The sequence below is a fragment of the Notolepis coatsorum genome, assembly GCF_963971535.1.
Source record: "Notolepis coatsorum genome assembly, chromosome: 8".
Lineage (NCBI taxonomy): Eukaryota > Metazoa > Chordata > Actinopteri > Aulopiformes > Paralepididae > Notolepis > Notolepis coatsorum.
In genome coordinates, this window is record NC_140172.1 from 54,999,842 (window position 1) to 55,067,572 (window position 67,731).

At 43.2% G+C, this 67,731-nt stretch overlaps 1 protein-coding gene across 4 annotated transcripts; it reads left to right on the top strand.

Moving 5' to 3' along the window:
• Positions 1-26,193: 26,193 nt before the first annotated feature.
• On the top strand, positions 26,194-60,682 carry bbx (BBX high mobility group box domain containing). Of its 4 annotated transcripts, none has more exons than XM_084320946.1 (16): positions 26,194-26,298; positions 28,235-28,315; positions 45,176-45,347; positions 45,568-45,840; positions 46,159-46,363; positions 46,937-47,004; positions 47,346-47,423; positions 49,320-49,400; positions 49,650-49,703; positions 50,791-51,577; positions 53,490-53,622; positions 54,197-54,348; positions 54,588-54,677; positions 55,368-55,568; positions 56,277-56,469; positions 58,985-60,682. In XM_084320946.1, exons 3-16 carry the CDS (start codon positions 45,189-45,191, stop codon positions 59,061-59,063), a joined length of 2,553 nt encoding a protein of 850 aa, XP_084177072.1. In that variant the 5' UTR covers positions 26,194-26,298; positions 28,235-28,315; positions 45,176-45,188; the 3' UTR covers positions 59,064-60,682. The 4 variants fall into 4 exon arrangements, with proteins under 4 accessions (XP_084177072.1, XP_084177074.1, XP_084177075.1 ...); XM_084320948.1 differs by having other exon boundaries at positions 49,653-49,703; XM_084320949.1 differs by having other exon boundaries at positions 45,571-45,840.
• The last annotated feature ends 7,049 nt before the right edge of the window (positions 60,683-67,731 follow it).

Here is a 67,731-nt window from a genome sequence, read left to right on the forward strand (position 1 = left end):
GCGGCCAGTGTTGTGGCTCAGCTGACTGTTTTTCTGTCCACATTAGCGTCGGGTAGTGGGGCTACAGGACCAGCCGACGCTGAAAACATTTTGCATGTTTTTGGTGTTATAGAGATCTTGACTCAGTCGCAAGCTATAACTGCGGGGAGGATTAGGATGCTATCAACGCTTGTTAATAGGCATTTCTGGTTGGAGCAATCTCCTCTTGGGGAAGAAGAAAGGTTTTCTCTCCTCACGGCTCCTTTTTCCACAGAGGGACTCTTTGGTCGTTCTGCGGAGACGCAGGCGGTTGTTGATCTAGGTCCCACACCGCCTCGCGCTATGCAGCCAGAGGTTGGAACACGGCCTCGTCAGCAACTGTGGCGAGGCCCTCGACAGGCGGCCATGTTTCCCCCGCCAGTGGTACCCTGGGCGGAGAGTCAACAGGGGTCCACAAGGCCGACAGCCTTGGCGGCCGAGGGATCGGCCATGTTGGATGTACTCGGCTTGGAAGATACAAGCCGTCATCATTCTGCCGCGAACAGCCCGCTCCCCGATCACTCCTCTCCCCGTCACCAGCGGAAGAGGGGCTCTGATCGTTTTCCTTTGGCTGCGGGCCGCAAACCTTCTTTGAAGCGCATGCGGCCCCACGTTTCGCTTCTCATGGGGACAGGGCCTGACACCCAGTTGATGGCTGAGCCTGGGTCTGTCCGTGAGAATGTTGTGCTGTCACGTGGCTCCCGCGCCACACGTTGTGTGATTGGTGAGCCTGGTGTTACAGCTGCCACTATTTACAGTGGTCAGCAGGGGGACTCGAGGCCTCTTCGTATGAATGCTCAGCACGGGTTACCCCAACCTCGCCTTCGCCAGGCGGGGTATCACGTTGATGCCTCCCACTCCCGCGAGATCGGCAGTGGTCTGCAAAGAAGAGGCGCACGTGATTTGGGTGGTAGCAATATCACTGCAGGGCTACGGTGTGTAGGAACCCATGGGGTCCTCATGCCTTGCATGTCTAGCTGCGGAACAACTCCTCAGCATGCGCTAGAGGGGTGTTCAGGGGGGGAGCGTGTGTCAACCAGTTTGATGGCAGCTTCTCCCGTATCAAACCGGCCCTTGGGTGCGACCGCTCTGTCCGCTTTGGCGGGTTCAGAGGCTACGCACAGCGGGAGGGACCGGGCCACCTATCTGCTGTTCCTTGCGGCCCAGCGTCAGTTGACGGCGGGTGCGCTCTGGGATTATTATCACATATGGCGACAAGAATGCCGTTTGGTGGGGTGGATGGAGAGAATGTTGAGGCTGGGGCTTGTTTTGCAGTTCGCACGACCCCACCCTCCATTCTCAGGTTTGGTGCAGACCCTATTGTCAGGGTCAGCAGCAGTGACAGCTCTGGCCGACGAGATCCAATCTCTGTTGGCGAAGCAGGCCGTAGTCGTGGTCCCGAGAGAGGACGCGATGTCAGGCATCTACTCCCGTTATTTTCTGGTGCCCAAAAAAACGGGAGGGGTCAGACCTATACTGGATCTGTCCGCGTTCAATCGTCTGATTGTGGTGAGACCATTCAGAATGTTGACCGTCAAACACCTGCTACTTGCTGTCAGAGTGGGAGACTGGTTCACCTCCATAGACCTGAAGGATGCGTATTTTCACATCCCGATTTTCACTCCTCACAGGAAGTTCCTACGGTTCCTGTTTCAGGGCGTAGCGTACGAATACCAGAGGTTGCCGTTTGGCTATTCTCTGGCTCCCCGCACATTCACCAAGTGCGTAGAGACTGCGCTGGAGCCTCTACATCGTCAGGGAATACGAATTCTATTCTATCTCGACGACATTCTGCTCCTCAGCCGGTCGGAGGAGGTCGCCAGGTCTCATACCAGGCTGGTGGTGGAATTCCTCACCAAGCTGGGTTTTGCTGTGAACTGGAAGAAGAGTACGCCTCTTCCCAGTCAACAGGTGGAGTACTTGGGCTTGACATTGAGGTCAAGGCCCATGATTGTAACCCTCTCGGAGCAACGGAGGGTGTCTATCCTCCACGCGCTCGGGGGTTTCCGTCCTGGAAAGACGGTCACGGCGCTGCAAGTGATGCGCCTGCTCGGTATGATGGCATCTGCTCATGCGGTGGTCCCTCTTGGCCTCCTCTTCATGAGGAGGATACAGAGGTGGTTCTCCAGTATGAGAATAGACTCGGTGAGGGACAAATGGAAACGGTTGACGGTTCCTTTGTCAATATGGGGGGATCTCACCCATTGGAGGAGGCCTGGTATCCTCACCAATGGGGTCCCCATGGGCAGCAGGCGTTCACACGTCACGGTCTTCACCGACGCTTCCCTCACGGGTTGGGGAGGGACGTGTCGGACCAACGCAGTGGGGGGCAGCTGGACGATCCATGCTGCCCGGTCTACCCTGCACATCAATGTGTTGGAATTGAGGGTGGTCCTCCTGGTCCTCAGACGGTTCGCCCACCTGGTGGTAGGCGAGCACGTTCTGGTCAGAACGGACAGTATGACTGCAGCAGCGTATATCAACAGGCAGGGTGGAACACGATCCACCCGTCTGCACCGGGCGGCGGTCGAACTCTGGCTATGGGCAGCTCTCAGGCTGTGCAGTCTGACGGCGCTCCACATCCCTGGCAAGGACAATGTGGGCACGGATATGATGTCTCGGGCGGTCCTCATCCCTGCGAGTGGGAACTGCGCCAAGACGTAGTCAGGCAGATCTGGGATCGCTTCGGGGAAGCTTCAGTGGATCTGTTTGCGAGCAGACAATCTCACAAGTGCCCCTTGTGGTTCTCGGTCAGTCGGGAAGACCATCCCCCCTTGGGGGTGGATGCCTTCTCAATGTTTCCATGGCCGCCCGGCCTTCTGTACACCGTTCCCCCTATCTGTTGAGTCAGTTGTTGGAGCGGATATGGAGGGAGCACAGGACCATGATCCTGGTTGCGCTGGACCGGGGCACAGCGGTGTGGTTCCCGGTCCTGATCCAGCTACTGGTAGCCCCGCCGTGGCCTGTTCCTTGGTCGGCGCGGGCCCTCTCTAAAGCACACGGGTCGCTGTTTCAGCCCCCGGTGATACGCCAACCTCTGATGGTTTGGCTGGTGAGAGGGTAAGTCTGGAGAGGATGGACCCTTCTGTGGTTGACACCATCCGGAATGCGCATGCTCCCTCCACTGTCGCTCTTTACGCGGGTAGGTGGCGTATGTTCCAAGAGTGGTGTAAGGCGGGGGGTAGGGACCCGGTGTCCTGCCCCCTGGATGCTGTCCTTATTTACCTTCAGTCTCTCCTTGATAGACTGTCGGCCTCGACGGTGAGGGTATATGCAGCAGCTATATCCTCTTATCATGTGGGATTTGAGGGTGTTGTTTTGGTCAGCCACCCTCTTGTGAGGCGTTTCCTGCTTGGCGCTCGACGCATTAAGCCGGTAAAACGCTTTTTGGCTCCGAGCTGGGATCTTCAATTGGTCCTCGGTCGGTTGTCCTTGGCCCCGTTTGAGCCTCTTGAGCAAGCGCCGTTGGAACAGCTGTAGTTCAAGACCGCGTTCTTGCTGGCCGTCACCTCCGCTAAACGCGTGGGTGAGCTTTGTGCTCTCTCGGGACGGCCAGAGTGCCTGTCTTTTCGTTCCGATAGTGGTGCCACTCTGCGGCCTAATCCTGCCTTCGTGCCAAAAAATATCCGGAGTTTTTTCCGCTCCAGGGATATTATGGTTCAGGCGTTTCATCCGCCTCCTCACGCTAGTGAGTTGGAGGCGGGCCTTCACCTGTCATGTCCGGTCCGGGCTTTGGGGATTTACCTCAGCCGTACTCAGGGCCTCAGGGCTACCGATCAGCTCTTTGTCTGTTACGGTGGCTCTCATGCTGGTAAGGCACTGTCGAAACAGCGCCTGTCCCATTGGTTGTGCGAGGGCATTGCCCTTTGCTACACGTTGGCCGGGCTGGCTCCCCCTGGGGGCGTCAGGGCGCACTCCACTCGTGGGGTGGCGGCCTCTGCCGCTCTACTGGGTGGGACCTCGGTGGAGGACATCTGTGCTGCGGCTTCATGGTCCTCACCGGGTCCCTTCGTAAGGTTTTACCTCATGGACATGACCGGGGGTTCTGTTTCCCAGGCGGTTCTGAGGTCTGTGACCTCTCCTGCTTCCCGTCCTTTGGTGGGGTAGCAGGAGTGTGTGGGTGTGGGCCACAATGTGTTGTGTCACATGTGGTTCCACCTGTGCTGTGCGTTCGAGAGGTTCTAGTTCCCTCTTGTTCGCACTCGGGTGGAGTTGACTGCCGCCCCCTCTTCATTAGGAAGGATGGGGTGACGGGACTCCCCTCCCCCCTGATGTGGGCTTTAGGGCCCTCAGGGGGTGCATTTGTCGGTCCTCGCGTCTGCTCTGTCCCCATATCTCGATGGCGAAGAGCAGGACGCGATTCGCCAGTACGACTAATATAACGATAGGTTATGTATATAACCTAGTTATATGAGTACTGGCTGAGCGTCCTGCTCTTAGCTTGCCCTGAGGTCCCTTGGGGAAACTTTTCTTGGGAAACGTTTTTTTCCGAGGAAGAGCGAGTGGTGACCACGCCTAGTGCTATATAGTACATAGCACTAGGGCGGGGCCTGGCAGGTGCTGGGTGTATTGTTTTTTATTCGTTGATGGAGTACACTAGGTACTGGAGATGAGGTATATCTCGATGGCGAAGAGCAGGACGCTCAGACAGTACTCATATAACTAGGTTATATACATAACCTATCGTTTTCTTACCTTGTAGTAGTAACGTGAATATTTAGGAAAATTGCTTTAGGACCACTTCTGTAAAGAAAGACTTCGCTGTGGAAGAGAAATAAACCATTTGGATATATTTTTTTTTACACTGGAGCGGCTGTGGACATTATTTTTCTTTATCAACGAACGTACTACTCACGTCACGAGTAAGCAACTTTAACCAGTAGAGTGGAACGTCGGCCCTCATATTAGTAAGAAAACTCTGTTCCAAGAGGAAAAAGGAATCAACACAAACTACTGGAGTGCTGAAAGAAGGATAACAACAAAATGTCGGAACCTAAGAAGGTTGAGATGACACAAAAGGTCTATGAGGAAGATGTCCGTCATGCCATCAATAAGAGGAGAGCTAAGTTAGGTCAGCTAACTGGTCACATGAATAAGATGAATCAATTAATGGATGAGGACGACGACGGTAACTTGGAAGGTGTACAGACAAGATTGGTAGAACTCAACAATCTATTTGGAGAGTTCTGTGAGCTTAATACTTCAGTCCAGGTGGTACTAAGCAAAAACATAAGCAAGACATCAGAAGAGGAGAAGAAGAAAGATCAGGATGGATGGTTCACGCCGAAGGCTGACACATTTTACAACTTCACAGTAAAGGCTGACACATGGATGAAAGAGGTGGATCAGCGTATAGCGGAGTCTAGGAAGCACCAAGATGAGGTCGGCCTGAAGACAGTGCATCAGTCGTCGTAAAAAAGAAAGGGTCTAGAGCACCATCCACTACATTTTCCAGAGCATCATCTGCAAGCGTGCGTCTGAAAGCTGAATTAGAGAGGGCTGAGTTGCTAGCCCAGGCTTCCGATCTAAAACAAAACCGACAACTCGATGAACAGGAGGCTCTGCTCTTAGCTACCTCATCTAAGCTAAGAGCAGAGAGGGAGGAACAGGAGGCTCTGCTCTTAGCTACCTCATCTAAGCTAAGAGCAGAGGAGGCTAAGCTAAGAGCAGAGGAGGCTAAGCTAAGAGCAGAGAGAGGATTTACGGGTCCAGATTGCGTTAGCTGCCTCAGAGGCTAAGTGCAGAGTACTGGAAGAGTACGAGGGCCAGCGAACCTCATCCAGAGTGTCCCGTAGGGATGGAATGAACTCTTACTGTGCTGAAGGGTCTGCAGTTATGTAGAAATCGACCTAAGATTTCCCCTCTAAGTTCATTAGACCTGTTTTATATGTGGGAGTGCAGTTATTATTTTCCACATACTGTTTACTTACACCGTCTGCCTGCTGATGGCATCTCATGTTGTGTGACAGTGCTGCCATCTACTGGGCCGAGGTGGAAGTGTTTAGTTATCGTGCGTCACTCCCTGGGTCGTTGAACTTGTCCAGACTTGTAGAGAAAGAGAAATGCATCCAACGTGAAGGTCACAGACATTTTGACCACAGATGTAAAGTTGCCTATTTCGCGGACATTATTCCACCAGAGAGTGTGAGTTTGAGTAGTTAGCTAATTAGATGTTTAGGAAACGTCAGTGATTCGCGGACTATAGCTAATTATCATATTTCCAGTTATCGTTAGCAGTTAGCAGAAGCTAGCTAGCTCGGAGCTAATAGCTAACGTAGCCCGTTGCACATGCGTTGCTAGCTGCTCTGCACTGGACATATCGGACGATATAGCACAGACCGGAGGACATTTAGCTAGGGTCTGTGCCGAAGGGACTCTGTACAGAGGCACACAACCAGTCATTTGCTAGCTCAGCAGCCGCTAGCACTAGCCTGTTGTACAGAGGCGGACCGCAAGTCTTCAGGCTGGCTGTCTGTGTGCTCACTACTGAGCGGAGGAGACACTCGGATACCCCACAGCGGTGCATCTGGTCTGCCGGAGCAGACTGGTAGCGCCAATCGGACCGGGCAGCGTCTTCCCGCCTTCATCGCCATGCAGCGGTCGACTACTCTTCACCACAGAACCCCTCCGGGTTCTCACCACCAGGATTACTAACTCTCTCTCCACCTCTCTCGTCCTGCAGAGGGAATTGTTCCTCTGCTGCTACAGTAACCGCGGCAACGTTGGCCAGAACACTTAAGTAAAACAATTTGGGTGCCCATCTAAATTTAGCTATAGTATTTTAATTAGGAATTGTATAAAGTACTAAGAATATTTGTATGTATGTTTTCCCCCGTGTTTATATAAAATGGCATTATGATTCATCAGTTTCCTCGCTCTTTCTAGTCTAGGTGTCTCCATTTAATTTAGTTTACTCAGTTGTGTAATTTGGTATCATTAGTTCGGCAGTTCCAACCAACCCCCTAAGGTGAAATTTATATACAGTCCTTTAAGCTCCAGCACACTTACATAGAGAAAAAGAAGCCCTTTGAATCGCAAGCTCACGAGCAGGCTACGCCTACTCCCCAGGCCGTAGCGATAAAAAGAGAACCTGCTTACAGTAGCAGCTCCAGAGCACCTGGCGGTGCTACACAGAAAGAACAAGAGTCTCCGCAACAAGAGTCCACACGAGCCATGGTGGATTTCCTAGTGAAGCAACAAAACCATGCTACTCTGCCCCCTCAAGAGATTCCTATATTCAAGGGAGACCCTATGGAGTACAGGCTATTCATCAGGGCCTTTGAACACGGAGTGGAGGACAAGACAGATAGTAACAGAGACCGGCTGTACTTCATGGAGCAGTACACGGATGGACAGCCAAGAGAGCTGATAAGAAGTTGTCTTCACATGGAACCAGAGCGAGGCTATCACGAGACAAGGAGGCTCTTGAAAAAACATTTTGGAAATGGATACAAGATCTCAATGGCGCTGAACTGGCCTACTATCAAGTCCGATGACGGAGAGGCGCTCCACTCCTTTGGCCTCTATCTCACTGGATGCCTCAACGCTATGGCTGATGTGGAGTACATGCAGGAGCTTGACAGCATATCAAATATGCGTGCCATCACAGCCAAGCTTCCGTACAAGCAGAGAGAGTGGTGGAGAAGCAAAGCCTATGCTCTTCTAGAGAAAGATCAGTACAGCGCCAAGTTCACCGACCTTGCCGATTTTGTCAACCTACAAGCCCAAGAAGCCCTACATCCTCTCTTCGGCAACATCACAGATGGAAACAAGAGCCAAGCTAAGGCTCACAAAGATGAGAAGACATCCAGAAATAGCGGCGCTCGGGGAAGCTTCACAACAGCTGCTACAGCAGTCCAGAACCCAGCAGAGACTAAAGCAAGGACCAAGGGGGATACACTCTGTGCCTTCTCCAACCCTTGCCTCTTCTGCCAAGGAGAACAGCATGCCATGGAGCAATGCAAAAAGATGAAGAAGTCTCTTCACAAGGAGAAGATAGATTTTCTCAAGAGTAAAGGCCTATGTTTCAGCTGTCTGAAACGGGGTCACATGAGCAAGGCCTGCCAAGAAAAGATGAGCTGCCAAGTCTGCCAGCTTACCCACCCTACAGTTCTACATATTAATAACAAAGCTGCCTATGATGAAGCAAGGCACAAGAAGGAGACATGATGATGCGCCCAAAGAAAATAAGCACAGGGGCGGGGAAGAAGAGGGCGAAGCCAGTTCTATGATCAGTGGATGCATCAATGCAGAAACGAGGACCTGCAGAGCTACTGGGGCCGGCAACGTCAAAAGCATCTTGGCTATCGTTCCGGTCCACATCAAAGCCAAGAAAGGCAACAAGATGGTGGCTACCTACGTGTTCCTCGACCCAGGCAGCAACGTCACTTTCTGCACAGAGAAGTTAATGGCAGCGCTTAACGTCACCGGCAAGAAGACAAGTATCCTGCTAAGGACCATGGGAGGCGAGCAGGTCGTGAGCAGCCAGATGGTGTCTGGGTTAGAAGTCTGTAGCTTGGATGGTGACAACTTCCTAGAGCTACCGAACACCTTCTCTCAGAAGTCAATACCTGCTCGTAAACAGAACATCCCACTGCAAGAGGAAGTCGATAAGTGGCCCTATCTCAGAGAAGTGCAAATACCGAAGATCCAGGCGGAGATAGGCCTTCTTATCGGGACTGACGTACCCAAGGCCAGGGGTTCCCAAAGTCGGGGTCGCGACCCACAGGAGGGTCGTGAGCCGCCGCGGGGGGGGGGGGGGTCGCCAGATGATTAAAAAAATAATTATTAAAAAATCCCATTTTTTTTTTTTTTTGCAGTCAGGCCACTGAACTTAGAAGCAGACCAGGACAGTGTTTCTAGTTGCAGCAGCGCAATAGTTAGATAACCTAGGTGGGGAACAACCAGGAGATCACTGCAACTCACACAAGTTGGATAACTATCTCTCTCTCTCTCTCTTTCTCTTGCTCTCACACACACACACAAAAGGAGCCGCATGTGATTGGTGGAGGCGGGACCCTTACAAAAAACGGTTGTTGCTAATCATTGACACATGCTAGCCTGTAATAATCCCCCCCAGAAAAATCTACTTTGCATTTGATATATTGCAAATATATGCCATCACACACACTGGCATTTAAAGGGTTAGAATTATAAAATTAATATGTGGTGTTATGATCAGGGCTGAAGTTGAATAAAAGATTGTATTATTTTCAATCTGACATTACAAAAAAACAGAAAATCCATCAAAATCAGTGTTGTTGCTAATGATACATATGCTAGCCTGTTTTTTAACAATAATTTGTGATGCCATCACAAACACTGGCATTTAAAGGGTACAAATAAAAAAATGCCTGCACCAGAATGCAGGAAATGAAGTCTTTGTAACAAGACATGTCCTGGTGGGGGACCTCCAGACTGAGGCTATATTTTGCACTATATTTCCTGGCCTGAATGATTTCCCCAGTCCGGCCCTGGTTAAAAGCCTCCAATGCTTATTAGTGTGTGTGCGTTTGAACGTGTGCATGTTTCAACCGTACATTTCCATTTATAAAATAATTAAATTAAATTAAAAAATTTAAAATTAAAACGATTTACCTCCTATAATAGTGGGGGTCGCGGCTCTCTGACACCGTTATTTTTGGGTCGCGGCCTGAAAAGTTTGGGAACCCCTGCCCAAGGCAATGGAACCATGGCAGGTGGTATCCAGTGTGAAAGAAGAGCCGTACGCGGTGAAAACGCGATTGGGCTAGTTCGTCAATGGCCCCCTCAGAGAAGAAGATGGCCATGAAACTACCAGTGGACTCATACAAGTCACGTCCAACCGCACATCCGTGGCCACGCTAGATGAACTTTGGAGTCAGCGATGGAAAAGTTTGGTACTTGCCACACCATGGCGTGTACCATGCCCAGAAGAAGAAGATCTGCATGGTGTTCGACTGTGGGGCATCATTCCAAGGCACCACCTTGAACAACCAGCTGCTACAGGGGCCGGATCTAACGAGTACTCTCCTGGGAGTCGTCACTAGATTCAGGCGAGAGGAGGTGGCTGTCATGGCAGATGTGGAGGCCATGTTCCACCAAGTCAGGGTGCCGGTCGAGGATGCTGACCTTCTCCGGTTTCTCTGGTGGCCTTCCGGTAACATTAGCCAAGACCTAATAGAGTACAGAATGAGAGTACATATATTCTGTGCCACCTCATCTCCTAGTTGTGCCAGCTTTGCCCTACAAAAGTGTGCACGAGACAACAGAGGACAGTACAGCCCTGCAGGGGTCGACACAGTGCTGCACAACTTCTACGTTGATGACTGCCTCAAGTCAGTTCGTTCAGAAGAGGAGGCTGTGTCCCTGTGCAACGAATTAAGGGCTATCCTTGCCTCAGGAGGATTCCGCCTTACTAAGTGGGTGAGCAACAGCCGAGCCATGCTGTCCGCTATCCCTGCTGAGGAAAGGGCCAAACCTCTGAGGGAGTTAGATCTGGATCTGGACATGCTCCCGGTCGAGCGAGCTTTGGGAGTCCGGTGGTGTACTGAGAGCGACAACTTCAAGTTCAAGATTGTCCTACAAGAAAGACCACCCACAAGAAGAGGCATCCTCTCTATAGTTGGCTCAATCTACGATCCGCTGGGCCTCCTAGCTCCAGTGGTCTTGACAGCAAAGAGGATCCTCCAAGAGCTCTGCAGATTAAAACTAGGATGGGATGACGACATCCCTGAGCACCTCGCTCTACAATGGTCCAGCTGGATGGAGGACCTTCGTCTGTTGGAGGATTTCGGAGTGCCTCGGAGTTTCAAGCCCAAGGGCTTCGGCGAGGCAACATTCAACCAGCTGCATCACTTCGCAGATGCTAGCCAAGAAGGCTACGGAACGGTGAGCTATCTGCTACAGAAGAGTGATGACAACAAGCTTCATGTTGCCTTCGCCATGGCGAAAACGAGAGTGGCCCCGCTCAAGCCCCTCACTATCCCACGCATGGAGCTAGCAGCCGCTACCATGGCAGCGCGCATGGACAGGACCTTGAGATCCGAGCTGGAGCTCCACCTAAACAAATCTGTGTTCTGGTCCGACAGCACCACTGTGCTCAAATACATTGCAAACAGAACCAGTAGGTTTCGCACCTTCGTAGCAAATCGAGTGGAGACCATCTTGAAGCTGTCAGAAGTAGGACAGTGGCGGTATGTAAATACTGCAACAAATCCTGCTGACCACGCGTCGAGAGGACTCAATGTGGAATCATTCCTGCACAATGAGACTTGGATACAGGGGCAAGAATTCCTCACCAAGCCCGAAGAGGAATGGCCTCAGAACCCAGAACACCATGGGGACCTAACCACGGAGGACCCAGAGGTAAAGAACGCTGTGGTCAGCGCTACTGCAGCTGAAGAGCAGTTCGACACAGTTCAGCAGTTCCTGGAATATTACTCCAATTGGAACCGTCTCAAGAAGGCAGTCGGTTGGATGCTGAAGTTTAGAAGCACTCTGCTGATGCTGTGTCGCAAGAGGAAGAAGATGAATGCTTCGCTCACACAGTCTGAGGTACAGACACAGATGGAGATCTTCAAGGCAAGCCTGGAGAAGACCAACCTCACTGTGGAGAATATAAAGGAAGCAGAGCTCGAGATCATTCGTTACAGTCAGCGACAGAAATACTCAGAAGAAATCGACGCGCTTCGGAAAGGTGACTACGTCAAGATGAGCAGTCATATCGCTAAGCTCAGGCCAGTACTGCAAGATGGAATCCTCAGAGTAGGTGGAAGACTTGACAAATCGGCGATGCCTGAAGAGGCTAAACACCCAGCCATCCTACCTAAGGATCTCCATGTAACGGAGCTTACACTCCGAGGTATCCACCAGAATGTGGGTCACAGCGGTCATAACCACGTATTGTCCAAGCTGCGACTCAAGTTTTGGATCCCTGGAGCTCACGCAGCCATACGAAGAGTCCTCTCCAAGTGTGTAACCTGTCGACGCTCACACGGTGCTGCTGGACAACAACAGATGGTGGATTTACCCCAGGACAGGGTTTTTCCAGATGACCCCCCTTTCACCAACACTGGGGTAGACTACTTCGGTCCGTTCGAAGTCAAACGCGGCAGAAGCGTTGTGAAGAGGTGGGGTTGCATCTTCACCTGTCTGGCTATCCGTGCTGTCCACATTGAGGTGGCATCGTTGTTGGACACGACTCATTCATTGACGCTCTCCGTCGCTTCCTCGCGAGAAGAGGCCAGGTGAAAATCCTCCGTTCAGACAACGGGACTAACTTCGTTGGAGTGGAGCGCGAGCTAAGAAGAGCTAAGAAGAGCTATGAAACAATGGAATAGCTCCAAGATCGAGAACACTCTACGACAGAGGGGAATCCAATGGATTTTCCACCCCCCTACCGGTTCTCACCATGGCGGAGTCTGGGAGCGGATGATCAGGTCGGTCAGGAAGATTCTCAGCACCACCTTAAAGCTCCAGACTCTGGATGAAGAAGGCCTACACACCGTCTTGTGAGGCAGAAGCCATCATTAACAGTCGACCGATAACCAAGGCTTCTAGTGATCCGGACGACCTGGAAGCGCTTACCCCCAACCACTTCTTGCTCCTCCAGTCAAAGCCTTCCCTGCCTCCAGGCCTCTTTGTGAAAGAAGAGCTCTACTCCCGCAGGAGATGGAAACAAGTCCAGTATATGGCAGACATATTCTGGAAACGATGGACACAGGAATATCTACCTCAGCTCCAAGAGAGACAGAAGTGGACACGTGTGTCACGCAACTTCGCTGAGGGAGACGTCGTCCTGATCATCGACGACTCTGCACCCCGCAACTCCTGGGTCCTGGCCAGGGTCATTGAGGCGGTTCCTGACCAGCACGGGCTTGTGCGCCGGGTCCGTGTCAAGACGAAGACGACCATTTTAGATAGACCTATCACTAAGGTCTGTCTTCTCCAAGAAGCTGCATGAGGCGGTGGTAAAGACCGTCCTCCTACGGTGTGCCATGTACTAGTGACCTCTGGTACCAGGTATTGGTTATCCAGCAGCAGAGACACTTATCAGTTAAAATAGTGTTTGGTTTAGCTCCTTGTTTTTTAGTTGTTAGTAATTGTCTCTAGATTAGAAGTACAATTAGGGGCCGGTGTAGAGGAACCAAAGCTATATATTTAGGTTATTGTATTATATGAATGTTTATATGTTTATTTTTATAACCTTACATTGAAACGGCATTAGGAATATTGATTGGATTTAGATAAAGTAATTGAACCGGCTTATTTGTCATAATAGAACATTCTAGAACATTTGTGATGTCACAGTATGATGTCATAACCAAACATTCTAGAACATTTGTGTATCTCTGAATTTGGACAGGAGGAGGGACAGAGAGAAGAGGGTTCCCCCCCTTGGGGGGGCACTTCGAGAGATGAGATGATGTTTGGATTGTGATTGTATGCCAAGAGGAGCAGAGAAGAAGGAAACAGACAAGAGGAGCAGAGAAGAAGCGGCTGTGGACATTATTTTTCTTTATCAACGAACATACTACTCATGAGTAAGCAACTTTAACCAGTAGAGTGGAACGTCGGCCCTCATAGGTTGTTACATAGTGTCATTGTCATTGGAGGGAGACATTGTTCATGATAGAGAGGAGTTCAGACCTCGTCTTTTTCTCCACCTCAACTTTCATAGTATTACTCTTCCGGTAATCTCACCTTCCTAGCACACAACAGAAAAGAAGAGCAGGCTAGCCATTGTGAACTGATAGAACATGCAGAGTAAATGGTAAATGGTGAATTTTTTTTTTATCTACTTTTTCTCTCTATTTTTCTCCCGTCCCCAATTTCGCATTGTCCAATTCTACCCTCTCCTGTCTCGAACGTTGTTAGGCCATGCCTCCCACAAGCCGGCTGCAATGTGGACGAAGCCTTGCATCACGTGTCCCCTCCGGTACTCGAGGAGGCAGCGTCACATCTTTTCACCTGCACAGCGCGATCTCTCAGCGGCGAGGGTCTGCGTGGGAGGGACACGCCACCCTCGTCGCTTCCTGATTCTACTGCGCAGGCGCACCAACCGACCTGTAGGAGTCGCTGTCCACAACGTCCGATCCCCACCCACCAGCTTCCCACCCCCTAATACTGCCAATTGTATTAGTATGAACGACCAGCCAAGCTGGTAGCAACGCAGAGAGCTGGGCTCGAACCCAGCATCTCCTGCGTTGGTGGCGAGCGCCTTGCCCACTGCGCCACCTAGCCGCTTAAATGGTGCATTTATATAGTGCTTTTATCCCAAGCGCTTTACAATTTTGTTCCTCACATTCACCTATTCACACACCGACGGCAGAGGCAACCATACAAGGTGCTGACCTGCACATCAGGATCAATTAGGCGTTAACACTAGCACAGCCGACAAGGGGTCAAATGACCCCTAGGCATTTTCAATAAATGTATCCTCGTCACTCAGTCGAGCTCCAGCTCTGTCACTCAATGACTTTTCCTAAAAGTACCCGTTTTATCTGGCACGGTTTCTGAAATTTCAAATGACTTCAGGAAAATGTAATTAGAATGTTATTATATGGAATATATGTGGAAAGTCACAGCACTTTGCGAGCGTCTAGCGCAGGGGTGGCCAACCCAAATAATATTTGTATTTATTATTATTTTTTTCTTCCCGTCACTCAAACCTGTGGTAAACCTCATATTCTTATATTAAGAGGTAATTATATAGTTTACACTGTTTCTTTTTCTCATATTTCTCATATAAGCTGTCGGGTCATCTGACCCGTTCCGGCGGGAATCAGTGACATTTTCTCCATGGCTGTGCTAGTGTTAAGTGTCTTGCTAAAGGACACATTGACACACTGCCCGGGAGGAGCAGGAATCGAACCGGGAACCTTCCGACTACCAGGCGACCACTCCCTATAAGAGTAGTCTATTACGGGGCGGTTAGGTGGCGTAGCGGAGATTGCGTTCGTCACCAACCCCGGAGCTGTGAGCTGGATTCGCCTGTTCGAGTCCAGCTCACAGCTCCGGGGTTGTCACCAGCTTGGCTGGCCGTTCACACTAATACAATTGGCTGTATTAGAGGGTGGGAGAAGCTGGCGGGGTGGGTCCGGGTCATTGTAAACAGCGACTCCTACAGTTCGGTCGGGGCGCCTGCTAAGCGCGGATAGGACCTGAGTGGGATAGTGTGATCCTTCCACACGCTACGCCCTCTCAGGGAGGATCCGCGCTGCCAGGTGAAAAGAAGCGGTTGATTGGCTGGACGTGTGTCGGAGGAAGCACGTGATAGCCTCCACTCTCCCAGATGATCTGACTGTGGGGGGTAAGTGCGCAGCGACCAGGAAGGGGATTGGGAATTGGCATACGACTAACATTGGGATGGGAGAAAAATCGGAGGAAAATGGAGGGGGGGAAATATCAAAAAAAAAAAAAAAAAAAAAGAGTAGTCTATTACATACGTTTAATGACCTTAGCCTTCAGATCTGTTCTTTCTTATAGCATGTTCCACATCACCAGACCATTCCTATTTGTTATTGATGTGAACCCCAAAGTTCACCTTGTTCCATCAGAGGTTCACCACCATCTTTTGTCTGGCTAACATTGAGCTGCAGTTGGTTGTAAATGGTTAATGGACTGCATTTATGGACTCCTCTACAACCATGCCTGACTGCTTGTAGGCAGTTACCCCCCCCCCCCCCCCCACACACACACTTCAAGAGTTGTCCTTGGCTGCTCTAAGCTCATTCTTGATCCAGGAAACCATGGTGTCATACCTGTAGCACCCTGAGATATCCCCCAGCAGGTGGGCATTAAATGCATTTTATTATTATTCTCATCATGTGTCCAGGTTTGTCCAGGTGGGAGCATGTGATGACATCATCCACAGCAGTGAAAGCCTCACAGGTTCACTCACAATAGGCTTGTCAAGGTCTGGGTCTGCTTGGGAGGGTAGTGGCCTAAAGTAATTAATTAAACAGGGTCGCCACTTCTTTGGCATTTTCCATAGTGGAGGCACCTTTTGAAGGCTCAGGGTTGTAGGTTGGTATGGTGGCAGGGGTGTAAAGTACTTGAGTAATTGTACTTCGTTACAATACTTAAGTACTGTTTTGGGGGATTTGTACTTTACTCAAGTATTATTAGGTTTGTATACTTTACTTTACTTTTACTCAATTACATTTCAGAGAAAAAAAACATACTTTTTACTCCTTACATTTAAAATGCAGACCTACAAAGTACAAATCTCGCAGTTCCAACTATTTTAATTAGTATATTTGTTTCTCTGGCCAAACTAACGTTAATGTTATTAATCCTGCGGCCGCGCTTTATTTAAAAACAGCCAATCAAATCCCCATCAATGGAAAATTAACCCACCCATACCCATGCTGATTGGTCCTTGTGCAAGACTAGAAAGCAGAGATCTTTGATTAAACACCTGCTATCAGAAGAATACAGTCAGAGTGACAAGCTGTGACGAAACGGTCGGCGTGGACGGACAAGACGAGCACCCATGGCCCTATCTCCATGAAATGTTCTCTGTCTATCGCAGAACACATTCCATTGTGGGCCGAGTGTATGCTTGGTTTCATTCCAGCCTTGCCTAAACACCAGCTGATGATTTCACTAATTGGCTCACCTCTTCAACTAACTCACCTGGTGCAATGTGTAGTTAAAATGAAAACTTGGCCCACGATGGAATGAGTTTGAGACCCCTGGGCCCTATTCCCCGTACCTGGTTCAACTAAGTCGATCAAGAGTCCCATTATCCAGATTCAATTAACCCGATGTTTGAAGCCGGGATTTTCCTGTTCCTCGAAGGTGGATTCAGTCTCGTTAACTCGAACCAGACTTGAGACCCAGGATAAGTGCGCGCGGCCGCTTCAGTTGAAAAGCCAGCACGTATCGATAGCAGAAATCCTGATTTTCTAACGGCATTGATTGATTAATTGATTTAAAACTTTATTAACAGATTGCAGTACGGCTCAATAGCCTCGCCGACAAGTTAAATGCATAATCTATAGGCTACTTTTAAGTCCCTCATTACCCCAATCAATCAGATTATATTTCTTTAAACTTGCCTGCTGGCAGTAGGTTTATGGAATGGATAATCAAATGAGATCTTGCTAGCGAAAATAATTAGTTCAACTGTTATACAGAATAAGGATACGGCTCTCTTACCCATTGATTGATGTATGGTGGATGTTTTACTTATCTGCACTGTGGTGTGACGGTTTGTCATTTTGACTTTCACGCAGACGACCGGGGTTCGAATCCCACTTCTTCTAGTCTTTTTCTTCTTTTTGCAATGTAGGAATAATTCAATTTGGTGCACGTTGAGAGCTATATAAAGAATGACATCCTCAATGCATGTAGATTTATAATATTTTAACTTAAAACTAGGCTACTTTTGCGTATAATCATTAATATTATATTCCAAAAAAATTATATTGGAAACGCGGGGCTTCGAACTCGGGCCGTCGGGTTGACAGGTTTGAGCACTAGCCGTTGGACCACTGTGCTAGACGGGATATATCCATTGTGTATCCATCAATGGACAAAGACCCGTTTTTTAGATTTTTTTTCTTCTTTTGAATGAAGTTTTATCTCTTTATTCTCAAATGCATTAATGTGACGTCAACGGCTCATTCAATTTCTCAAATCCGTCAAACAGCGCATCTCATCAGACATTTTAATCCCAGTTACAATATCACAATAACGTGTGAGTGATGATACAATTCAACAATCCTCAGAGTCCTCGTAATTCATAATCCACAAAAACCACAATCCACGCATAGACACTTCAATTTTATGCTTGAATGAAACACAATCCGGGCGCTCCGTTAAGCAAATATACAGCGGAGAATATATGAAACTAATCAGAGCCAAATGGCCGATAGGTTTCATTCATTAAAAATATCCCCGCGGGATTCACATTTGCAATGCGCCTGCAGCGTGTATCGCACTCCGAGCGCCGTATATGACGTGCATTATTTTATTTAGGACAAAGTAAATCTATAGGCTGAATATGATTTATTATCAGCATTTAGTTCTATTATTATACATTTCAAAAGCCCCCTCTAGGAAAACGAAGCACGGAAACATAATTCAGAATGGTATAAATGGGATCTCTAGACTGTGAGAATCATTTCAGGAAGTGAGCTGTCATTTATTTGCGGGGGCGTGGCCATGGTTCATCCGGCTAACTGAAGTTAACCCTGCTCTCGACCAGGCTCAAACTTTTTGATCTGTTGTCATGGTGATTTAGACAATCGAGCGTCGGGGAACAGAAAGGTCCGGCTTAAGTCAGGCTATACTGGAAATTATCCGGCTAACTCAGTTAGCCAGGTACGGGGAACGGGGCCCTGGTCTATCCCTTCCAATAAAAAAAAGTTTTTACTTTTACTTTTCAGTACTTAAGTACATTTCAAAGTAGAAACTTTTTTACTTTTACTTAAGTGCGTTTTTAGCCAGATACGCTGACTTTTACTTGAGCACGATTTTGAGACGGTACCCATACTTTCACTTAAATAAGTATAATTTCTGGGTACTTTTTACACCCCTGTGTGGTGGTATGGGTGACACGTGGCTTGAGCACTGCCATTCCCTGGCAAAACAGCTGATGATCATTATTTCACATAAAATAAATAAATATATAAATGTTGTGGTAGTTGTTTGTTTACACTGTTTGTTTACACTGCTTGTGTTGTTTACTACCTGTACCCCCCCCCCCCTTCCCCCATGCTGCTATGATGCCTGAATTTCCCCAAGGGGATCAATAAAGGAATATCTTATCTTATCTTATCTTTTTTTTTGTATTTTTTTTTTTATTATTTTTTAAACAAACACATAAACAAACATGACAACACACGATAAGATATACAAGCATTAGTTGTCAGTGCACATCCAATGAAATCACATTTTAGTTAATTGTCTTATATAGGATATACCCTTAATACCTGTTATCTAAAAACCTACACACATTATGCTCCAGCTCGTACCCCCCCCTTCCGGACCCCCCATTGGATAATCCATCCACTTTCCCTCGCTCCTAACCAGACATTACCATTATATGCTAGCTTTTATTTTCTCCACCACTTCTAACCACAATGTCATTTTGGATTCATTGAGACCCAAAATTCTTGCTGTAGATATTTCTTGATAGATCACATCGAGATATGTAATAATCCAGACCTTTCGGCACATTTTTTCCGGTTGGAACCATCGTGATGCTATCAGCTTTTTAGCCACTGTGATACCCGATTAAACCAATCTCTTTAGCTGTGGATGTACTGCACACTCAAAAACATCATTCAGCAGTAGTACAGAGGGGTGTACAGGTATATTCCAAGTTAAGAGATTTGATAGTTGCTGGGTCACCTCTTTCCAGAATATCTTAACTGGTGGGCAGTCCCAGTACATGTGCATAAATGTCCCCTCGTCCCCATTTGTACATAAGGAGCATTTGGAGTCTTGTATAAGACCCATTTTTTTCAATCTTATAGGAGTCAAGTATGTCCTGTGAATATAGTTAAGATTGATTTGTTGATGGTCCGGGTTCCTTGATGTGAATCGAATATTTGCCCAGGCTTCTTGCCAATCAAAATCACTTTCCAGGTCTGGTATATCCCTCCTCCAGACGGAGTCTAGGTGGAGGGTTTCATATGAGGACGTTAGTAATTGATGATAAAAATCTGAAACAAAACCTCTTGATGTCTCTCTTTCATAGAAGAATTTGTGGTATCTGTGGTGTACAATCTTATCTTATCTTATGTATAACACATGGAGTGATTGTTTGCTGGAGGGGTTAGTCTACTCTAGATGAATGAGCCGCCACTGACGTGCCAGAAGCCGACAAAGTTGTGGGAAACTTCCTGCATTGTCCCTCAACAGACTTGTGGCACGAACATCCCACATAATGAAGACCGTTGCATTAACATCCCACATGAAGACTGTTGCATTAAAATCCCACATGAAGACTGTTGCATTAAAATCCCACATAATGAAGACCGTTGAGGGGTCGGTTTAGGATTATCTCAGACCTCTCATGAAAGTCTCTTAGGAACTGGACATGGATGGTGCCATCATCTACCCACTCCAGATGAGCTGTTTACTCCCATCCGGGAAAGCTTGGAAACAGTACTGTAGTTGGAATCATGTCCTTTGATTTCTCCATGTCCTTTGTTTTTAAATCCAGGATTGCCCTCAACTAAAGAAATTCTTAGTCGAATAACAGTCACAGGATTAAATAAAAAATGTTGTCAACGAATCGAAGACCATTTACTCAACAAGTTCAAGCAATTGTGTTTATTATTACTCTGCAAATGATGAAATGCAATTATGTATTAAGGCCTTAAATCTGGTGTTTATTAATATTATTGTGATGTCAGAGATGTGGTTAGACGTTTTTCCCAGAAATAACTCATTCAGCACAAAAGAAAAATACTAAATGACTAATCAACTAATAAAGTCTTGGTTGACTAAAGTTATAACAACAGTGTTAGTGAATTAATTAGCTAACTGGGGGTAGCCCTACTATCCAGCCCCCCTGGTGTGGGATGCATGAATTGCATGAATCTCAGCATGTGGACTGGTCAACCAATAGCCAATACCAATACCGATATTTAGAGAGCAGGGCGGCCCATGGCCGATATAATGCCAATATGATTAAATTTTTTGCATCTGATAAATTACAACAATTTCATAATAACAAACACACAAAAACATGTATCTTCTTTGCACTCTACTTATTATTTTAAATCAACAAATATATAATAAAAAAATATAACTGAAAATAAAAATCTAATTATTTTTTTTATCAGTTGATCAGCCATGTATGTGGGTGCGGTTTTCAGCCGATGACGATTATTTCAAAGTGCCAGTTATTGGCCAAATTAATATTGTCTGGACCGATTGTTTGGTCACTAATGTGGACTATGTTTTTGAGGTCGTTTAGCCCAAGAATATTGGTGTGCGGGTATCACTACTTCTAACCTCTCAAGGATCCTCACTATTACTGCTCTTAATTAATGTGAGGGCCATTTAGACCAGGGCTGCCCAAATTCGTCCCTCTACATTAGGGGTTCCCAACCTTTTTTCCCTCAGGGACCCCCAAACATCTCTGATGAAATTCCTGGACCCCCCTCCTAATAAAATACCATAAAATACTTTTTTTTGTAATTTTAATACTTTTTTTGTCATTTTAATAATAAACTGCTTATACACAGGCATATGCATCATAATTAGACCCACTATGCTTCTTTGACTTGTGCCTTCAATCAACAAATCTCATCTTGCACCATATGTATTTCAAAATGTTTGGCGAAATATTATGCAGTGGGGGGCCTTCTGTTTCAAGCGACTGTTAAATCCCTTTTTTTCCCATCATTGAGGCAGCTCCATCGGAACAGCATGCAACTAAATTCTCATAAGAGAGGTTTTGGGACATGAAGTAAGAATCCACTGCAGTAAAAATATCCTCACCTCGAGTGGTGGTAGTAAGGTTGACTGACATGAGAATGTCCTGCTTCAGATCCTCTTTTTTTTCGATATACTGCACATAAACGATGAGCACAGCCTCGTCTGCGACAGTTGTAGTTTCATCAAGTTGTATGGCAAATGGACCCTTTCTAAGCTTTTCTGACAGCTGCTGCTCGCAATCACTTGACATCTTATCAATTCTGTCTTTCTTTTTTTAAACTTAAATTTTTATTTTCATTTTTTCAACAACATACATAGACAACATTCATAGACAATACACAGTACATAAATTAAAACAAATAGACAAAAAATGGGTAAAGAAAAAGTGTGACATGGGTCCTTCGGTCCCTTCTACATTTGCATTATTTATTTACATTTTTATTCATTTCCTTGTATCCTTTTCAAACCTCTGTGATGTCGTTACTTCCCCTCCTGTATTCTTCCCATTTTCCCCATTTCCATTCAAACTTTTCTTCTTGCAGCCTCAGCAGATGTGTGATTCTCTCCATTTCCTGTATCCCCTCTACCAACTCTATCCATTGATCCTTTGTCGGCACTTCTACCTTGTACCACAGTTTAGTTAAAGCTTTCTTGGCTGCCACTATCAATATCTTAATCAAATATTTCAATTCGGTCTTTCACTACATTGTTCGAGAGTGGTACTGATTTTAGTTTATCCGCCACCTGTGGGCCGCACAGTTTCTCAACCATTTTGATGCAGGCTGGTTTGATGAGCTGCTCGCCAATATTGTGCGGTTTCTTTGCTTTTGCAATTAAAAGCGAACACTCAAATGAGGCTTCGGTAGCCTTCTGTAAATCACTGCCACCCCTGCTCCACGCTACTCTAACATCAACAGGGCTTGTTCGCCTTGAGAGACTGTTCTTTCCTCCGAAAAAAGTCTGGATACTTCCCAACGGTTTCTGGGTGCTTAGACGCCTGATGTCTCTTCAGCTTGCTGGGCTTCAGGCTCGAGTTTGCCAACTTTTCTCCACAAATCACACACTCAGGTCGTTTGTCTGGTCCCTCAGTGAAGCCCATGGTGATGTAATTTTCGCGATTGCTGTAGGTCCTAACTTTTTTTGCAGATGAGCTGCCGTCATCTCCTTTTCGTTTGTCACACATTTTCGCCTCTGGCGGCTGACTGCAGACGAGCCGAGAAAGCTAACTAGCGTGCTAGGCTAGGGCAAAGTAAAATATATTGTTGGTTTCCTGTTGGTTGTCAGTTTGGCCATGGGTAGGTAGGGAATTTATTTTATTTTATTTTTTTATTTTATTCTTTCCCACGGCGACTATGGATAGGGAATTTCTTTATTTAATTAAAATGTTCACAACAACATGGATGCATGTACTAATATCCATAATACTAAATGTTTGACTAAGATTTCTATGAAACTTTATTCTATACAAAAAAAAAATCTGATTTTTTTTTTTTTTAAACTCATAAAATATATTGGGTCGCACCTAAATCGGCAGGGTCGGTCGGCAACCGGAAACCAACTATTAATTTTGTTAGGCCTAGCTACAGAAAGTGATACAGTCAAATGATTCGCGTTTTAGTGGCTACCCGGTAGCCTACTGTTAACGTTCAAAAATCATGTCTGTTTATTTATTTATCTTTATGCTTCTGATGATAAAAATATGCTAATTAAATATTTCTCTGAAAGAAAAAAAAAACGAAAAACTGGTGAAAATAGACCTCAAATCATCTGCGGTCTGGCAGACCCCCTGGCGGACCCCCAAGGGGTCCGCGGACCCCAGGTTGGGAATCACTGCTCGACAACATTATTTTAGGCTTTCCTAAGGGTACAAACTCAGCAAGACTGACAGCTTCTCAGTTACAGTGGGTGACAATATTGTCACAAGGAAAGATGAAATTACATACCTAGGTTCCATCCTAGAGGCAAATCTTTCCTGTGACAAAATGGCATCCAAGGTAATAAAAAAGTCAACCAACGAACTAGATTCTTGTACCGGATCTCCTCTGGTAAACAAGAATAACCTGAAGACTCTGGCAGGAGCACTCATTCAAGGGTACTACGACTATGCTTGCACCTCATGGTACCAAAGCACCTCAAAGGCGCTAAAAACAAGATTACAAACATCACAAAACAAACTGGTCAACAAACTTGACCTTACCCCTAGAACCCACCTCACCCCTGCCCACTTTGACTACCTAGGATGGCTTAGAGTAGACGACAGAGTACAGCAACTTGCAATGGGCCTGGTGGTCTACAAGATACACTATACGACTAAGGTACCCATGTACATGTCATAATACTTCCCAAAGGTCAGTGAATACCACGACCACAACACCAGAGGAAGCTCAACAAATCATGTTAAACCCAGATTCGGCTCAAACAAGGGACTAAACACGTTTCGCAATTATGCCACATCAATGTGGAATGCCCTACCCAAAGCTGTAAAGGAATGTGAATCCCTACCCACATTCAAAACCGCTCTAAAAGAGCACCTACGGGAGGCTGCAATTTGAAACTGGCCACCGTAAATGTCCAAACCCCCCCCCACCCCCTCCTAATACAGTCTCCTCCCCACCGTATGTATATTTCTCTCCCACCCACCCACCCCCTCCTAATATACAGTCTCCTCCCCACTGTATGTATATTCTCTCCCCACCATATGTATATTTCTCTCCCACCCACCCACCCCCTCCTAATGTACAGTCTCCTCCCCATCATATGTATATACTCTGTCAGGATCTATGGGTAACAGTACTGTATATTTGCATATCATATATGTCACAAATGTAACAGTACTATATACCTGTGGCTGTATGTCATGTATGTCCCTGCCATGCCATAAATGTCATGATGTCATGTATGTTGTGTATGTCATAAATGTCACTATGAATTGAAAATGGGGGACCCTGATGTAAACAAGACAAACGTCTTTCTCTGGTCTGCATCCCCTTAACAATTGTGTGTATTGAGCCGTACTGTATTGTACCCATTCTGCAATCTATTAAATAAAGTTTTCATTCATTTATTCATTCATTCCAAAGATTTATTCTGTTTGGTCTATTTTGATGCACTTTAAAGGTAGAATCTGTAATGCTGTCAAACAGTGACCTCTAGGCAAAAGAGCCCTGCTACAATCTTTGTTTTGGTCTGATGTGTGGGTTGGACTTTAGTAGCAAAGTCAATAGCAACCCCTCCCTTATTCCCACTCAACTCCAACCCACACATTAGACCAAAACAAAGAATGTAAACAAAGTGCAACACCAAACAGGCCTTTTTTGCCTAGAGGTCACTTCACTATTACAATGTACAAACACAAACACACTGACATTAGACCTCAGACAGTAATTTACTGTACTTGTTACATTTATTAAATGATCAATGTCCAGTCACATTATCTGGCCCCTGGACCTCCACCCATGTTACATTTTGGCCCTTGGCCCTCCATGTCAAAATGTTTGTGCACCTCTGGTTTAGACTCAACAATTTAAGGATATGCGTATTCCATTACAAAACAATCAAATAACTTACTGAGTAGGGCCATATTGCACAGTCAGGTCTGTAGCCATCTCAGAAAATCTAGCACGTTTAACTCTAAAATCGAAAACTGAATTAAATATAAATTATATGCTCTGTGTGTTCTCCTGTGCAGTGATGGTCATGGTATATCCATGTTGGTTGGCAAATTCTATTGTTGCCAATAATTATGGTCTGCTTAAAACGTTCCTAATTATCCATACATAGAAAAGCATACGTTTTCCCCCCAAGTGTATTTTTCCTTGATATATTTGAATTAAACCTTGCCTTCTGAAAGTCTGATCAAAAGATGATGTTTGAAATGCACTATGCTGCAGAATCAACTGTGTTTACTCCTCCTTGCAATCCAGTCCTTCTGAGGTAATATTCTTAAATCATTCTTACAAGTTTGTATTTGGTTGTTTGTGAGGCTATTATGAATGCTGTGGGGTGTACAGTGATGCTGATGGTGAACACAGCAGCACACTAATAGTTGTTGTAAACTGTCTACTGGCATCATTACAAATACATTTGATTTGATTAGCGTCAATGATCACGGCACTTGTCAGTAGCAAACAAGTATGTACATTGGTCAAATGTCAGCCATTGCTGTTTATTTGACTCTGTTGACATCAATTGATTGATTGATTGATAACTTTATTAACAGATTGCAGAATGGGTACAGTACAATACAGCTCAATACATACAATTGTTAAGGGGATGCAGACCAGAGAAAGACTTTCGTCTTGTTTACATCAGGGTCCCCCATTTTCAATTAATCATAACATAATATAACATATACACGATACAGATAGACAGTACTGCTACATCTGATACATTATGACATCAATGACTTCTATAATATTGTCGACATGTGGAATATACATTGCAGACAGTATTGTTGTCATACGCTGAGGAGTATGTAGCCTATATCATGGCATTCGAGTAAATCGTGTTCATTGTACAATAGCCTGTGCAACCCAATTTAATGTTCTGCGTGCATTTCCCACCGTGCAGCACCCACCTGGTCCGTGGTCGTGTGGCCTAACTGTAGCCCCCATGTCCTGCACATTATGAAGACGTTACATTCAATCTAGCTGTCTCTCCGAACAATACTCCATTTGTAATGTCACCCCTGTATGGTTGGTTTCGTCTGTCCCTCAAGAGAGCGTCCAATCACGTACAGTCTTACATGTTGGGGATGTTTGCACTGTACAGTATGTTGCAGAAACTGTTGTGATCACTTTAGGGTTTCGGCTCCGGGTGTGTTATTACGGTAACAGAGGTGGTGGTGCACGGCTCGGGGTGAGAGAGCACCACGTTTACTTGGTGGTTTGTTTACGGGTGAGTGCTGCTGGAACTAATATTATCCAAACATTTATCCGATACATCACCAGGAAGCTGCATCAAGTAGTCACTCAGCTGAAACACACGGCCACTAACCGAGTGTTACGCGTACTGTATGTGATCGGCTTTTCTTTTCACTGACCTTTTGCCAAAGTCGACAATGCAAAAGATAATAAAGTTGTGTTGAGCGTTGCGTGGTGTTGGTCAGTTCGGGTCTGAGTGATGTTGTCATGGCGAGGAGGCCAGGCAGTGCTTCTACATGAACATCAGCCTCGAGGACCGCAGAAACACTTCTCTGGACGGGGGGAGGGTAGATCGGGATAAGATGTAAAACATTTTGCTCGAGGAAAACGAAAGTATTGTAACTGAATGTGACTGAACATTTGATCCGATTCCGTTTGGAAGTGCTGTGTTGTCGTGTATTCCGGGCGCTGAGGTCGCCGTGCGTTTGGACGGGTTGACCATGACATTCGTGATTCCTCCTGTGAGTGTTCCGTCAGAACTGTTCTGGTGTCAATAAGTTACCGAGGAGGGGGATGAGACAGGGCCCGGGCGGTGCACTTGAGCTGGATCTAGAGGTATGTTTTTACACATTAAGATGCCTTCATGACAGAGAACTTGTTGTTTTATAATCGCTCGATAAAACCCAAGTGTTCTTTTTGAACCTCTCAGTCAAACCAACTCTGAAATGTGTATCGTGATCGCTGCTTTGGACATGATGTCCGCGTTGTGCCGAGTCTTCGTCCTACTGGATTGTTTTTTACACCGAGCTTCTTTCACTGATCGTTCTAATAACCGTGTGTCCCGTCCGCCGGGACCATGTTGCACACATTTCAATTCACTCGTCATAGAAAACATGATGTAAATAACGTAACACTGAGACCGATTATGATTATGGCAAAGAAGTGTTTTCGGTGTGAGGTATGATCTCCCCCGCCTCCTCCTCCTCTTCCATCCCAGTCAACTGCACGGTGATCGACACGGATAGTTGCAGATAGTACAGTGGGATCATCAATTGGGTTGGTTAAAATGTTTGTCACTATTTGCTAAGTGGCTTGTTGTGGGTTTTGGAACCATTGCATGATCTATCTGTGACACGTCCAGTAGGCTGTGTGTGCTAGCGAGCTAACTAGCTACTTTTTATTCGTACTAACTGGGGAGGAAATGGGGATAGTGTTCAGCAAACATTGCCCACAGATGCATGTGCCCGGGTGGAAAATCCATAGTTTCATTAATGAACGTTGTTGTTTTTCCGAGTGTGGGAGACCTTCGACGATATTGCACATCGGAGAGTTTGACAGGAGTGAAATATCCTCTACTGTACTTCGTTTTCTCTCCAAAGCAAGATGGACTCTCATTCGCTTGTCTGTCTTGTCAGACCCTACTAGATCGACATTTTGCATGGAGATGAAAATGTGAGCTTATGATACACGCATGATAGGGAGCCGAAGGTAGGCACACGGAATGTTATCGATGAACCACAATTCGGTGATGTTATTGTGCATAAAATGGCCATCGCGATAATTGTGTGACAGTGCAATCGGACATCAGCAGTTTTACCTGAAACACAACTAAACCCTTAACCCTGCGCAGCAATAAGCTACAGCCACTGTGCCCACTGAGCTGTAGGCTTTCTAATAATACTGCGTTAAATGGATCGAATGGTCGTAGGTTTTGGCCTACATTCTTTGGTTTTGGCCAGAAGGGCGGATGGACTACACGATTGAAATGGTCAGTGATCAACAAAATGTCCCACCATAGTTTACAGCTTAAGTCTGTGACTGTGTGCTATGCAGTGTCACTCGTGTGTCACACAAATGTTATGCGAAGTTGCATTCGTAACATTTCCAGTGGAGAGTGCATTATGTTTAGGTAAACGTTGCATAATTGAAAATTTAATTCTTGACTAAGAGTAGTGTCTTATATTTTATAGGTCATCATCGTCATTGCATGACAGGCTGGCTGGCAGATTCATCTCCATCACTCATAAAGCATTTCCATAGTTAGTGCTTAAGTAAGTATGTCTGTCTTCCTTTCAACATCCTTACATACAATGGCTCTTAAGTTTCATTTTGTTTTAATGCCTGAGGATATTCCAGGTGCCTACCTACAGTCTCATGATCTCATTTTAACATCATACCTCCATCAATTGTCAATTTGTACTGTATTGTGTGTTTATTTGCCACATCTTGTGTGAAAGTGGGCGTATAAAGAAACTAAATGAATAAATGTAGGCTACTATTACTAATACAAAATATGCTGATATACACCTAATGCATGCTATTTTTCTAAATTGTTTATATGCATCATAGTTTCTATGCATATTTTTAATTGATATTGCATGTGTGCTATGTTAAAGGCACAATCCTTGATCACAGAAATGGTGTCCTCTGCTGAAAGACTGTCACTCCACTACTGGCTTTGTTTACATATAGTCATTTTTGGATTGGAGATATTTTATTTTGGTCTGAAATGTATCGTCTGAGCCTTTGATACAAGGGTTGACAGCATGTGACAGAGTTAAATACAAGCTTCACTTGAAGCTTGACTCTGTAAAATGTTTGTTTACATGTGTAATATTTGTAAACATTAGGGCTGCCCCCTCTTAGTCGATTTAATTGGTCCGTTTGGTCTTCGTCAACCAAGACTTTAGTGGTAGATTATTCATTTTTATGTCCCTTTTCTCCCCAGATTTGTCTATTAGGGGCACGTCGCCAAAAAGATATGCTGATTTATTTTGCACATAATCTCACACACATCCAAAAACTCTATAAATTGGTTTTGCATTTATTTGCATAACAGTTTGACTGTTATTGAGAGTAAATTAGTTTGAATATGGTCACCAATTATATCATCAAGGACATTGAATCCTTGTGTTGTTAATTACAGCTCTGAAATGATGTAGATGAAAAAATAACAATGCATTGTGTTTATAGGGACTGCTACCTTATAATTTAATGGAGTTGTAATTAACACAACACAAGGATTCAATGGCCCGATAACATCACTGGTGGCCATATTCAAACTAATTTACTCTGTTTCTGGGTGTATGTGAGATTATGTGCAAAATAAATCAGCATTGTTTTTTGGTGAAGTGACCCTTTAAATCAACAAATTTATTAGTCAACAATGTAAGTATTTGTGGACTCAAGAATGTCTTCAGTATATGACAGTAAACACTGGAGTAAGACAGATGTGTATTTTCAGTTCTAAAAAGCAAATTCTCCACCTCCAAGTAAAACTCATAATGAAAGGTGAATATACTAGGGATGCACCACTGCCACCTCTCTACTGCCAAACCGCTCTGACTCCTAAAGTCAATACAGAGATCTGATTCTTCAATTCATTACATTTAATGAGCATTATAGGTAGACCGTTGGTTTGCGGTCATTGAACAAAAACTATTGAGATACTGGTTTAATCCATAGTTTTACAGGTAATTGGAAAACAATTATTGAGATATAATCCATTTCTCTCTCTCCGGTAGAGTGAGCTAACGTCCTTAATTGTCCCAGAGAAGTGCAGAAAATTAAGTTGTTTTTTATTTCTGACATATTTCAGATGAGTCTTGGTTTTATTACTTGGGGGAAATTCTCTGATGTGAAACCCTATTCTAGCCTGGCATCTGCCTGTAATGAGATATCTATACTAGTGCATCCTTAGAATATACCCAACGTTTAAATGGTCAACTAAAAGTATGTATTGCCGCTTCAAGCTAGTTTAAATTGGTTGAGCCCCCCCCTTAGTTACCTTATCAGAAACTAGCAGGACCTATTGAATACAGTCTAGTCTCAATGACTTCCATGATCCTTCTTCTTCGTGACATCCTCTTTACTTTGGAGACTGCTGACATGACAGATTCAAGGACAGAGTCCATTGTACTTCAATCAATATGATTCTAGAAAACTATGCTTACACCAGATCATGATGTCTATGAGTAAGTGACCTTGCTTGAGAAAAACGTGTGGATAGGGTAAATAATGCAAATCTCAGCAAATCATGGCCAATGAAAGTAGAGTAGGGTTGGTTCTATATAACCATCCTGCAAATTGTTAATACGGCTTCACTATTACTACTAGGTGTTCAACAATGGTTGAAGATTATAACAAGACCAGGAATCCTGGCCTCACCAGACCCTTGGTCCATGAAAGAGAGAATGAAATCTGCCTCCAACTGCCTCATGCCCCCCAACCCCCCCATGACAGATTATATATACATTATAACATTTTATTTTAGGAATGCACAATATATCGGTGACTATATCGATATCGGCAGATGACAGTGATTTTTTCATATATCTGTACAGGTTTGATGAGCAAAAACTAGGCCGATGTGAACAGCTGATGATCCATCTAGCTGCCGTTGTGTGTGTCTTTTGGTGGAGTTTGTTTGTGTAACATTACTTGCATGTGACAGTGATGCAGCACAGGATTGTCGGCTAACATTAGTTATTTTATGTGGTTTTTTTTATGGTGGAGCTGTAACGTAATGAGAAGAAACCATGCAGTAAATCTATTTTTTTTAATCCACTTTTTCTCTTTCTATTTTTCTCCAATCCCAATTTCGCTGTGCCAATTCTCCCCTCCCTTGTCTTGAACGTTGCTCGCATATACCCCCCACTGGCCGGTTGTAGGGAGGATAGAAGCCTTGCATCACGTGTCTCCTCCGATACACGAGGAGGCAGCCTGTCACATCTTTTCACCTGCCAGCGCGGACTCTCATTGGCGAGGTGTAACGTGTGGGAGGCTCACACTACCCCCGCCATTTCCTGTCTCTGCTGTGCAGCCGTCCCCCAACCGACCTGTAGGAGTCGCTGTCCACAACGTCCAGATTACCACCCATCGACTTCCACCCGCTAACTCTGCCAATTGAGTTAGTATGACGGCCCGCCCAAGCCGGAGGCAACGCCGACAGCCGGATTCGAACCCGGTGTCTCTTGCGTTGGTGACGAGCGCAATGTCCGCTGCGCCACCCAGCCGCCCACCATGCAGTACATCTATGATTTATGGTATTTTCCAAATGTTTTGGAAATAATAAAGACATTACTTTTTCAAGTTCAGTGTTTACATGTGTTTCACTATGTACACAATTAAATTATCATAGAAACTAGTTTTATACAGATCATATAGACATCTGTAATATCAGTTAATAAAAGAAATGTAAATAAATATAGATTAATGGTATAGCTCAAAATGTTTGGTGCATCCCTAATATAAGCAGAAACGTGATATATCAATATCATAACATATTCAGATAATTATCATGATATTAATTGTTTTCATATCACCCATCCCTAGTATGCCATATTGGATCTTCCACCATTTAGCATTTATTTTAACCCCTAAGGTTGTCAGTGGGGGACTGTATTAACCATGTGTTCCAGACAAGTCGAGTTCTTAGAAAAAATGCAATGGAAAAGGCTCATAAAGTCAAAATTCCAGACCAAACTGGCTTCATAAGAGGCCGCTTGATCACTGATAACATAAGACGATTACTACACGTACTAGATGCTAACAAGGAAGACACCACACCTAAGGCGATGCTGTCCCTGGATGCAATGAAAGCTTTTGACCGGTTGGAATGGTCGTATCTATGGGCAGTATTAGAAAGGATGGGGTTAGGAAAAGGATTCATTGATATGATTAAAGTATTATACAAAGACCCATCGGCCATGATTACAACAGGTACAATCACATCCGAAATCTTTCCGGTATCACGTTCTTCCAGACAGGGTTGCCCTCTTAGTCCCGGACTATTCGATCTATCATTAGAGCCTTTAGCACAATATATAAGACAATCCCAATCCATAGAACCAATCGTAATCAAGGGCACACAACATAAAATTAGTTTATATGCGGACGACGTAATACTGTTCATGCAAAACCCCAACACCGCATTGCCTCATCTTCTCAAGCTGATTGAGGACTTTGGAGATTTATCAGGATTTAGGATAAATTGGCCGAAGTCGGCCTTCCTCCCACTTAACGCCCCTGCAAAAAGAAATATAACCCTCCCAGGAGAGATACCGATGGTAAAACACTTTAGATGTTTGGGAGTTGAAATATTCCCTACCATAAGCCAAACGGTGAAGCACAATTACATAAAAATCCAAAACAAAATCAAATACGACCTTGACAGGTGGTCAAAACTCAAAAACTCAGTACCGGCACGGGTATCAATAGTTAAGATGGACGTCCTACCTAGAATCAACTTCTTCAGCTCAATGCTACCGTTACCCCCTCCAGAGGGTTACTGGAAAGAATTACACTCCTCCACATACAAATTTATTTGGAATAACAAACCACCACGTATAAAAAGATCCACCGCACAGAGAAACAGAGCAGACGGTGGTATGGCATTTCCAGATTTCTACCACTATTTTAAGGCGTACACTTAAAGACCACTGACAACATGGTTTGATCCCCAAGCATCAGTATCCTGGAGAAATTTAGAAGAAAATATAGTAGCTCCACATAGGCTGAAGGACATAGTATACACCAAATGATCAATTAAGCAATGCAAACGGAAATTTGGCCCCATAATTACTCATGCGATCCGGATATGGCGTGAAACACAAAAAAATTATTCTATCCCACAGAAATGGCATAATCATACTCCCTTATTCAATAACAATGCACTCTTGACTGGAAAACAACCTATACGTTTCCCTAGATGGGAAAAGCAAGGCATACACTCATTAGGAGATGTTTTCAACAAACAGGGTTTTGGCATGTTTGAAGGCTCACGGTGTTCCATTAAGGATACCAATTGTACACCACAGATACCACAAATTCTTCTATGAAAGAGAGACATCGAGAGGTTTTGTTTCAGATTTTTATCATCAATTACTAACATCCTCATATGAAACCCTCCATCTAGACTCAGTCTGGAGGAGGGATATACCAGACCTGGAGATAGATTTTGAATGGCAAGAAGCCTGGGCAAATGTTCGACTTGCATCAAGGAACCCGGACCATCAACAAATCAATCTTAACTATATTCACAGGACATACTTAACTCCTATAAGACTGAACAAAATGGGTCTTAAACAAGACCCCAAATGCTCCTTATGTACAAATGGGGACGAGGGGACATTTATTCACATGTACTGGGACTGCCCACCAGTTAAGATATTCTGGAAAGAAGTGACCCAACAATTATCAAATCTCTTAACTCTGAATATACCTGTACACCCCTCTGTATTACTGCTGAATGATGTATTTCAGTGTGCAGTACATCCACAGCTAAAGAGATTGGTTTTATCTGGTATCACAGTGGCTAAAAAGCTGATAGCATCACGATGGTTTCAACCGGAAAAAATGTGCCGGAAGGTCTGGATTCTTACATATCTCAATGTGATTTATCAAGAAATATCTACAGCAAGAATTTTGGGTCTCAATGAATCCAAAATGACAATGTGGTTAGAAGTGGTGGAGAGAATAAAAGCTAGCATATAAAGGTAGTGTCTGGTAGGAACAAGTTATAATGGATGGATTATCCAATGGGGGGTCCGGGAGGGGGGGGGGGGGTACGAGCTAGAGCATATGTGTGTAGGGTAGGCATTAGGGGTATATCCTGTATAAGACATTTAACTAAATGGTGATTTCATTGGATATGCACTGTTAATTAATGCTTGTATATCTTATCGTGTGTTGTCATGTTTGTTTATATGTTTGTTTAAAAAATAATAAAAAAATAAAATACAAAGTCAAAATTCCAAGTAGGAAACTTGGGCATGGTCTAAACCAGGGGTTCTCAAACTTTTTTATATCACAACCCCATTTTATTTAGGATTTGTTTTGGCGACCCCACACTTAATGTATCGTGTAATTTCAACGTGGAATTAACTCAATTACCGCCTAGAGGTCGCCGTTTACCTTGTGGTAAGAAGGCCAGTGCTTTAAAGAATAGGGATATATGGCGGTGTTTGCAGGGCTAAAAACTATATTAAATATTATAGCTATGGATCTAATAAACACGTCGATTGTCAGGGAGTTTCTTCCGGTCAACATGAAATAATATAGACATACATTTCCGTTTTATACCGTGGTGAATATGAGTATAGTTTTGGAGTGATCCTGTCTAATCTCAAGAAACTCCAGCAAACTGCGCTTCAATGCATTTCCTTCGAAATCGTGCCATTTCTCGCTTGATTTATGAATCATTCTGAAATAAACGCTAGATTATCGGTATTATGTTTCATCATGCACGCACGAAAGGGCGGGGGGGCGGGTTATATGCTTCGAGCGCCACCAACAGCTTATATTACACAGTACATTACAGACACACGCTCAGATGGTGGCAAAAAATCATCTGATCAATGCAAGATTGCTAACATCCTTACCTCATATCTGATGTACTGCAAAAAGAATACAATTCCTGATCGCCATTCCAAATATTGATCGCGGTCGTCTTTCCAACATTTATGCACCAAAACACATGAATCCACGGTGCTGCAGTGTCTCCAATCCGCGTGTTTATAACGTGAGTCATGCCCAAGAAGTAAAACCCGGAGCTGGCTTCTTAAATCGATGCACGGCCCAAGCCAGAGGGATTCCAATGATGTGCAATACCGGCCGCAAGGTGTTAGGCGGCGTTATTGGTCGTTTGCGATCTCAGAGCCATTCCCAATGATAACATCAGGCTGGATGGATGAATTATGAATGGATATAGCGAATAAAAGAAATAACGATTAAAACTCGACTTTTCTCGTGATTGGCGCTCAACCACCGGCGAGATAACCCGACTTTTTTCGTCATTGGCGCTGAAACAGTTAAGGAATATCAAAATAAAAGCACACGTTGATCTTGATCATGCACATTTATTAGAACATTTTATTACAGCACTATGTTATCAATACACATTTATAAAACTAAAAATTATATATATATTTTTTTACTTGCCAATGCACTGTCGCCTACCCACGACCCCACTTTGGGTTGCGAACCGTAGTTTGAGAACCGCTGATCTAAACTATGACTCTTCCGAGATGCAGTATCTGACGTCGTCTCAACATGGCGGCAAAAACTGTCAAGAACATTGTTTTAACATGTTTGTATTCTTTTGGAAGATGAATTCTCATCAATGCCAGTGTTGTAATTCAACACAGTTCCTCTTGCATATCCTGTGTTCAGAAAGCAGCCACATAGACAGCAGCCTCTCTTGCGGGGGTCCTTGCTTCTCCCACAGATAAACTACATATCCTGCATATCTGGTTTCCAGCTGGACACTGGAATGTGCTATGGTCTTAATTCCAAAGTCACAACTGGGAGCTTCCGACTTCCAACTTGAATGGAAGGCGGCATTAGTATGGCTGTTGTTTGATGTCATAAAAAATTGTCCATCTGTCCTACAATGCAAAACATCTAGCATCGTCTTTGGCTGTTGGCTATCATTAGAGCTAACATTTGCGACCAAACATTAACTCATTTAGCGCCAGCTATTAGACAGAGCCCGTCATAGCAAGGCCACACTTTAAAAGATAGGAGTGCGTCACCTTGTTTATAGAGCTATAACTATATTCTATATTATAGCTATGGATACAATACTATGGCCCATTTTGGCCCATTTGACATCACCTATCTATCGTTCAATATGTGAAAAAGAATACATTTTCCATCCATACGTTCCCGTGTTATACCGTGGTGAATATAAGTATTGTTTTAGAGCGGTCTGGGGTAATTCCCGAAATGCTGAGTATAGCCTTATACGTCAATTCTACTATAAACGTTGCCATTTCTTGCCTGTACACACTATTATTCCCAAATCAAATCTATGTCATAGGTATTATGTTTCATCATAAATGCATGAAAGGGGGGGGTGGGGTGGCGCAGCCGACATTGCGCTCGTCACCAACGCAAGAGACACCAGGTTCGAATCCGGCTGTTGGCGTTGCCTCCGGCTTGGGCCGGCCGTCATACTAACTCAATTGGCAGAGTCAGCGGGTGGAAGTCGATGGGTGGTAATCTGGACGTTGTGGTCGTTTCTGATGATTTGATTGCCACTAACGACATTCGTATTGAACACTAAAAACGCTTATCAGCCCGATCGGTATAAAAGAATTGCATGATCAAGCAAAAATTTACTTCAGAGATAGTCCTTACCTGTGATCGGGAGTATTCCAAAAATAATATTCCAATTGTTTGATCACCATCTGGTACATCCGATGTCCATTTGGTCCACGGCATAACCCACCACAACATATGGATCGGGGATATTTGATGTGCTTCAATGGAACCGGGAGAACCACTCCACTCGCCCGACAAGGAAAAGTGAGACCAGAGACATTTGGCCGTTACACAGGCCAAGATACAAGGTCACAAAGGGTGCTCGATACCGCAGTCTAGCTGGATGCGGCCGGTATTGCACTTTGGCGATCTCAGACTCATTCCCTATCCTATGGTAACACCAAGGTCCCTGGATGAATAATGAATAAAAATATCGAATAGAGGAATAAACAACCAAAACCTGAGAAATCTCTGGTCTGGCGCCCAACCGCTGGCAAGTTAACCCGACTTATCTCGGGTTTGGCCTCCATTGAGTTAAAGCTGCCATCTCGGCTACCAAATGTTTCATGCTAGTTAGTGTTAATCAAAGATTTGATTGAACACTGAACATTTGAACAGTAGCCTGCCTTAGCTGCAACTTTTGGTAGCTGATATTAGCTAAAATCTTTTATAGCTAATGTTAGCGCTAATGTTAGCGCTAATGGTAGCTAACAACAAAAGTAATTAATGGGGGCTGGGTGACTTAGTTAAAACACAACTTTTAGCTATTGCAAGAGTGTGCTGAGGGTGTCTGTATGCGTTGAATTGATTGGTCTCTGGATACTGGTTATTACAGTACTAGAGTGAAAGCACATACCACGGCAGCAAGGGAGAAGACAAATGGAAGGTCTCCTGTAGCCAACGTAGACCCTGTAATGCTGTCAAACAGCCACCTTTAGGCAAAAGAGCCCTGCTTGGTATTGCACTTTGTTTACTTACTTTTTGTCTGACATGTGGGTTGGAGTTTGGTAATGTATTATATTGTGAATTTCTCCAGACTCTCTTAGCAGAGCCTGAGATGTGGCCAGCAGTAGCAACCCCGGCCTATACCCACTGAAATCCAAACCACACATCAGCCAAAAACAAGAAATGTAAACAAAGCACAGTACCAAGAGGGTCTGTTTTGCCTAGAGGTTTTCTTATTTTATTTGAGAGGTTTGTGTCTTAAGTCTTAACCAAAAGAAGAGGAAACGTTGAAGTTTGAAGCAATGAATAATGGCAACAAAATGTATATTGTTGTATTGAGAGAAGCTTGTTTTGCAACAGTGTTTTGATGACTGTTTTAGTATTAAGGAGGACCATTTTCTTTGACTTTCTTTTTGACTGCTGTGCTATTGTCTTAAATTATAGATTGTATTGCAGCCAAGAGAGCTGCAGCCAACACAAGTACCTAAAACCACAAGTCACACAATAGTAGCCAGACTGACAAGATTTTAGTCTGAATAAATCGTGCCAGATGAGAAAATTACAATCTATGTTGGAAATGGCATAAAGTTACAATAACAGCCATTTTGTTTGTCAGATTGATTTTGATCTGGTTTAGTTTATCTTGGTTTCCACTCAACACCAGGATTTGTGTTGAGTGGCTTGAAAAAGCCTTGGGGAAATAAAACAATTTCATCAAAATCCAATATGTGAGATTTGATAGTCCAAGAGGCAAAGCTTTAGAACAGCTGGAAATGTGTACCAGGTTCCCTACTAATAAGACTAGTGATTTATATGTAATAGCCTTTTAATTTAGATATTTAACTCATTCAGCGCTGGAGCTTAATCCGCGAGATGGCGCTAGAACGCCACCGCTTTAATCAATGGGGGGACTGCGCGATTTGCGAGTGCTTAAAATATATCTTAAATTATAGCTATGGTCTAATACACCCGTCGATTATCAGTGAGTTGCTTCCAGTCAACATGTACAAAACTGATTGTTTTTTTATCGGTACATTTCCGTTTTATACCGTTTTGAATACGAGTATAGTTTTGGTGATTTCTAGTAATCCCAGGAAAAGACGCGATAATAGCCCAAAACACCTTGTAATTTTTCACCTGATTATCGAATCTACCTGAAATCAACGCTAGTTCATCATTATTATCCTTCCTCGTGCAAGAATGAAAAGAGCCCTGGACCGTGGGCCCCCCCCCCCCCCCCTCCTGCCACCAACGGCACACAGCCACACATACACACACAGAGACAGCGTCGATCGGGGTAGAAATAAATATCAGATCAACGATCAATCATTTTCTTTTACCTACTTTTTCTCCTCCTTTTTCTGTGAATTTTCTCCCATCCCAATTTCCTCTCGTGCCAATTCTCCCTCCCCTGTCCTGATCGTTGCTCGCATGTGCCCCCCACTGGCCGGTCGTAGGGAGGATAGAAGCCCATCGCCATTTCCTGTCTTTGCTGTGCAATGACCAGACTACCACCCATCGACTCCCCTCCCGCTGACTCTGCCAATTGAGTCAGTATGACGGCCGGCCCAAGCCGGAGGAAACGCTGACAGCTGGATTCGAGACCGGTGTCTCTTGTGTTGGTGACGAGCGCAATGTCCGCTGCGCCACCCAGCCGCCGATCAACGATCAAATTTATATATAGTGTTCTTACCTTGTATCTGATGTAATGCAAAATAAATAATCCAATTATCTGATCGCCATTCCAAATACTGCTCATGGAGGTCCATACCACATTATTTAAGCATTACATCACACGCAGGAGTGGTTTGTGACCAATAAACCATGCCTAGGGGTGGTTGTTAGGCCCGAGGCGCAGCCGAGGGTCGTTAGACCCCCCTAGGCATGGTTTATTGGTCACAAATCACGACTGCACGTGGTGTAAAGCTTTTATACAACTGCCAGATTCATCCAACCTTATTTCTATACAATAAACACACATTAATCGAAGATTTATTGAAAAAACCATCCGCCAGAAAAAGTAGTTCCCACAACTCCATGTGGAAGCAGCTTGAAGTGCATCCAACCAAACTAACACATCCAACTGTGTATTATTGGAATGATTGAGAGAAGTTGCCTCATGTGGAAGCAGCTTGAAGTGCATCCAACCAACTAACACATCCAACTGTGTATTATTGGAATGATTGATTGAAAATTTATTAAAACGTTTTCTTTGCCCTATAGGAAAAAAACGTTTTCTTCGCCCTATTTTTTTATTTATTTATTTTAGCCTAAACTTAACCAGTTGGAAACCAGGGGTACAGTAATAAAATTAGCAATCAACCAATCAATCAATTCAATAGACCATGCTCACTTAAAACAGCGCTGCTTCTCTCTCAGTCTGACTCCCCCGCTGTTGCAGACAGGAGTGTGTGTGTGTGTGTGTGCGTGTGTGTGTGTGTGTGTGTGTGTCACAGTGTGTGTGTGCGTGTGTGTGTGTATGTGTGTGTGTGTGTGTGTGTGTGTGTATGTGTGTGTTTGTGGGTACGCCAGCGTCGGACAGTGTGAGAGAGAACGCTGCAGTCGGAAAGTAGGAAGGAAGAAATTTAAATCAATCAATTAATCTATCAATCAATCCGCGATTTTTCTTTTGTTCTAGATTGAGTCAAGACCCATCAATTACATCATCCAACATTGTTTAAAATACTAACACATTCCCCTTGACAGAATCGCTTCATATTTAGTCGTTATGGTGCTTTCAACATAACCATTTGTTGTCCGCGATCCTGTTTTCTCCCGGAGTGAGCCGGGGAGGGTTATGTGATTTGGTTGTGGGCGGGTCCTGAGCCCAGGACCGTGGATTGTTGCCAATAAAGACGTGTGAATGGCCAATCAGAATCGAGAAATTTGCATGCCGTTGTATAATTAAGCATTACATCACACGCAGGAGTGGTTTGTGACCAATAAACCATGCCTAGGGGTGGTTGTTAGGCCCGAGGCGCAGCCGAGGGTCGTTAGACCCCCCTAGGCATGGTTTATTGGTCACAAATCACGACTGCACGTGGTGTAAAGCTTTTATACAACTGCCAGATTCATCCAACCTTATTTCTATACAATAAACACACATTAATCGAAGATTTATTGAAAAAACCATCCGCCAGAAAAAGTAGTTCCCACAACTCCATGTGGAAGCAGCTTGAAGTGCATCCAACCAAACTAACACATCCAACTGTGTATTATTGGAATGATTGAGAGAAGTTGCCTCATGTGGAAGCAGCTTGAAGTGCATCCAACCAACTAACACATCCAACTGTGTATTATTGGAATGATTGATTGAAAATTTATTAAAACGTTTTCTTTGCCCTATAGGAAAAAAACGTTTTCTTCGCCCTATTTTTTTATTTATTTCTTTTAGCCTAAACTTAACCAGTTGGAAACCAGGGGTACAGTAATAAAATTAGCAATCAACCAATCAATCAATTCAATAGACCATGCTCACTTAAAACAGCGCTGCTTCTCTCTCAGTCTGACTCCCCCGCTGTTGCAGACAGGAGTGTGTGTGTGTGTGTGTGCGTGTGTGTGTGTGTGTGTGTGTGTGTGTGTATGTGTGTGTGTGGGGGGGGTGTGTGGCGGTGGGTGGAGACTAGAGCGAGCGCTGACAGCCGAACGGAAAAAGAAATTGAAAGAAAAATCGCAAATTAATCCATCAATCAATCCGCGATTTTTCTTTTGTTACAGAATGAGTCAAGACCCATCAATTACATCATCCAACATTGTTTAAACGACTAAGACATTCGCTGTGACAGAATCGCTTGATATTTAGTCGTTTAGCCGCCATCGACATATCCATTTGTAAACATTATTGGCCACCTTCTTGTGATCCGGCGGAGTGATGTGATGTGGGTCGGTTGTGGGCGGGTCCTGAGCCCAGGAGCGTGGATTGTTGCCAATAAAGACGTGTTAATGGCCAATCAGAATCGAGAAATTTGCATGCCGTTGTATAATGACCATTACACAATGACGGGCGGGCCGGGTTACTGTTCAATGCCATCGTTGTTGAGGCCTACCTCGCCTGAGTATTTTCTGGCACGGCTCGGATCGTCCCAGAAAATAAACTACACCATACCCAGTGGAGTGCAATACCAGCTGGAAGGCATAGGCGGCGGTATATGCCCTTTTGCGGGCTCAGACCCATTCCCAACGATAACATCAGGCTGGATGGATGAATCGCTAATCGTTATGGATATCGCTAATAAAAGAAATAACGATTAAAACCCGACTATACTCGTGATTGGCGCTCAAGCGATGGCGAGTTAACCCGACTATCATTGTGACTGGCGCTGAATGAGTTAATAACGGTGCCACAAAGAAGGAATTCTGCTCACTGCATCCTATTGGAGGTAATTTCACAAGTGCACATTCTTGCAGACTAGCCGACCTCAAATAGATTCTTCAAACTAATAAAAAAGAAAAGGATATTAAAAGTGCTTTATTGCATTGCATACACACTTTTGGCTCCTTGACTCCTCGTCTTTTGCCGATTCTGGTCTACCACCACCACCAATAACCATAGAACTCATCAAGGGGCTAGCCTAAAATTATTGTATTGCTCACTTTCAAAACAACAAGAAATGTATTGAAATTACCTTTTGTAAATAGTCATAATTATGACAAATATTGTGAAATTTAAAACAAAAGTCATCCCAAAGATGTGTACAGGTTGATGCCTTAAATTAAACAATAGTAACTCACTAATAGACCCATATGCTGGGTGAAAAATTTAATTGGATACTGGGTTGTTGAACATGACCCAACAGGCCACCATACAGGGCTTCAGAGCTGTACGTCAGAGGTCGTGATGAACAGCACAGGAGCTCCCCTGGGGGTCGTCCTCTGCCCGTTTCTGTTCACCCTTCACACCTCTGACTTCAGCTACAGCTCTGCATCCCGCCTCCCGCCTCTTTCCAAACTTCTCTGATGACTCATTCCTAGTAGGGTGTATTCATGATGGGGACAACAAGCAGGAATACAGGAACCTTGTAGATGACATTGTGCCTGTTTGGTGTGTGAGGTATGAGGGGAGTCTGTAACCCTAGTGACAATCCAGGGGTTGAAATGGAGGTGGGTCTTTTAAGTACCTTTGGGGGTTTATATGCACAACCATCTTGACTGGATCACAACTGGCAGTGCAGCTTTTTCCTCCCGAAGAATAGCAAATGTCCTTTTTCTGCTGTTGCATGCTGGGGGTTAAGCGGGATGCAAGCAGGCTGGTTAGGGAAGCTAATTCAGTTGTGATGCTTGGACTTGACACTCCACCTCCCATACTCTGTACAATGTTTTCGAGGCAGCAGAGCTGGCCACCGAGCGTGTTAGGGGTTCATTTGTATGACTGTTGGTATTTCAGTAACTTCGTTGTTAGTTAAAGGGTACGTTCAGAATTCTGGAATTCTATGTCTAAATTTCCATTGATGATGATGTTGATTGGTAGAGTCCTTTTCCAGCTTTTCCTTTTTTTCTGCCTAGTTTGCAACCAAACTGATGCAAAGTCAATGGGCCTCTGAAATACTCCACAGTGCACCCAAAGTAGGTTTCAGTGTATTTCATAACTGGAGTTAATTTGTTGTCTTGTTATGTAGTGTAAACCAAAGAAGATTGCATTGCAGTAATCAAGTAGCATTATATCGCATTGCTGTAATAAAGACATTCATGAATCCTATCTTATCAGCTTTGAAAGGGGAAGGGCCTGGATCTGGCAATATTCTTTAATATTTATTTAATTAGTTTTTATTATGCATACTTTTGACAATAAATAAAATAAGAATTTGTTCTTACTTGCCTGCCTGGCTAAATAAAGGTTAAATACATGTACTTTTTTTTTTCTTTTACATTTTAATGCCAATATCGGACATCCCTACTTTTAAGCCATTATTTAACACTTTTCATCCCCTTTTAAATATTTGGTATTTGAAGTAAGTTAGTAGTTTGATATTCTATATCAGGTGCATCAAAAACGAGTACTCAAGTACTCTGGAAAAGTCATATTAACACATTCCCTGCCACGGCTATATCCATCAATGTAGGCTCACTGCCACCACTCTAAGCCTATGGAGATGTTCACCTTCTTTGCAGGGCTATAACTTTTTAAATTGTATTGCTAAATTGACATTACTATGGCCCATTCAACATCGATTATCTATCGTTCAGGATGTAGGGACGTTATACTTTTTCATTCATAGATTCTTCCAAAAATACCTTCTAGAATATAAGTATGTTTTTATCGTTTTCTGCAGTAATTCATAGAACGTGAGTTATAGGCATAAACGCATATATAGATGATCAACTGCCGTTTATTGCCGATACACGCTATATTAAAAAATGCAACTGTATATGATCATATACGTTATGATTCATCATGCGCGGATGAAGGGGGGGGGGGTCGTTTATAATTCCGTGATCGTCAGAAAATGCTTTATGTAGTATGGGTGATATATTGATCAGATCGGTTTGCAGTGAAAAGAATAAACAATCAAGCTGAACGTAACGTTACTGTCCTCTTACCGTTCGCCGATGAGACTGGAGGAAAAAGATCCCACTTATTTGACGTCGATCTACTAGATCCATTTCCGGTTTGTATGGCGCAATAAACGCCCAAATCATATCGATTATTGAGTTATGGCAGCGCCAGCGATCCATATGCACGCCAGTGTTTGTCTGTAGTCCCGCAACGATATGTGACTGCCGGACGGATTTCCCAGATGCACCGATGGCCACTTCCGGTTGTAACTCACCCGATCATCCACCAGGCGGCGGTATTGAGGCGTTGCACTATTGTGCAGGGTCCCACTGTATCACCAGAGGCTGGGTGGCGGAATTATGAATGCCATGGCGAAAAAATGAAATATTCTAAATCGGCCAGATGGTGGCACTATGATAATAGGCCACAATGTACAACTTTGAAAAGCCGTAATTCCTACACTTTAGGTCCGATTGACACAGGTCTTTCTACATGTATCCACCTGTCCTTACTCTGCAATTTTGCATTTAGCATTTCTGGGAAACCACCTTTTACCCTACTCATCCTAGGATGTTTCCCCAATGTCATACATTCATTAATCTGCAGTGACACTTTTAAAGGAACACGCCAACTTTTGGGGAAATTAGCTTATTTGCCATCTACCCTGGAGTTAGACAAGCAGATACATACCCCTTTCTTCTCTGTGCATGCATTAGGCTTAGAGAACAGCCGCACCGTTAGCCTAGCTTATAGGTATGGTTTTGCCAAAGATAGGAGGGTAGTGGCTAGAAGGCATCCGCATTACAAGGCTGCCTGTGACCACAGGAGAAGAGCACTCTGTGCGCTTTGCATTGTGGACTTCTTTGTGAATGTCCGCCATTCTCACTAAGTTATGTGGAATATAGATACCAACATCTTCACGTTTGTTATTCAAAAAGTTGCTATCCCAAACTGTATGACAGCCCCACCCAATCGATCTTTGATAAAAAATAAACAGAAAGTTACGTGTTATTCATGGTCACTTTGTCCCATTTGCACCAAACTTGACCACGTGTTGTGTCATTCCACCAGATGGTGGCGCTATTCACAAAAACCACATGGAATTTGCCACACTGCTAGATATTAGTGTGCCATGGCCACCCAGCAAATACAACACCAGTCGTTCAGATGGTGGCACTTAAATCACATTTCTAAGAATACAACTTGTACACCTATGTCCTATTGACACAAGACTTCATACACATTTCCACTTATCCATGGTCTCCAATTTTGCCACTAGATAAGTGCAAAAAGACGATGCCTTTTAGTGCTGTGGTCGCAGCACATGTCAAGGCAGCAAGTACCAGTAAGAATTGGGGGGGTTTCCTGTAGCCAGATTGGTCGCAGCTTCTCACAAATTACATGCTTGTTTAATTTCTTTCTTCCTCAGGCTCAGTAGTGTCATGAAGGGTGGAGGAAGGGGAAAGGAGCCACCCGTTGTGGGAGAAGTTAGCGGCAAGCGCCCCAAGCGCAAGTGTCTGCAGTGGCACCCACTCCTCTCCAAGAAGGCCTTAGACTTTTCTGAAGAGGAAGAAGAGGAAGATGAAGAGGAACTGGAGAAGGTGAATATAATATTACTTTTGGTTTGATTTGATTTGGGGGAGGGGGGGGGGGCACACCACTGTATAAAGCAGGATAAATTCAATGATTTTCTGTTTTAAATGAAAACGGATGTTCTGTCGCATCAGCAAGTAAACGGCTATTTCTATTTTAGAAATAGAAATGGTTCTCGAAATGGTTGGAATATAAATGTGCATTCTGTCCCATAAAATCCCTTCTCAGCAGCCGGAGCCGTGCAGCCAGGACCAGGGGTCAGCGGTGCAGCGTGGAGGTGGGCCCCCAGAGCCGGAGGAAGGGGTGGGGGAGGACTCCTCCTCTGAGCAGCGGGCCCGCCGGCCTATGAACGCCTTCCTGCTCTTTTGTAAACGCCACCGGTCCCTGGTGCGGCAGGAGCACCCCCGCCTGGACAACCGTGGAGCCACCAAAATCCTGGCCGACTGGTGGGCCGTGCTGGAGCCCAAGGAAAAGCAGAAGTACACAGACATGGCCAAGGAGGTGAGCGCTGTTTCACACTGGCCGTATACACACTATATTTATGAAAAATTATAGTTTGTAAGTTGTTTTATACATGGTGTAAATAAATAAATAAATGTATATATACGTATATTAATAAATAATTTTTAAACAAAGCACTATAACCAAATATCTGGTAAACTAAAGACCATAGCAAACATGCATCATGTATCGGAAAATCTACTCTCAGATTTATTATAAGTGAAATGGCCCTTTTTTAAATGATACTGATAGCTTCCAAGTTTCTTGACTTCTTTTAATTTTTTTTTACCATATCCATTTCACATTGTCTTCTTTAAGTACAAGGATGCTTTTATGAAGGCAAACCCAGGCTACAAGTGGTGTCCAACCACCAACAAGCCGGTCAAGAGTCCATCCGGCCACCCAGTCGGCAACCCTCGCAAAAAAGTTTGGTCTTTCCCTTCCAACTCCTCCAAGGACTCCGCCACTGCCAAGAAAGTGCCCAAGACTGACAGCGTGCCACAGTTACATTTTGCCATGGCAGGTGCGTGGAAGCGTGTTTTGGAAAGTTACACAGGATTGGTTTTGTATAATAAATGATACACATTTATTACACTTATCTGCAGTGAGCCTCATCAACAAGGCTTGGGACCCTCACTGACACCCCTGCCCCCCTACTGTGTTACTGGACTAAATACTTGCATAAACAACCAAACATACCTGTTCATACTTCACTGACTCATACTCTTTGCACATAATTGCCCATTGCACATCCCTGGCCTAGCCTATTCCTATTTTATCTTTTATTGTAAATTCTCAGAATCTATTGTGCTATATTTAATTTAGTTTATATCCCATTTAATATTATTCTACCTCTTTATTTACAGTTGTACAGCCCTGGCCTATATTTTATTTTATTTCACAATTATATTCTATTGTGCTCAACTTAGTTCATATTTCACTTTATCTTACTCCACCTCTTTATTGTATTATCTGTCTGTTAATGTCTGTTCGCTAATGTCGCACCGAAAACGACCAAAGCAAATTCCTTGTATGTGAAAACTACTTGGCAAATAAAGACTATTCTGATGTCATTTGAATGCTGTTCCATCATCAGATCCTACAAAGATGGGAGGCCTTAGCATGCTGCTGTTGGCTGGGGAACATGCGCTCACTACCAGAGAGGTATGTCACAGTTGAGAGATGCTGCCTCGGTCCTCAAACGCTCAACCAGGGAAAGTTATGGTTTCATTCGGGATGTATTTAATGTGATAATGTATGTTCTGGTAGAAATACTACAAATACGGACAGTTTATACAGTAGGTGGGGTTGCTCATGGTTTCATCTACAGTACATGAGAAATAACCAAATATCTCATTTGAGTTACATTTACTTACATACTTGATTGTCTTATTGTGCTACCCTTTGGAATTTGCACAAACTGCATTGGTGACCGGGGAAAAGAAGATGAGGCTCGTTGTTGATTATATTTGCCAATTAACCCCTTATTATTTGTCTCTTCCTAGCTCCCTTCTAGCACCCCTAAGGCCAGTTTACCTGACATGGCCGGTGAGAGGAAGCCCTTCCCAGGAAATAAGGAAGAAGTGTGTTCTCACTAAATATTTTGCATTATACATGGCTTTGAATATTTCTATACAGCAAGATGACTATATGATTTTGCTTTAATAACTGTATAACATAACTGTGGTTATGTATACTCCTAGATAGAATATGTGTACAATAGTATTAGAAAGATTCAGCACAAAAAAGAGAGAGAGAGAGGGGGGGGGGGGTGTATTTGAAGTTTATATCCATTATTTTTTTCTTTTTTTTATCATTTCCCCCCCTTTCTTTTTCCGTTTTTCTCCCATCCCAATGTTAGTCGTTATGCCAATTCCCAATCCCCTTCCTAGTCGCTGCGCACTCTACCCCCTACCGTCGGTCTGGGAGGGCGGAGACTATCGCATGCTTCCTCCGACACATGTGTAGCCAGCCCACCGCTTCTTTTCACCTGGCAGCGCGGACTCTCACTGGGAGAGTAACGTGTGGAAGGTCACACTACCTCTCCCAGATCCTTCCCTTGCTGTGCAGGCGCCCCGACCGAACTGTAGGAGTGTTTACAACGACCAGGACCCACCCACACCGTCTTCCCACCCGCTAACACTGCCAATTGTGTTAGTATGGACGGTCGGCCAAGCCGGATTCGATCCCACTGGCTCTGTGGTGGTAGATAGACCAGGGTTTCCGTTAGAAAAAATTGTTGCCGGTCTCAGGGTCCGGTAGATTTAAATCTACCGGTCAAATGAGAGAAATTCCGGTCAGAGTTTATTGAGCTTAAAAATAATTGACATCCTCAAGGCATGTAGATTTATAATATTTTAACTTAAAACTAGGCTACTTTTGCGTATACAATCATTATATTCCAAATAAAATAAGTCCAGAGACTCCGTGCTGCTGCCGACTTTAAATCAAATAGGTGTCTGTGGGCAGTCGCCCGACATTAATAAACAGCAGTCTGTTATAATCACATTTTTATGAGCTAACGAATTCCGTTATATTGGACATTTGTATTAATTATATCAAGCGAAGAACTGAGAAATTTGGCAGAGAGAGACGGCAACATTATCGTGGGTTTGCGTGATGACTCTCCACCTCGCAACGACTTATTTGCAAAGAGTATGGCGCTGCAGACCAGCAGATTCAGCTGTTTTAAGGCTCTATCTGGGGACCGCTCAACAGCGCCCCCCACCCAACAGCTGAATTGCCAATGGCTGAATTGGAGTACTGCACTTTGCCGGTACAGATGGGTGGGTTATGGTGGTTTCTGCGGCTCTGCAGCTGCATGCAGTCGCAAATCTAGCAGCAGCCAGCTCGCGCTGACAACAGCGGTGTCATTATTATACCTGCTTGGTGAAGCAACGATGAAACAAATGTAATGATTGTTTCGTTCATCGCATAGGCTATTTAATTTTTGCCTATTTTAATACAATTCAAATAATCAAATTGTGCTTAGAGGGAATTATTTTCACCGGACATTAAGACCGGAGAGATTAAATATGTCGGACTTCAACAGATTTTGCCGGTCAAATACCGGTAATTACCGGCTAACGGAAACGCTGAGATAGACGCTTAGTCCGCTGCGCTACCCGGCCGCACCTATATCCATTCATTTGAATGACATACTGAAGTATTGAAATCCAAGAAGAAATCAGTGATTTCTAGTAATTATTTCATCAATCTGTGTTATTTTAGGTGAATACTAGCAACCCATGCCTCCTTCACATGCAGGGACTCTGATCTAACCTTTATACAGCTACAGTACAGCTTCCACAGCAGGGCTGGGAAGGTTACTTTGAAAACAGATGAATGATTATTACCCACTTATAATTGTAATTTGTAACACAGCCATGTGGGTATTGAAACTCGATAATGATTACTTTTAGTTTCTCTTTGATTACTCTTGTTCTGTTATCCTTATTTTCTTTTGATCCCATCTCTAGGTATCGTCTGTAACCTTACAAAAGAGTGTGCCTGACATCGCTAAAAGCAGGGTTAAGCCCCTTCTTTCCCCAACAGCAGAGGTATGTGTATAACTTAATTCTGCGTTGATTTTATATATACAGAAAATCCCTTTCATTGCCACCTACACTTATTAGAGCATAGGACAAACTCTTCTCTCTCATCTCTGGCTATAGCTGGGGCAGAATGCAAACTGAACCTTCCTAAGGCATAACTCTCTATCTCTATCTCTATCTCTATCTATCTATATATATATATTTTAATAATGTATCCGTACTATACTTTAGTAATCATTCTCTTGTGTATTAAAGCAGGTGACGGAGGGAAAGCAATGTGGTCCGTCAGCTCTCTTCCAGCTTGCTGAGGTAACGCAACATTAAACAATCTGAACTGAACCGTAGATTGACATTTCAAATAAGTGTCTTTCTGAGGTTACTTACTATTTTTAATATATCTGATATTATCCTGAAATACCCTTTGGTTGGTGTTGAAGCTGCATTACTTAGGTTTGGGAAGGGAATTGTAACCTCTGGAGGACAAAAAAAACAAGATATGTAGTGTATATTTCATAACCGAATCAACTGTCTTCAGGAGAAAATCGTGTCTCTGGACCACTGAAGCTAGAAAGCTACCTAAACCTACATAGAAAGCTACCTAAACCTACATAGAAAGCGACTTGTCTGTGCAGGCGACTACAATTGAGTTTCACAATATGTACAAACATTTACTATTTAATAAAGATTTACTACAAAGAAGTATCTTCTGGGCTTATGCGTGGCTCAAAATAGCTTGAAAATATTTAGTTTTGCTTTATGATGGCATAAGATATAAAATAATATATTTGCAGCCTTAGTGGATACAGTGCAGCCAGCCAGCTTGTGTCAGCTCGTCTACATTTGTTTTTTTAATTACTTTTCAATGCAGAGTGTTGTTTGTTGGACAGGGCGGATGATGTGTCCGTCTTCGCCAGATTTGTATCCATGTTGATGGACAGAAATGTTCAGAGAGGATGAACATTTTGGAATTGACTTGTATGTCACCGTCCATTTCGTTAGCAAAGCTGACACCTTTGTGAATGCACGATTACCGTTACTTTAGCTAGGTACTTATTTAAAAACAAACCGACAGCAATACCTTCTGCCTGTTTTCTCTCGGTTTTGTGATGGATCAGTGTGGCCATTCTTAACTCTTTCAGATGGTAAGATTCTAAGCATTGAAATATCTAAAATGTTTGGAAACATCATAGGATACTGCTTATCCTCTCTGATGTCTGTGTTGGATACCAATCCTAATAATTCAACTTTTGTGTAGCTATGTTGGCTAGTCCTAAAATGATTGGTATCGGGAAGTACGATAACTAGTGACAATGTCATAATTTGCCCAAACAAATGTCCACTGATAGTATTGTTGTACCTCCATATAAGTTCATGTGTTTGACTTGTGTTTTGTTAGATGTGTTTGGCCTCTGAAGCTGGGAAGATGGAGACAACCGAGGCCTCTCAGCTACAGGAAAACTGCTCCACAACTTCTGTTCAGCAAGTCGAACCCAAGGCAGAAGTCAAGGAGGAAACAGCAGACATTCACAACCATCCTCTCGCCTCTCCTACGTCGTCCCTCGTTCCCTCATCCTCTTCCTCCACTGATGCCATTCCTCCACAACTCAGCAGCCAAAATGCACGTGTCAAAAAGAAGAGCAAGAAGAAAGATGGTCTGAAAGAGGTGGCCAAGCCAATGGAGAAAGATGGAAAGAAGATGGTGAAGAAGTGCGATTTCTCCGAATCGGACCTTGACAGTGTCTTCTGTACGATCGAAGCAGTGGCTAAAGGGGCCTGGAGAGACTCGGAGGAGAGCCCCAAGAAGACCAGCACCAGCACTGGTGGTGGGAACTCTGGCTTGCCCAAAAAGAAGAGCAAGCCTAAAGCCAAGACCCCTCTCAAAGAGGAAGAGATGACGGAGGACCGTGTGTGCTGTGGACAGGATGAGTCCTGGATGAGTCCTCTGACCATGGAGGAGGTAGAAGCTAGTGTTGGAAACACAGACCCTGAGGGCAGCATGACAGAGTCCCAGCACCACCCCTCCAGCCCCCAACACATGAAGCTCAAAGATGAGGAGAAGGAGAGTGGGAAGGAAGGGCAGAGGGATGGTTCCAGGAAGTCGGAGAGGAGCTGCAAAGGGGCTTTGTACAAGACCCTGGTTTCTGAAGGAATGCTGACTTCTCTGAGAGCCAACATAGACCGAGGTATCCTTCTGGAATTACAGGAATGCTCCACCAAAAAAATAAAGCAGATTTATGATGACCATAATCTCACACGTAGCCTATCCCAAAACTACAAACTCACAATGTACAAATTAAATTTGTTTAGGAGTTATTCAGTTAAATAATTTTAATGTGTGATGTCATTATACTATTCCAGGAAGTGTCCAATACAGCTCAGTGAAATAATGTATATATCAACGTATCAATATATATATTTCTTTTACAGGAACTCTTTATCACTCACTGGTTCCTCAAATATGACATCACAATTTTACTTGGTTCTTTAACCCAAATCTTTAACTCTGTAACTATGAAACCAAATACATTTGTACAAGATAGTTTCTAATTTGTATGTGTGAGCATGTTGTTATTATTATTATGGGCATAATACATCGGCTTACGGCTCCGGATCAGCTGCGGCTCCCTGGCTCAAATTTTATTTATTTTTTATTCTTTTTTTCCCCCTCTTATTTTGGAGATCGATGTCATACTGTGACACTGAAATGAACAAATATTTCATCAACTAAAATATTTAGTCAACAAAAATATTTCAAATATACAGTACGTCACACCCCGCGCCTCTCCCTGCCGTCTGCAAGTGGCTAATCTTGAGTTTCCGACCCCTCAGTAAACTCACCATGGATAAATCCAAAAAATAGAGGGTTTAATTCAGCGTGGACAGATTAATTTGCTTTCACGACTAACGATGCAGGCTTACCCGTATGCCTGATATGTGGTGCGAAATTTGCGAACAACGAAAAATTTACTTTTTATTTTATAGATTTTCCACAAATAAGGGAAGGACTCAAATAGAGCTGCATAGTTCAGGGTTTTATTTCAAAGTACCGGTAGGTCTACAGATGCCAGTGTTTTTTTTCTCCTTTTCTGTGTTTTATTTCAAAGTAGGTCTACACATGGTAGTCTTTTTTCAAAGTGGACTACTTTTTATTTTATAAATGTTCCACAAATAAGGGAAGGACTCAAATATACCTGAATAGTTGAGGGTTTTATTTCAAAGTCGGTCTACAGACACCAGTGTTTTGTCTCCTCTTCTGTGTTTTATTTAAAAATAGGTCTACACAGCCAGTATTCTTTCTCCTTCATAAGAGTTTGAGGTTTTCCTTTGTTATAACAGGTAAAAACAGCAATAAAAAGTCAAAATTTTTCTTTTTGTTGCTTTATAATTCCATTAATGCAACAAACTGTGTGCTACAAGTATAAAGTATAATAAATCGCAAATTACTTTGGGTATGCAATTGTCAGGCGTTTTATGCTAAATGTGGGGTATGCTTGGGGATATATAAAACGTTATACACTGTTATCTTCATTTTAAGGGTAAATAGGTTGTGCGGCTCCCTGAGCATTTTATTTTGTGGGAGGGGGGAAAAGTGGCTCTTGCTGACCCCTGGGCTAGATGATCCGCTCTTGTAATTATATCCCTGAACGTGTTTGGTATATTCTGGATTCACCCCCCGATGGCAGTTCCTGTGTGTGAACGCGATAACTAAAATAAATAAATGTAATTTGCGTTGCACATTCATGACCCCTAGAGGTTTTGGTGACCCCATGACTCTTGCGCCACCATCAGGCCAAACTTAAAATCTTTAAATTAGTTTATCTCCTGATCCGTTCCAGTCGCAATCAGGAAACTGATATCCAGAGATGTATCTACGCATGGACAACTTTGCCATTCTATGAAGTCCGCCATATTGGAATTTACTTTTGATTATTATCATTTGTTTTTAACACTTTTCCCGCTACTCCTCCTAGCCTGTTCACCTGATTCTCACCAAACTTTGTGTGGAATTTGGGAACAATTAACACAGATAATAAAAAAATGTTTTGTTAATATTTGTTTAATTGTGTGTCTAAAATTATTGGGTTTTGTTACTAGGTAAAAGAGGTGCTTTCCGTTCATCTGACCATGATGGAAACTGGACCGACGACAGCTGGGCTGTTTCTCAGTTGGGACCCAATAACCCCAAGAAGCTGAAAAAGTCCAAGTCCAAAGATGAATCTTCACCAGGGTTAGTATTCAACTAGTAGCTAACTACTAAAAATCACAACAACAAAGACAATTATTTTATTTTTTTAGTCCTGCTACTCACCTACCCATTTATTAATTTGTAGCCATAAAATATATGAAGGAAAACAAAAACAACACAGTTAAAGTATATTTTGTTGTAGCTTCTCACTAGACTTAATGATCTGGAAAAATATGAATTCAACATGAGCCATTACGGATGCAGAAAGACCATAATTCTATACTAGTAGGATATAATCTAATATCCACAGAACAGTTTTATACTAATGAAAAGAGAAATTCTGTCCAAATGGTGGATGCAAGCCTGCATTGCAAGCATGTGTAATAATGCCAAAAATACAACAGGACTATTCTTCAAACTATTGTATATATAGGACGGCTGTATGAGCTGTTTGATCAGAATGTGTTTGCCTCATAAAACAAACGATGTGCTATTGAGCTATTGCAGTGTTTTAAATGTGCAGATCTAATGATCTTTGGAAGGTCTAAAACCCACCCTGAATGAATTAGAGAGAAATAGGTTTGACTGTAGTTTCTCACGTAGCATCACTTTTCAGCCTAGGTAAACTGGAGGAGGAGTTTGAGAAGAAATTCAACAGCCTCCCACAGTATAGCCCTTTGACGTTTGATAAGAAGAGCACTGCTGTCTTAAAGAAGAAGAAGACGGACATCTCCCCCACACAAAAGGAAGCCCCCAAACCCGGCAAAGGTAAGAAGAAAACATCTCAGAAAAATCTCTTCAGAGTATAAAGTTCATAGTTTTACATTAATATTTCATCCCATCCATGGCCCCATTCTGCACTTGTTTGTGAAGTCATTTTTTCCCCGTAGCTTCTCTTTCTCAGAAGCTACTATCTCTTTGTTGAATCTAAGGCATTGTGATTTCATAACATGGCATTTGCATGTTTTTTTGTTTGTTTCTTTGTTGTTGTTTTTTTGTTATATCAGGGCAATCTCCATCTCAGAAAAAGACTTCATTCCACAAGATTGTTAGGAAGTACAAACAAAAAAAGGAGACACCAAGTGCTGTGGACAAAGGTGAACTAAAATATTGATGTTTGTGGCTAACAGTTGGGATATGTTTTAAGGGTAATCCATTACAGTCATTGTTCTCATTGTTCCATATTATAACATTCAAAATAAATGGTTTGTTTTGCATTACCAGGGAAGACGTTTTTAAAAGGGGGTGCTGAAGTTGTTGGACTTTTTTAGTCGCACCGATGGTTATACTCTGGTTATACTCCAAAGGTGGCCTTTCACAGAGGGTTTGTCCATGAAATTGCAAATAAAAAAAACACTGTCTTTTTAAATACCTATCCTGCTACTTCTTACAGCTATGTACACAACCTATTTTTACCATAAACAATGCGGACATAATCACATGTCAAACTTTAATGTTCTTACTTGTTTCAAATAATTCTTGTAGGCAACTTAATTGGCTAAAATCGCAACTACATTAACACCATTATAACTTGCCTTCCTTTGGCTTTGAAACTACTGGTGTGTCCTTCAGAAAACTGGAAATTGGTTGTCGCTGTATTGTATGTGCATTATTCTGTAATATACTGGCTATGACTAGGATCCTAAGCCAAATAGGATCATGATTTGACAAAGAAATTGCTTATAATTTTTTTGTTCATATGTACTGGTAATACATTTTTGTTTATGAAATCCTCTACAACACCTTGATCCAGAGGACCAATCTGACCTTTAGCCTTTTCTCAACAGTCGAGGTGCTGAGTGAGCCCATCGTGCCGGAATTGGCTTCCAAAGTCAAACCGTGTGCCCCCCCCCTCCCCATAGTGTGCCCAGACTCCCAGGGGACCTCTAGTATAGAGCTGCTCGTAGGTAGCCAGAAGAGGAAGGCTAGGAAGAGCAAGATCACCCACCTGGTGCGCACAGCTGACGGAAGTGTGTCCCCAGTTGAGGGTGAGTGACTGAAAAGTGTCTTTTTCTTCTCATGTGATTTAATGTTATAATGCCCCTGCACAGCCATTACCATCTATTTTGTGTCCCTCCTAAAATAAGCATTACGTTTAATTATATTTAGGACACAAAATGGTGCTTATGAAAGCAATACATTTTGCAACAACAGAGAAATGAACAACATTGTTTACGCTGTTTGATTAAGGGTTGCATTTTTCAACAAGAAATTAAGATAAGTCTTGATTAGTCTAGTTGAATCCATCTCCGGAGTGTTCGTTTACCCCCTTGGTTTGTTTCGTTTGGGGAAGGTGAGTACACCCCAATCAATCTCTTGGGGTCAGTCCACACTAAACAACCTGGTCCTCCTGTTTGATGGAGATTTAATGAAGATGATTCTTAAAAAAATAAAAAAAAATCTGCATCACAAGGTTATTATTTTCACTTTCAGTTTGTTCTAAATAGCCAAACAACTACATCTCAAATACCAAAATGTTGTATGCAAAATTAAGCTGACATTAGACTGAAGCACGTCATTCACTTCAATGTTAAAACTTGGCTATTAAAAATACTACTTCAAGAACCAGAACTGAATTACCAACTCAGAATAACCTGACTCAGTTGGTTTTCCCCTGCTATCATTTTTCGTGTTTGACCATCTAGAATTCTATTTTTAAACTATTTCTGTGTCTGCACGTTTGGTTTTTGTTACAGAAGACAAAACTAGGGAGTTGAACCAGGAACAGGATGAGAAGCCATTACCGCAAAATAATTTATGCAATGAAAAAGGGTGCTACAGTACCGCCCGGCCAGAGGAGGCGGACAGGAGCACTGCACCCCAGGAACTGCCTGCATTCTTCAGCTTGGCTGCACTCGCTGAGGTGGCCGCCATGGAAAATGTTCATAGGTAGGTTGTCTCATCTCACAAAGTGAGCTCATTCAGCACCTTCTTGAGATGGAAGTGTACTAAAGATCTAAGCAAATAAACAAAGGGCAGATGATTTACAGGGTTTTTTGTGATACAGTACTGAATTTTGCCATCCGGACACATGCTATTTGAAATATGGAATATAGAATATCAGGCCTATAAATTCCCGTATTATGGCCAAGTCATACATCTATGGATCGGCCAAAATCTCCTCTTTCCAATGGCAAGACCGTGAATTAAATCTACTGGAAGTACAGTTACTTTTGTATAATGTCCATAGCTCTGCCATTTTTTACCGGATTGCGTTCACAGAAAGGTAAAGAAACAATATACGTTGTATTTTATAGCAATAACGTTCAGGTTTGTTCGACCTGTGAGATATAATCACGATTTTCACGCCAAAATATTTTTTCACTACAAACGTAGTGCTGAAAATATACACTCTTGCTGCGTCCCAATTCTCCCCTTCGCGCTATGGCTTGGCCCTACGGCTCCGTTTTGCGCGTTCCCGCGAAGTGTAGGGCTGTCCCATTTCTCTTTGGATCAAGGGGTAGTGACGTTCCAGCCCTCCAAATATGGCTTCAGAGGAAGTGTGCCAAGATGCAGGCTCAGAGAGAAGGGAGAGATGGTATTTAGTGGATACCATTCGTTATAATTGACATGGTATGCAGAGCAAGCTTCATGGTCCTTCTGATGTAAGCTGCCTGTAAGTAATGTAAACAGTCAGCGTGTGGGTGTATTGCGTCATTACGCTGTCGGCAACTGAGTGCTTAGTGCTGTCCCATTTCGTAGTGCAATTTCACCCCTTGTGGCTCCGCTCTGAAGGGTGACTCCCATCAAGGGCACTCCAAGACGAGGGGTAGGGCCAAGCCGTAGGGCCAAGGGGAGAATTGGGACGCAGCCTTTGACTGCTGTTTTGATAGGGTTAGCTTTACTCTTGGCTACATTTGAAAAAGAAACATCACTTAATACGGACTGCATTGATCTATTTGTGAAGTGAAATAAATCTCCGCCCGGTACCGTATTAGGTTAATCTAATATCTTTAAATATCCTTTATTTATGTTAATTTATTTATGAAACGCTAAGTATGTTGCAAACCTTTGTTTATGGGCTAGAATTTTATAATTTATTGACTGTCCAATGCGGTCATTATTTGAATCCAGTTATAGAATTTAGGTAATAAACATTTATAGATTATTTTTCCTCAGTTTATCCCCTCACCCTCCTTCAGAATGAATAGAGTAAAATACAAAACCATAAATATTAACTATTCTTGAAAAATTTACACTTGTCATTGTAGCATAGCCAGTTAAAAAAGAAATGCTAGAAATTATTGGCAAATTCTTGTTGAAAAACGGTTGGTGGCTAAAAGGAAGAGGTTTGCTATCATGAGAATTAAACTTGAAAAAATAAGTCGACTCCTTTTGGCGTGTTTCACACGTAGGTAAACTCTTTCCTTGACATGTGTTTGATATGGAAATTAGTATAACTACTGTGAAATAACTGTGGTCGGGCTGCCTTTACCACAGTGCAGGTTGTAGGGCACCAAGTCTATATCTACATTTCATTAAACGCAGTGGATTCTAAATGCATTCTTAAGTGGCGTACCCAAATGAGCTTCATTTTATAGCAAATGGTGATTGTTCTGAACCAGTAAACACACCTAACCTTTCACGGGAGCTTTGCAAGATCACACAAGAATCCATCTAGTCAGGCTTCCAAGTTATGTGCTTGTGCCCGAACCACAGTGGTTTGGACCAATCCGAAGTACTTATTTTTTTTAAGTACCGGCCCCATTCCAAATAGTTTCAAAGGTTCCCAGATGGTTCTGTGTAATGCCGGGATCAGACTACACAAAATCAGCCACATTTTGACACCATTTTGTTGTGGCCGACACATTTACAGCATTGTGCCATCATGAAAGACATAAATATTGTGTAGTCTGATTCTGGCATAACAGACCATCTGGCGGCTCAGGTTCAAACACACCCATTTCCCACAAAATCCCATTTGGATGCTCTCATAGTCATCTCCAATAATCATCTTGTACATCTGTATGAGTTTAAATAAATATGATAATTTATATAAACAAAAATAATCAAGATTCAAGAGATTTATTTGTCACATACATACACGAGACATATAGTGAAATGAAGGTGGCCATGCCCGCCTTGATTGTGCAAAAATACAAATAATAATGGAATAAAATAGAATGGATAATAAAATAGACATGATAAAAAGTATTAAGATAAAATACAATGCTAAGCTTCCGAATTAAAAGGTAATGAGTCCTATATACACTACTATACAATATACAGTTATACTATAACTATCCTATACTAGCTATACTAACTATACTATACAAAAAAACAGTTATGTTTTTTTCTTTAAAGTTACCTTTTCTTTTGTGTGACTTGCAGATATTCCTCCTTAAAGCGACTTCTCTGACCACATGTTCATTATAAGTTGCCCCTCTTTCCCCTCTCCTTCCAGAGGCCAGCGTGGCATGGGCGAGAGTCCAGCCAAGGACATGGCCCAGGCACCGGTCCTTATATCCTGCGCTGACCAGTGAACCCTGGTCTCAGCGGCTGCTGAGAAGCAACAACATGGATGCTAGTACCTGCGCCTCACCTCCCCCGATGATCTAACCCTGCGCTGAAGGGAGATGGGAAGGACCGAGTCCCCACCACCTCCCCATGTGGTGAATTAGCTTGAGCTCTGGTCTGTGGGAAAAAGAGATCCCCCCCCCCCCCCCCCCACCCTGCCATCTCAGTGTTCTCCTGAAAGCCTTCCTTTGGTAGGAGGAGGGTGCCTTTAAGATCTCCTCTCTTCCCTTAGATGATCCAGTAGAACATGTGGAAGAACCAAGCTGCCCCCCACCCCCACCCCCTCCCCCAGTGCATGGCTTCCTTTATAGAAATGGTTGTCAAGGGTTTTATCGTATACCTTTTGTCAGATATAGGCCATTTTTAAGGTCAAGTCTTGCAAACAAAAGTTGCATTTTGAAAAAACAAAAGCATACAAAAAAAACAACAACCCCATATTTTGTTTTCTACAAAAACACACGCTTTTGGTCAACTTTTACCTCACACACCCTGAGAGTTCCCTCCACCTCTATACTATTATACCTCTATGTTGGGGTGGCTCTTATCTTGTGGCTTCCTTCCACTTCTTCCTGTTTCAACCCAGACTGACTCAACCAGGGTAAACCATCATGACTGACAGGCTTCCATTCCTTATCATCTTGCTTTGTGTTTTAATGTGGCACACTTTCTCTGTGTACCCAAAGTATGAAGAAAAAAACCCAACGTCAGGTATTTGATTATGTTCCTTGACGTTTCTTCTTATATTAGGAAGTGCTACTATACATTGGCAACTAGTAGCTGCAGTGTAAACGGTTAAAATGTAACATTTAACAGTAGGCCTCTGTACCCCTTTACATTTGAACCAGAAATGACCATAGTTGAGGGTATGTTTTATTCCTATTCTTGTTGTTATTATCATTATTATTTCTTAGTAGTTCATTCACAATCCAAAATCTCTGTCAGTTTCATCAGGTGGTTGGTCCACTTTAAAACCATTTCTTGTGAAGAGAAAATAGTCTGAGAGACTGATGTTTCTCTATAGCCTTAAGCTTCCCTCATCACACCTCCTCGTGGCCACGCGGCCCTCAAACTACTTCTGTCAACACCATCAAAACACATTTCACCTGACTCTCAAATCGGTTCAAACATTATTTAAATAATAAAATGCAGTTTGTGACAATACTTGATCTTATTGCAGTTCACGTAGCATTTAGAAAGGCTAATTCATTGTGTGCTACTTGTTTTCTTGAGATAGAATTTTTTTACACAAAACTGCACTAATTTGTAGCTGAAGTATGACAGGCTCTGTAGTTATCATGACTTAGTAGGGTAATAATAGATTATGTTTCCCTCAATTGTTTCCTATTGGCCTTTGAGATTTTATTGCCAAGTATGGCCTACTCTTAGGCCATCAGAAATCAATGTTTTTGCTTTTTTAAACTATTTATATTTAGATTCAAAGACCACGTTGTTTTGCTTTTGATTATTTCTCTTTTTCGTTTTGTTTTTCCACTGCGCGTTCAGTCATTCCGTTTCCTGATGCTAACTCTGTCCATACTTGTGTTTACAGTGTTGAGCTGTAGTGATGGAGAAAGATAAGGGCTGATGTGTCTACAGTGATGAGCTGTAGTAGTGAGTGGGGGGGCGGGGGGGATCATGGCTGGTGTGTCTACAGTTTGGCTACAAGTTTGTAGTCTTCCCATGGGTTGCAGTAAGCTGGTAGGAAGAGCAGTCAAAGCCTAGCTCAGCCTGAGACGCAGACCTATTAACAAACTAGTTCATACCATTAGACCTACTGACAATAGGAAGTTGCCATTATGCTACAAAAACTCTTATCTCTCCATGTAGACCAATGTCTTGTATGTCACAGATTTTTAGAATCATGTTTTCACCTTTTTTCCCCCCTTTTTTTTTGTAGTTTGTTATTGTATTTGATTCTCCATCTGTTAAGTTGTTGTGTGTGCATTTCCGACACTATTCTAACTTGTTAGCTAGGCTGTTCTCTTTCTTTTGTTAAACTTCAGTCTCTCCTGAAGTAAAGTTTACTGCATTAAGACTGTTGGTCTAGAAGAACAAGCTCATACACAAATGAATGCATCTACGCTTTAATTGTTAAGCGAATAGGCACTGACATGAAAACCATAGTTACTTATGTAACCAAGGTTCTATGACTCCTAGATGACCGCTTGACGCAGTGCTTAAAGTGCTGAATCTTCTGTCCTGCGCAGGTTGAGTATTTATACCAAGACAGCCACGTGTAACCCCTCATGACCCGAGCTAGGGTATATTTTCTGGTGTCACTAGTGGCACGGCCTTCTTCTCGCCCAATCACAAGGATTCAGAGTGACCAAGCTCTCTGCCGGTCATCCAGGATTCATAGAACCTCAGTTACATATGTAACTATTGTTCTATTTCATCCTTCCTGGCCGCCAGAGGCGGTGCGTAAAGCACTGGATGACTCGTGCCAACAGAGTCATGTGGAATCTCCTCATGGACGTACTTCCTCACAAGAGTATGAAGCAGAGGAACTTGGCACATGGGACACGCCCTATGGATGGGGGGTGGCAACATTCACTTTGTAGAACCTGGAGAATGTGCCCAGTGATGCCCACGAGGCCGTGGCACCTATGTTTTCCAAGGCACTCCTCTCAGGCTGCCCCTGATGTGGAAACACTCCTGGTAGAGTGGCACCTTACACTTGATGGCAGGGGTGCAGCCCTAGGGCCACCATAACAGACAAAGAGTTGGTCTGACTGCCGTACACTTGCGGTAACGTTCGCATAGGCTCTTAGGGTCCGTACTGGACATGGCAGCCTCAATTTGTCATCCCCCTCTCCTACTGGGGGGTTAAACAGCGCCAGCTGGATAGGCTGGTTTAGGTGCAAGTGTGAGAGCACCTTGGGGAGGAATGCTTTATTCAGCCACAGCGTGACACCAGAGCCTCCCCTCCAAAAAAAAATTCCAAGTACTTCGCCTCAGCCGTAGGCTACAATTTACAATTTAGTCATTTAGCTGATGCTTTTATCCAAAGCAACTTACAGATTGTGAACATGTCACCAGAAGGGGTACTCGACTCAACTCAAACGTTTATTTATAAAGCACATTTAAAACAACCGCAATTGACCAAAGTGCTGTACTAGTCAATAAAAGGCTAACGCAGGCAATGCAATGTGGCACAAAAACATACCATGGTATACAGCACAATACAACATCTCTAGGGTCTGAGCAGTGTTCAATTAGTCAACGAAAATGATGACTAAATATGGTCGTCAATTAAGCTTTTTCCCCTGACGAGACGTCATGTTAATGTAGATTGTAGATCATGTGACAGTGACACTAACGTGACTAAATAATTAATGCAACATCGTTGACTACAAACGATGACACAAAATGTAGTTTACAAATGAAATCTTGAGACAAAATAATTATAACTTTTAGAATAATTTATGTTATTAGTGCAGCATTTCCGTTTCCTGTGTGCAGCGCAAGCGCTTTGATTCATTTCCTCACTCGCGTTATTTGTTCTTAGCCAGCATTCTAGATGGCAGTAACTGCACACAGCATGGGTTTAATGGAACAATGGCGGGGCAACAGGGTGCAGTGGGCTTGGACTTGGCAGAATGTATTGTTGAAAGTGAAAGATGAGGAGGAGACTAGTTTGAAACTAACTGCTACGTTACTGTCGGTAGCTAGCTGTCAAATAATCTAATTCTTGCATTACCTTTACTTCTCATGCTGGACACTAATGCAGGAAACAATCTCACCGCTGCCACCAATGTAACCGAGGAATAGTCCGCCTATACTTTCAAACTATAGTAAAATAAAATCACAGAGAATTGAATTAACGCTTTTCTTCCTCTTTCCACAACACAACGGACCTGTCACAGGCGTGCACCCTGCAACTCCACCTAATAACGTCAGCATCAATAATAACATGGAACACATTAAATAGCTTACATAAGTCTAACCAGCTAGCACTAACATTAGCTTGTTTTTGTTTAGAAAAAGCTCATGCCAATTTATGAGGCTGTAACTGAGTGGCGAGACTAAACTAAAAAGACTAACACTAAAATGCTCAGACCTGTAGTTGACTAAAACTTGACTAAATGAAAAATAGATAAAGGTGACTAAATATGATGAACAAAAAGAGCATTTGACACATGACTAAGACTAAAACAAACATACACTAACACTGGGTCTGAGCAGATCTAATGTGCCAGGGCAGGCTATTCCAGAGCCTAGGGGCAGCCGCTCCAAAGGCTCTGTCGCCTCTGGTCTTCAGCCTAGTCCTAGGGACAACCAGCAGCAGCTGATTGGCTGATCTCAGTGCTCTGGCAGGAGCATGAAATTGCAGGAGTTCAGACGGATACTGAGGTGCCAGCCCATGTAGAGCTTTAAAAACAAACAACATTTTAAAATAAATTCTAAAACGCACTGGGAGCCAATGGAGCGAAGCCAAGACCGGAGTTATGTGGTCACGCTTTCGCTTACCAGTGAGGAGACGGGCTGCTGCATTCTGCACAAGTTGCAGGCGATGCAACAGTGACTGATCGATACCAACATGCAGTGAGTTGCAATAATCCAGTCGTGTGTTAGTAAAAGCCTTGACTAGTCACTGGGGGAGAGATAGCCCTTTACCTTGGCTAGGAGCCTTATTTGGAGAAAAAATAACTCGTTTTTACAACAGCTAACCTGTTTGTCAAATTTAAAGGCCCTGTCAAAAGTCACACCAAGGTTTTTGACAGAGGAGCGGGTGTTTGGTGTTAAGGGACCCAGAAAATCAGCAGGATGATCTGATGGGTCACATCTAAACATAATAATCTCTGTCTTGTTTCCATTGAGATTTAATAAGTTAGTGTCCATCCAGGATTTTACATTGTTTAAGTCTAATTGTTTAATCGAGCAGTGGCACCGTAGAGTATTTGTTATTGGATTTCATATCTGTTATTAGGTACATCTCTGGCAGCTAGTAAGGGTCAGTGGCATTGTTCGTCAAATAATATGGAGCTTGAGTGTTACACTCTTGAGTGCATAGTAGTATAGGCTAGCCAGGAGGGGGGGCGCCCACGTCAAGAGACCCTGGGACACCTGCACCAATCGTGCTGATTTGTTGCTCCATTGATGGTTTATGTGAAAGATGGTGGAGGTGGTGTCCGACCGAACAAGCACGCGTGGCAGGAAGTGCCTAAGCGCTAGATACACCGCCTCTAACTCCAGTACATTGATGTGCTCAGCACGCTACCCGGTTGACCACTGTCCTGCCACACTTCACCCCATCCTGATGGGCAAGCGTTTGTTGTGACAGTCTCCCGGTGGGATGGGACGTAGCCCATGGGGATGCCCCCCACCATATAGGACCTCTCCCTCGTTAGAGCCTGAGCCTCTTGTGCCTGTGCCACTTGGCATCGAAGTGGAGGCTCTCCACTGGGAGTGGGGGTGAAAGCACTGTACTCGCCAACAAGGGTTGGTGAGCACAGTGACACTGGAAGATGTACCCTCGGGTCCACAGGGGTCATAGTGACTGTTGGTATAAATACTCAACCTGCGCATGCCAAGATGGAAGATTCAGTGCTTTAAGCACCGCCTCTGGTGGTCAGGAAGGATTAAATGGAACACAATTCTTCTAGATTGTGTATTTTCACCTCTGGAAGTGTGTGTGTGTGTTGGACTGCATCACATGTCTGGGCTGTGTGTCAGGTGTGCTTTCCAGACGGAGGAGTAAGAAGTGGGTATGGGAGAACTCTCGCCTCTTTAAATAGTTGTTGTATTTAGCCTTAGCCAAGACCTTGTTGCACAGGGGGGTGGGGGCGTTATGCTTATGTAGGCCCTTGTGTGCAAATAGTGCAGAATGTGCAGAGATACCATATGATTCCTCTTAATGAATTTGATCTTCAAAAGCTTAACAAAACTAACCACAAACCTTGTTTCCCAAATTTAAGCTTAAGGGAAACAAAAATTATGCTTTAAGATAATCCTAATAGTATATATTTTTTCAGATAACGAGAAAGTTACATTTGCCGGTAGGATGACATCGTCCAAGCAGTAAACTGTGTATAGTTCTTCCACTGATGGGACATCCATTGTATTTCTTTGCAAAGACAAAGAAATTGTCTTCCCCCAAAAAAGAGATATATTTGCATATAGCAAGTGAATTTATTGACATTTGCCAAAGAAAAGGGAAAGTTGTCTACAAATGGAAATTCTATAAGAAAAAAAAAGAAAGAAAAAAAAGAGTTAGCATAACAGTTGCACTGCGTTTTCTAGGTGTATGAATCTTCAGGTAACATGTATACTATCAGCACAACTATTCCTATATATCTAATGGGTTTTTTTCCTTGATGTGAAACCCAGAGTTGGAACGGTGTGTGCGACAAGGGCACCTCTCAATGACTCTTTTAATATACAGTATTTGCACCTTATGACCCAAACCAAAATGATCATGATCTTTAAAAAAATATATATATAATTTTTACCCCCCGCATCTATAAAATTATGCATTTTAACTATATGCTAGGATCCAGTCAACAACAAAGTGACACATACTACGAAACAGCCATAATATGACCCATTTCACGCTCACCCTCACTTTTTCTATCTAGAAAAATGCCTCTATAAAAGTTTAAATTCCTATATTAGTTACCTAAAATGACTATAAATAATACCCTTTTGTGCTAGTACTGTCTCTTGAATGTAATCATTTTTGTACCTGTATTTTTCTAATTCCAATTCAGTCTTGATTGTACTGTATGTATGCGATGGTATACTGTTCCCAGGTGAATAGTTTGTTACAACCTACAGTTCTCGTAACAAAGATAGCTGCTGTGATGTGAGCTCATAGGAATTGTGCGTGGATTGTTTTTAAGTCCAAAGGACTTAGATTTGTGAGCATACATTAGACTGAGAGAAAGAGATTCTTGCATTTTCAACGGTGGGACCAGGTTTCCCCTGATTTGCTATTTTCTTGCTCGTTTTCTTTGCAGTAAAATTGAGAGTAAAGTTCAGGACAGTGAAACCAGGGACACTCCTGCAATCGAAATAGAACAATTGAATGCTTGGTTTTCAACTTATTTATTACAATTCCTTTTTATAGTTTTAGTCAAATAAAAGTAAAAACAAACAAACAAAAAAAAACGTTACGTATAAAACTGAATATGCATCCATTTATACATACTGTATAACGTAATCTTCCCTTTACTGGAATGTAGATCATGGCTTCCTTTTTTTGTCTTTGTGAAGGAGAGGTTATGCCAGATCTTTAAGTCTATATTTCCTCTGATAGTTTGTACGTGTGCTCAATCTAATTTATGTTAATAGTTAGTATCATGACATATGGTTTTTTGTATTGTTACAGCCCAGTTGTTAAATGCAGCCTTGCCTTACTGGAACCCCTGCTTAGTGAGGGATCCCTTTTAGCCATCTCCCTCAGCCACCACCTACCCCCACCCTCCAACAACTCCTATGTCATAACACTGTTTGCTGATGCAACTATTATTCCTTTTACACTTTCTGCTGAGGCAACTGTTCTTGAACACCTATTAAAATAACATATATTAAATATCTGTCTCTGTGAAGCCTTATTTCAATCTCAGTGGAGATGTCCATTTATTTTTATTTTGTTTCTCTTAAGGATCAAGATGCTCTGATGTGTATTGAGTTTGTTTCTGAACTACTTAGACCCTGCAGCTTCAACATTAACCCCACATAAATTAAAATGGTGCTCATATTTCTCTTTTCATATGCTATAGTTACACCAAATGGAACAGAACCAGTAGCTATCTTCCCCTTGTGAGTGGGTTAAGAGAACAAATTTGTTAAACTACAAGACAACCAATGATTACATCTTAAATGTGTTATGAATAGCATTATTTTTAATAGCACCTAAATGAGCACCTATTATTTGTCAAGACATTTGAATAACTGGTTTGATGCTGATGTAGGTTATACTTCATCAAATAGCTGTGTAAGGGACCAAGCAGCCAGACGAGGAGGACACAGTGGTGTAGGCAAAAATAAGGGTTTTATTTACCCATGAAAATACAGCCAAAACAATAAGGGTCTTATTTACCCATACAAAATACATAATTTACAAACGTAACATAAGTGGTCCAAATAATAAAAGGCAGGAGTAAAAACAGACCTGAACGGAACAGAAGACAATGACAACTGAGAACTCAAAACTATATATAGGCCCTGGCCAGAAACATTAATCTAAGTGGGCTAATTGATAATTAATATTTTACTAAATAATATCCTACAATTCTAATTGTTTCGGTCCACCACCCCCATCCGGCTATTTAGTGTGGACCAGTCGCAGCTGCTCTGTTTGCTCAGCGCGAGGATGGCTGGCTGCAGAGTTGGAGAAACAAACAATGAACATGCATGCACTTAACCATGTAAGTCAAATAATAAAGAATGGATATGATATCAGTACGCAAGTCTATGTGTCGTGTGTCATTATGTGAAATAGAAATTGTGTATGTGCATCATGAATGTAAAGGTGTACAAACATTAACTAACTAAACAAACAATACGGTGAGGGAACAAGTTAACATGTGCGGGTGCGGTGCACAGACGTATCGGTCACAAGCTGGCAGGTTAGGCTATTTGAAACCCATTACGTATGCTACTGTTGGTTAAGTGCCTTGCTCAAGAGCA

Bases quoted from the DNA above. Each gene is read 5' to 3' on its own strand.
- bbx (XM_084320946.1), top strand. From the start codon at position 45,189: ATGAAGGGTGGAGGAAGGGGAAAGGAGCCACCCGTTGTGGGAGAAGTT. The intron at 47,005-47,345 runs GTATGTCACAGT...GTCTCTTCCTAG, and splicing joins ATGCGCTCACTACCAGAGAG to CTCCCTTCTAGCACCCCTAA. The intron at 51,578-53,489 runs GTATCCTTCTGG...TTTTGTTACTAG, and splicing joins GAGAGCCAACATAGACCGAG to GTAAAAGAGGTGCTTTCCGT.